The sequence below is a fragment of the Humulus lupulus genome, chromosome 4, assembly GCF_963169125.1.
Source record: "Humulus lupulus chromosome 4, drHumLupu1.1, whole genome shotgun sequence".
Lineage (NCBI taxonomy): Eukaryota > Viridiplantae > Streptophyta > Magnoliopsida > Rosales > Cannabaceae > Humulus > Humulus lupulus.
This window is the reverse complement of record NC_084796.1, coordinates 103,256,272-103,328,360: the sequence shown is the minus strand read 5'-3', so window position 1 is coordinate 103,328,360 and position 72,089 is coordinate 103,256,272. Positions and strand designations below refer to the sequence as shown.

At 37.7% G+C, this 72,089-nt stretch overlaps 1 protein-coding gene across 2 annotated transcripts; it reads left to right on the top strand.

Annotated features, from left to right (window-relative positions):
- Positions 1–33,266: 33,266 nt before the first annotated feature.
- On the top strand, positions 33,267–38,981 carry LOC133830680 (histone deacetylase 5). 2 transcript variants are annotated; one of them, XM_062260710.1, is made up of 14 exons: positions 33,268–33,668; positions 34,013–34,214; positions 34,343–34,489; positions 34,665–34,777; positions 35,059–35,270; positions 35,424–35,488; positions 35,731–35,901; positions 36,102–36,188; positions 37,062–37,185; positions 37,276–37,397; positions 37,643–37,833; positions 38,019–38,151; positions 38,234–38,298; positions 38,427–38,981. In XM_062260710.1, exons 1-14 carry the CDS (start codon positions 33,496–33,498, stop codon positions 38,590–38,592), a joined length of 1,971 nt encoding a protein of 656 aa, XP_062116694.1. In that variant the 5' UTR covers positions 33,268–33,495; the 3' UTR covers positions 38,593–38,981. The 2 variants fall into 2 exon arrangements, with proteins under 2 accessions (XP_062116695.1, XP_062116694.1); XM_062260711.1 differs by lacking the exon at positions 38,234–38,298 and having other exon boundaries at positions 33,267–33,668.
- The last annotated feature ends 33,108 nt before the right edge of the window (positions 38,982–72,089 follow it).

Sequence of the window (72,089 nt, the reverse complement as noted above, 5' to 3'; positions counted from 1 at the left end):
ATATTGCATTTCCAAAATCTATGAGAGAACCCTTAGTGCTTGAGTTAGGGGGAAATAAGCTTTTGGACAAAGGTTTCAAACCTTGTTCAAGTTGGTGATCCCCAACACTCTTCACTTTGGTTGTATGCGTGAGAGTATCTTATTATTTTGTCCTTGTTCTTATTTTCTTCTATTGTTTTTCTTCTTATCACTCTTGCTATTTTTACTTGTATCTTTGCTCAAGAGTTGTAATCTCATCTACATCTTTCTTTCTACTACCTCAAGTTTATTTGTATCTTTTTGTCAAAAGTTATATTTTCTATTTCAATCCTCTTCTTCCTCTTTCTTTATATTTATTTGTACTTTCAGTCATTGAGTTGTAACCTTATTTAATCAATCTATATTTATTTGTAATATTATTGCCTAGAGTTGTAATATTCTGATCTATTTCCATTGAGGCAATACATGTTTTCCTAATATTCTGATACGTTGGAAATGATGGTGGACGCCAATAAAGGACCGGAGTCTGGCCTCTCGAGAGCCACCTATCGTCTCATTCTCTTTGACATGTCTGCAAAACCAAAGGAAAAAGGTGAGGTCAAAACAGAGCACTTTACCCTCCATTTTCTTCTTCTTGTGTGAGTTTCCCACCGAGACATTGAGTGTGGAAGCATCTAACATGGGTAGATTAAAGACAAGGGTTGAGGGGAACCAGGGGTGACCTCGGGGCTACTATAGGGAGAAAATGGGGCAAGGGGTTCAGGAGGGAGGTTTCCCTCCATGGACTCCAGCTCCATATGTAGGTCAAGAAAGCTCACTCTAAGGCTTGCAATGTGGTCATTAAGGTCAAAGGAGAACGGGACCCCATCACCCCTCAAAGCCGAATCTATCTCGCTCTCCACCACCCAAATTTTATGCCTAAACTCAACCATGCGTTCAAGGTGACATATACGGTCCCTCCTCAAGGTGTCATAGTTTTGGCAAGGGTTGTTTTCAGGGGACCCTGAGTCTTGGGATAAGTCGACCCCCAGAGGAATGCTGGATGACCCCTCTCATGCCATAAAGTCGGGTCTTGTTGGTAATATGGGTGCAATTGTAAGTGGAAATGGGACTACAAAACACAAAGGAATAAGCTCAAAACCTCTAGACACAAGTGTTTGGGACAACCAACTACGGGGTACAAGGGAGAGTATATGTGCAAGCAGGTGCATATATGTGAATTAGCTCACAACCCTTCCCTAGTAATGCTAATTTAAACCCATTAAGCATAAGAATGGGTGAAAGTGTACCTTGAGCGGGTAAAGTCGCGCACTGTCGCAGCTGAAGAAATACCAAGGATCGAAAGTACACGCCTACAAAAAAGAAAGGAGAAAGGTGTTTTAGTCTCCTAGCACATATATAGACATCTACATATAGAAGAAAAAAATAAGGAGAAAAGAAAGACAAAGTTCCCTTGTGTGGGATGGAACCACTTACCTCTTGGAGGATTTGAAGACATAAGTACCACCAAGCTAACAAAAGAAAGTGTAGTAATTGTGTTTAAGAAGAAGACCTATTTATAAGAAACTCAAACTCATCCTAGTCGTTGAATCCAATGCTTGATCTATGGTCAAAAATGAAGTCAAACACCTACATTGGGATCCGCGAAGCCAAATGATAAGCTCACATTCAATCTCAAGGGATCATGAGGATCACCACCTCCAAAGTGTTTTTATATGCCACCAAAGCAAAGAAACACACTAACACCACCTATGCTTTGAAGACACCATACTAAAAAGTCTACCGAAGCACCTAAATGCCCTCCCATAGACTGGGGGGCAAGTGTGAATACCAAAATTCCGCTTGAACGAGGCTGCTGCCTCATGACCCTCAAAATATAGGTTCGGGATACAGATAGCATCGATCGTCTCGCCCAAGCGCCCCTGCGCCTCGCGCCACAACTTCGTCTCGTGCGCAGGAGCCCCGTGTCATGACTTTGTCTTGCGCACAGGAGCCTCGCGCCACAACCTCGTCTCGCATGTAGGGACCTTGCACCATGGCCTCGTCTTGCACGCAGGGGCCTCACGCCATGGCTTTGCCTCGTGCGCAGGGGCCTCACACCACAGTTTTGTCTCCGCGTAGGAGCCTCGCGCCACGGCCTCGTCCTGTGCGCAGGGGCCTCACGCCATGGGTTTGTCTCGCGCAAAGGGGCCTCGTGCCACGACTTTGTCTCGCGCAAAGGGGCCTCATGCCATGACTTTGTCTTGAGCACAGGGGCCTCATGCCATGGCTTTGTCTCGCGCACAGGAGCCTCGCACCATGACCTTGTCTCGCGTGCAAGAGCCTTGTGCCACGACCTCGTCTCGCACACAGGGACCTTGCACCACGGCCTCGTCTCGCACGCAGGGGCCTCACGCCACGACTTCGTCTCGCATGCAGGGGCCTCGTGCCACGGCTTCGTCTCATGAGGCTCTTGCCTTCAATTCTCCTCAGGGTCATGACTTCAATGAGGATCCGAAAAGACTTCAACATATAAAGGGTAAGAGAATAGGATGCACTATGAAGATGAAAGCCCGCTCATGGCAAAAAGATCACGTACGTGTTAGGAATGCACAGACAAGTGGTGAACCTCCTCTACTCTAGGTACGAAATACGTACGGAGGTAGGGCCCTGAAAACCCCAGATGACAGACCCTAACTCCACGCCAGACAAGTAGTGGTCGTATGCGCATGGTACTTGACGTGGTCCTTCCCTGCCACCTTCTGACATAGGTGCTAAGAATATAGTGGAGGTACGCACAGGTACTGAAGTGGAGGTTCTCCCGCAGACCCTTGCGTGTACTGAAGCCAACCACAACACTCCTAGCACCACTACCATCTGTAGACTACATATGCAGAGTCGTGTCCCCAGGGACCACCATGTACAGTAAGCCAATAGTGCTCTACTATAAATATGACCTCCTTTCACCTGAGAAGAGGGGGAATTTTTGGAGAATTTTGTAACCAGATATTGCTAATGAAAAGAGATATTCAACATTCTCTCCATTTTTCATTCTAGAATTCCAGCATTAACATTTGATAATCTTGAAATAGTAAGGAAGTTTGCCTGAAGTTTAGTGAGTTTGAAGTTCACTTTTTTTAAAACTCCAAAAGTTCTTCATCTAACTTAGTTGACGAATTCTTACCGACAACAAATAGCCCTAATGGTATCTTCCTCAACAGCTAGTCATCCCGTAACTGCAACCGGGTCCTTTCCTTTTAACCTCAAAAGTCACCATCATACCTTACTGTCCATGGTTGTCCCTTATTTAACAGACAAATCCATACTCAGGATTACCTCAAAATCCTCATAGAACCAGCTCAATCAATTGTTACCAATCTTCCCATGTAGATGCTAAAATCTCAAGCCCCATGTCGTGACAACCATATAGCATATGCCACATATCGATGTCTCTCCTAAGAGGTACATAGCACCAAACTCAATCAGCTTAATTTATAAAAAAGAACAAGAACTAAAAATCCCATCAGTCGCCTCTGAAGGGTTAGCCTCGGGCTCTAACCGTATCAAGACGGTCACTCAAACTGAGATAGAGCTATCTGTAATCTTTGGTCCTCTCGCCTTTGACTTCGGGCAACCCCTCTTGATGTGCCCCACTATTCAACATAGAAGACATGCCTTCGATCGGCATTCTCTCAGATAGCGTCTCCTCCACCTGACGCATACTGGATAACTCCTCCAGACCTTATCATCATCCTAGTAGCCGCCCTAAACACTATGAACTCTCATATCAAGACCAAGAGTAATAGAACTATCAGGGGTCTTTCTATCCTAGTTACTGCGCCTCCGCCCTTACCTAATCCTACGAATAGGGGTACCATTTCCTGAGTTTCCTACCCATCAGTACTCTTACTCTATATCTCATCTCCTACGTCCTCTATAACATGGGCTCTTCCTACTACCCAAGCGTAGGTAATAATCTCATATACTGGAGCGATCTGAATGGTTTTTGCCATCCCAAGGTTCAATCCTCTAATGAATCGCTCCTTTCGGGCCACATCCATTGGTACCAAATCAAAAGCAAATTTGGCCAATCTATGAAATCCACTAACATACTCATTGGTCTTACTACCTTGAACTGAGTTCATAAACTCATTAGTCTTCACAATTCAAACTACGTCACAATAATGCCTCATGTTGAACCATTGTTTGAATTCCTCCCAACTCTTCATAACAACATTCTGTGTCTAGGATAAAACTTCCTACCATGTTCGGGCATCCTCCCGCAACATGTACGTGGCACAAGCCACTCTATCATTTCCTTTCGCTCCTACATATTTAAGGACGGAGCTAACCATTCCCATCCACTATTCAACTCTGAACGGATCCAAACCTCCCTCAGAAACTGGAGGATGACACTTCTGGAATCTTTCATATAGAAATTCCCATATGTTTCCACCCTTAGGTTAGGTCGTAACTGGTGCCATTGTTGCCAACTCACACAGGGCAGCGTTCTCTGACAAAACTCGTTGTCTCAATCACCTAATCTCTTCCTCTTTCCTTTACAATCTTGCTTGCACTCCAGCATGTTAGGAGTGTGTCCTAAAAGCATGTAAAGACATTTGTTTTTTCTGTGAATAAATAAATACAATGGTTTATTATTATTGTCATATTTAGATTGTTAAATTATTATTTGAATAATTTTGTAAATATCATAAAAATTCCATATTCATTATTGAGGGTGTGATCTTGTATTAGTACGAGAGAATTAAGATCACATAAATGAATAAAAATAGTCAACAACAACAAATTAAAGTTATGGAATTCTTTAATTGGAGTTGTAAGTACAGTTTACTGAGTATCATAATGATACAAATAATCTAGATTCGGATTATTGATGTGGAAAGACATCTCGGTAAAGGTACTTTATATAATATGATTATATATGACATAGACCGATGTGAATTAAAGTCTTTATCCAAAAACCATTTAACAATAAAGACTTGTAATTCATATCATAACTGATGATCATTTATAGATCAACCTAAATCCTGAGTGTTCATGAACTCTTGTTCATATTTATTAAATCTTTTGATTCACTCGTTAAGGTCTCTTCAAAGAATGAGGCTAATGACTTTTGTTTTGGAGATTTAATATCATGGATGGCTGGGAACATGTATCAACAATACGGAATCTAATCTTTCCTAACGGATCGTATATTAGTTCCCTTAAGGGTTAATTCTGGAACTGAATGATTTTGAGCTCAAATCTATAATTAGATTGTAGATTAATTATTCACTAGTGAATTAATGGTACTTAAGGAATAAGAAGTAAATTAGAAAGGTTAAATGGTAATTCTTCCATTCTAATTTATGAACTAATTAATTAGAGGGTTGAACTATTGTAAGATGGTTATATCAATGGACGACTTAAGAAAAAGATTTCTGTAAAAGTATATCTATAACATAAAGAGTGCAATTCTGAATTTATAGTGGAGTAATATCAGAATTAATAAATTAACTATTATAATTAAAGAGTTTAATTATTTAGTTTCAATTTATTGGAGCTTAATGTTATAGGTCCATGGTCCCCAGAATGGCTCAAACAATCACTGTCAAAGGCAAATACAAAAATGGGCAAAAATGACTTATGTGATAAGTAAAATATTTTTCTATGTATCAAACATAATGATTGTTTAATTATGTGTAATTAATTAATTAAGAATTAATTAATTATTTGATTTAACAAAAATATAATTAATTTTGAATTAATTTATTTTTGGGATTTTTGGTATTTAAATAATAATAAAATTGGGAAAAATCACATGTCGACACATGCATGTGGTACACGTGTGGCACAGTGCACAGGCACTGTGCTACACGCATAAGAGATAGACTTGGTCTCTTGATTCCACAATTTTAGTTATTTAAATATTAAATAAATAATGAGATATTTTGATTTGATTTAAATATTATTATTTAAACAAAAATCTGATAACTGATTAGTTATTTTGAATTTGTTTAAAATAACAAATATTTTAATATATTGGATATTATTAAATATTGGATATCAGTTTTCACAGAACGTAAGTTTTCAGGGATAGAAAAATATCTAGGATTCTCTCAGAGAAAAAGATCAGTGACAAAAACAAAGGTCATTGTTCTTCACTAAACCTAGGTCCAAACTTTATCAGATCTCATGTGTTGAGAATATCTGATAAATAGTTATTGCCTATTATTTGTATAGCGAGCCCACACTCGTTCTTTGGGTGACTGAGAACATTTTGGAAGATCTTGGTGTGAGATCTCAAGGATTCAGCCATACGAAAAGATAGCAGCAAGGAAGGACCTGAGGTAATGTTTCTATTCTTGTCCTTGATTCAATATATATATGAGTGTGAAGAAGTAGATCTAGAAATCTTATGGGATTAATCTGACAATTTGATTGTTGTTCCGCTGCACATAATCTCTGATTTGATCAATAAAAACCAACACAGCAAACATCTGCTGCCAATCCCATTGTCGATGGATGATTCTGGCCTCAGCTACCATCATTAACACTGCAAGATCCAGTTGACTGACTTGGATGCAAAACTTCCAAATCCATCTACAGTTGGAAACCTGGCCTACCAACCCTGATATTCTTATCAAGCACTATACCATAACAAGGTCAAACAACACAATAGCCAAATAATACACATTCTAGGACACACAAAACTCATCAAACCTCAATCTCACAAAACACAAACATATCCATCATGCTCCCTATTCTACCAGATAAGGCCACTCAGATAAGCAGTTAAACAAGTATTGCATTTAATATCAACCAACCCTGGGTCAAGCTTGTCTCTGACAGTGAGCATGCATGTTAGGTCAATCTCCAGGAACCATAAACCTTGGCATGCTCTAATACTAAGTTATAATGCCTTACTTCCCTAAAGTCGTTACCATGTGATTTTAAAATGTGTCATTAGCTTGCTTATGGCGGTATTAGACCAAAAAGTGTGATTAATTACAATGAAGACTCATTTAAATAAGATTTTGGTATAAAAGGTTGGACATTCATTCAAATTATGAAAGTGTTACATTGAGATCCCAAAATACTGTTTAGAAACATATTTACAACTCAAAAGTTGCTTTATAGTCGACCTAAGCGACAAAATCAAACATTTATAACATGCTCCTAAAAATACCCTAGTCGTGGCGGCCAAGTAGGCCAAACATGTACGCTCCACTCCATGCCCTCTAACTCTTGGTTGATTGACCTTTCCTTTGCCCTTACCTGCACCACAGACCATCCGTGAGTCGAGGCCCAACAAAAGAACTTCACAGCAAAGCATACAATAATTTATTTCAACAAATACATACTCAATCAAAGACAGTAAACAATTACAAGTTTCTATTGGAATACACAACATTACAGCAGTATAATAGCACAATAGCATAATGGCATAACAATACAATAGCACAGTTGCGGCCTTCGCCGATCAGGGTGCGCTATCAAGGACGAAATCTGCGGTCTTAATCGAGCGGGTGTGTACAGCACCCTTAGAGGGTCTCTCCCTAGCGGCCTACATTCAACATGCTTAACGCCGATCCCGGCCCTTTGCCGCTCCCGGCTCTTGCTGCTTCTGGCTCTTGCGGCTCCCGACTATTGCTGCTTCCGACTCTTGCCGCTCCTGGCTCTTGCACGTCCCAACTCTTGCCGCTTCCGGCTCTTGTCGATCAGTCACAATCACGTGTATGACATAATAGCTATGAACCATACATACAACACTACACACCACATAGCTCTACCGGCACAAACAATTCTCTTACCTAGTGTCCCGAACTGACAACCCAAAGTGATCCCGAGCACGTTCCCTAAACCCGAGCCTGAGCGGCAAAAACCTTTGAATCCCAATAGAATTCAAGTCCCTTCCCCTTTGCTATTGGTACTCTTAGCTGCATCCAATCTTCAATCACACCTTATGACGTTTTCAGATCATCACCAAGTTAAGAGCTCCCAATTCTACACTTCTAAGCCTTGAGAGAAAACTTAGAGGGAGAGAGAGAGGAGGAGGAAACGTGAGAGAGTCTTGTACCATTTTCTTTTAGGTTCTAAAGTCTTCCCACTTAGTGAGACTATCCTCTTTGGTAAAAGACCAACATGCCCCTTAAGCATAAACTTATCCTTTGATGGCCCCAAGGGCAAAATCATCATTTTCCTCGTTTCCCGCTAATCCTCAAGTGGCCCTATAAATTCCTAATTAATCCTGACGTACCCAAATAACCACTAAATAATTACCCGCTACTCGATCAACCTTGACTACATACTACTTTCCCAAAATACCCCTAGGCTCACCCCAAGCCGGTTATTTTTCCTCGTTGTGACTATTCTGTTAATCCGCTCCCTAGGATCGTCTTGGACCACACATCTCAAAAATATCCCCATAACACTTCGGTCTCACTCACAATACATACATAATTACATTAATGCCCTCAACGGGCCAAAATTACAAACAGGCCCCAATTTACGAAAATGGGCCCTCATGCATATTTAATACACACAAACATGCATGTCTAATCACATTACCACACAATTAATTTATATCACATAATCACACAAATAATCCATTACTTGTTCATATAATCTCAATTAGGCCCTCCGGGCACTGAGTCTTTATATCAAATTCGAGACATTACAGCAACCATTGCAAACATGCCCCTTCTATTACATTTTGTTCATTTTTTTATGAAATATGTATGTGGCCATAGGCCAACAACATCGTTATAGCAGAGGGGTTCATTTAACTAACTGAAGTTAGCCAAAATCAAGTTTATTAACGCTAAACATACAAACGTTAGCTCTAAGAATGCAAGTATCTATTTCCAAAATTTGTAATTAGACCATAATCTATGCATGTATTTTCTGCCTAGACTCTCGAATCGCACTACATTAGTACCATATCAGTGCTACATTCGCAAACTATTTTAAACAAATGAACAAATGCAACTGAAGGGATATGTTTGCAATAATTTCTATAGTTCGAGGGGAATTTTGGCCGGACAAAAAGGTTTGGGGGAGAAAAGTCTACAAGGCCCATATTTTAGGGGGGAAATTAACTATTTTTCCTTTTATTAATAGTGTTACGAACTTTTAAATATGTGTATGCAAGTTTACACAGTCGACAAACAAGTAATATAGTAGTAAATACCAAATAACGTATCTGTTGACCACGATTTTGGCCAACGACGAGTAGACGTCAAAACGACAGTAAGCCTTGAATAGAAAATAACGACACAAATAATTTTATAGTGGTTCAACCCCAATTTGTTGGTAATAGCCTAATCCACTTGGAGTTATGATATATGTAGCCTACACTTAAGATCTGATGAACTTGAGCCAAATGAGTTTCTTAAGTGTAAGTAGAAAAATACAAAGTTTCTCACTCTAGAGAATACAATCTTTCTCTCTCTAAGCTCTCTCAGAAAATGCCCCAAGTCACAGTCCCAAAGTCTCCAAATTAGAGAGTCTAAAAGTCTCCCAAAGATCATATCCCCTAAAATGATGCTATGAGCCCTTTATTTATAGGCTCGTGATCGTACATGAAAAATATCTCGTTTTGACGGGGTCCTTGGTTGTTTCAACCAACTTTAATTAATAAAGTAATAAAAAAATTCAAATTACAACAATATAGTTATTACTTTGGGATATCTGAGAGATTCGTGCAGTAGTTACGAGCGATTCTGCTAAAGTTGTTACTGAGATTCTGTAAAGAAGTCACTGGGCAGTTAACTCCAGAGATTCGGACGCATCTGGTCGACTACACTCCTCAATCTGACATAGCTGGTCGGGTGAAACCCCTTTCTAATGTAACTGATCAGGTGAAACCCCTTTCTGAGGTGACTGGTCGGGTGAAACCCCTTTTTGAGGTAACTAGTCGGGTGAAAGCCTTTTCTAAGGTAACTAGTCGGGTGAAACCCCTTTCTGATGTGACTACTCAGGTGAAACCCCTTTCTAAGGTAACTGGTTGGGTGAAACACTCCCTGACTAGTTAAATCCTTACTTGGTTGGATAAACTACCCTTCTGATGTGTCTGTTCGGGTAAGACTCCCTCCTGACCAGACAAAATTCTTATCCGGTTGGGTAAATCGTTTCTTGACCAGTTAAACCCTTTCCTGGTCGGGCAAACACCCCTTCTGATGTGTCTGGTGGGGTAAGACTTCCTCCTGACTAGTTAAATTCCTATTCGGTCGGGTGAATTATTTCCTAACCAAGTAAAACCATCTTCCGACTAGTGATATCACAACTCTGTAGGTCATTTTCTAACATTTGCACTTCCCTTGGTCAACACATTTATTGACCATTAATGTGTCGCTTGATGATCTGCTTGATGATCATGCACTGCCACTTGTCACTTCTGATTTTTACGTCATCGAACTAAAACTTTAGGGATAACAGTATCCTTAGGGATTGCATAAGCTAAAATTTGTAATAATCAAAATCAACCAATTTGAATTAAAAACAAAGTAAGAAAGATTTAATTGAACTATGAATTACTAAGAAAATAAAAATGCCAACAAGAATTGGATAGAATTAGAGCAACTAAGTGATGAAATAATTGATAGTGAAAAGTTAGAGTCACTTATCCTCCTGATAATATGCAATTCTTGGCAAGATAATACAGAGAAAAGCTATTACAAAATTAAATTTGTCAACTAGGAATTCAATTAATTCATAAGTCATTTTCCCAAGTTTTTATGATTTAATTCTCTAAATTAATTAACATATTCCTATGCCCAATTAATTTCAAGAATACCCAATTAAGCTCAATTCTTTTTTTTTTTTGGCATGCAAGGTGATTATATCATCACAATTCAAAATCCAAAGAGATTAAGACATGCATTATCCAAACTATATGCCCAATGATATCGACCTTTCCAATATTAATGCCAAATCAATCACTCACTTTTGATGACCAAACAAAAGCAAGCATAATATAATCATTTGGATAAATAAAGCTTGGATTAATAATAGCATCTTTGCATAAATATCCACAACTACATATTAGGGTTCATAGATAACTCTAACTTAAATGGAGTTTAGCTCATAGTTAGAAACAAAAAAGAGCAATCAAGAGTTCAACCATGGTTCAATACTATACAAAATCAAAGGTTCAAATGCAAGAAAGAGAAGGTTCAAGAAATCAAGCCAAAATGATGTCCCAATGTGGTCCTCTTTCTCTTTCCTTCTTCTCCTTGGTAATATCTCCTTTTCTCCTTGAGTTGTTAAGCTACTCTCCTCCAAAATGGCTGTAAAAATGGTGAATATCTAAGTACCAACCACCCCTTTCTCTATTTGGGTCTAAAAGTATTTTTTTTTCAAGATGATTCCCTTTCTTAGGGTTATTTCTCAATTAGGAAAAAGAGCCATTTTCTTCTCTTGCCTCTTGCATGTGACCCAAGCTTGGTAAAGTAAATGGATTAATTTAGCAGCTCCACCTTAGCTTTGATTCCACCCAAGTCTTGACTCTACCTCATTTAAAGAAAATTCTCAACCAAGCACGCCATTTAAATTTACACCTAATGTGATTTTGTTATGATAATTATGCTGCAGCAAAAACGGGGGGGGGGGGGGGGGGGGGTTTGTTACAAAAGTTTTACACTTAATTAGTTGTTAACTTCTAATAAAAAAGATCCTAAGCATGCACAAAATAAATTCCTAACATTCTTAAAGTATTTCTAGTCCTTCTCAGCTGCAATGAACACAAAAACAACAGATTACACAAAAATAAAATACAATAAAACATGAATTAGCACAATTATCACACAAATCACTCTCATTTACTTTAATTTAATAGTTCAAAAGCATACTAGATAACTCTATATTCTAGAGTTATCAAATAGCTAGCGGAGTTAGTTTTGAGGTCAACTATAACATACCAAACGATGTATTGCATTTATCCTCCTTTTGCTTCATTTCAAGACAAGAATTGACATCTTACACCAATTTTAGGCATTTGGGAAAACACACACACACAAAAAAAGCTTATTAACTAATTTTTTTAAAAAATATTGTGGAAAGCATTGAAATGTATCGAGTACGCATCAATATCCATCGATTCCAATGATATAATGGCATAAAAAACAATCGAATGCAAATAATTAATTAAAAGGGAAAATAAGCATCAAAACGTATCAAACACAACCAAAATATATCGAATCACAAAAAAATATAAAATAAATAATAACTAGTATCGAAACCCATCGAGGATGCATCGAAACATATCAAACAACAATAAACACAATATAATTACACAACTCATATATTTATCAAATTTATTGAGTAGCATAGACTATATCGAGAAGACAAATCGATTAAAAGCAAAACAAAAAATAATTAAAACTACAAGCATAAAAATAACTAAATTAATTGAAAATAACTAAAATTGCAATAAATCATAAATAACTAAGTTTGGAATCTAAACTATTAAAAACATTAAAAAAAATTGAGGCCTAAACTTTTAGATTTAGGTGGAGGTGAGTAATTTTGTGATGACGTCATTGTGGGGAGGTTAATGGCGGATGTTCATTGGCGTTAATAGCGGTGTGGCGAAGTGGGTTGGCAAAGGTCTTTCGGGGTCGTTGTTGGTGCATGGCTGTGGTGTGGGTCCATCTAGGTCATGGACGATGGCTTTGATTTTTGTATTGAAACATAAGCATAATTTTGACATTATTGCATTAAGGAATACTTTTGAAATAATGGTCCACTTCAAGCATGGAAACTCAAATATTTCTTGTACAACTATGCATATTACCTTATTAAAAAAAATGCATGAAAGTCTAACGGTGTGTTTGGAAAGCCACTATGTAATTGGAATGGGAAATTTCACTAGTCATACTTAATAGTGTCTAATATTACTAAAAAAATCCTAGCACTATTCATCCTTTCAATTTGATGTTAAACATTCCTCTCATACCCAAAATACCCCTCCCTTTATATCAAGAAGCCTAAAATATTCTCTTCCTCTCTCTTCTCTCTCCCCTTCTCTCTCTCATTCTCACGAAATCCTCACCAAAACCCACATATTTGTACGATTTTCTTGCTGAAATCATTGTTAGCCATCTCCATTGTCTCTGTGAAGTCGCCAATATCAAAGGCAACATCCATTTTGAGGGTTTTTGGAGGAGAAAAACCATGGGTAAGAAGATTGTTCATTTTATGTGTTGGGTATTATTTGTTTACATGTTTTTTGGCTATTTCGAATAGATCCAAGCCTATATTTGTGTGTTTTTGGGTTTGTTAGAGAGATTTCGCGATCTGCGTTTTTCTGGATTTTTTTGCAACTTTTTTTCTCGATAGGAGCTCGATAACGGCTCGATGGTATGTAGAAGAAGGTTCTTTTATGAGCTCGATCCTGCTTGATATAGTTTGATTAAAGTTCAATAGTTTTAGGCTTTATTGCTCGATTGTGCTCGATGGCAACTCGATAAGGGTTCGATTGGACCCTAGAATATTTGGTTTAGTAGTTTTCTCGATATGTGCTCGATAGGAGCTCGATAGAGGCTCGATAGAGGCTCGATAATTGGCATATGGGTATGTAATGTTAATAGTTCGATGCTGCTCGATTGTGGCTCGATGGTGAGTACTTGATAGTGCTCGATAAGGGTTCGATGAAGGTTTTGGTTAGGTTTATGTTCAGTTTAAGAACTTTTAGCTCGATAAGAACTCGATAAGCTCTCTATGAGAGCTCGATGGTAACTCGATAGAGTTCGATAATATTCTTTTTCATGACTTTGTGAAAAACTGAAGAAAAAAAATTAACAATTTCTTTGTTTTTTTATTTCCAACACAGGCTCCATTGTCTACGTTTTTGTATCCTACAATGGTGTTTGGTAATTACAAGGGAAAAAGTGAATTTTCGAGGACCCTCAATGCATGGTGATACCGATGGAGGATAATGTAACGTACTTGAACTTCTTGACATATTGCATAAGGAACTTAAAGTTGATAAACAGATGTATGGGTTGAAATTTGAGGTTCCTTACACATGCGACGACCAACAGTTTACACCCGTTCATGTTGGTGTCCGTGCATTCTTAGGAGCAACATCTAAAGAAAGGTTAGCCTTGTGTGCCATCCCTGTTAAGAAGATTTTCATTGTAGAACCATATTCCACTCTCGGTCCCAGTGTTAATAAAGTTCATAGTGAGGTGGACACTTTTGTTCCAGAAAGAGATCTTGTGGGAGATCTTGCTGGACCTGAGGGAGCATCCAGTACTTTAGGAGGTCCTATTGGTGACATAAGGGACAACCAGTATGAGTACGACCCCTATGTGAATGAAGATCCAGTAGATGAACATAATGAGGACTCAGGGTACGATTCAGAGGCATATTATAGTGCAGAAGTGTCGATTGACATGTCTGATGATTTGCAAGTCGAACAAGTAAAAGAACAGCCAGTACGTCATATTGCATGGGCAAACCCACCAAGTCAAGGATGTCGAACACTTGGCACCAGCTCTAATCGTCCTGGTGGAACAGAATATAACAATACAGGGAATGTTCCAATATGTTCAACAAAAGATCACAGTAGATGGGGTGCTCCCATGTTTACAAAAGAAGATATCATGGCCTCTGGTCAATCTGAAACACCCTCATCTGGTGTACCATTCGGAGAACTACACCTTGGAAAGACTTTTGAGAACAAGATGGATTTGAAAACCAAATCAGCTATCTTCACAATGAAGAATAATTTTGAGTTTATGGTTAAGAAGTCTGGTACTGATGTGTTGTATATCACCTGCAAGGATCCTGGTTGTGGTTGGAGAATAGGGGAAAAAGTAGCGCGATTGGAGATGTTTGAGATCACTGTTTATAATAGTGTACATACTTGCTCACTAGAATTGCGACAGAAAGACCACAGTCAAGCAACACCTTGGGTCATTAGGCACCTTATTAAGAACAAATATGCACTGATAGCACTAACTACCCGACAAACAGCATAAATCTGGATATGGAGAATAATTTTGGGATCAATATGAGTTATATGAAGGCTTGGAGATGCAAAGAGAAGGCACTCAGTTATGTCAGGGGGACACTTGAAGAATCGTACTCCAAGTTACCTTCTTACTTGTACATGCTGTAGCAAAAGAATCCAGGTACAATAACTAATTTTGTCACAGAGGACAGTCGTTTTCTTTACTATTTCTTCTCACTTGGAGTTTCTAGAAGGAGATTTACATCATGTCATCTAGTTATATATGTGGACAACACTTTCTTGAAGTCAAGGTATGGTGGCTACATGCTGTGTTTTGTTGCATTGGATGTGAATAAACACATTTATCCAATTGCGTTTGTGATTGTGGACAGTGAGAATCATAATTATTGGAAGTATCTCATGGTGAAGTTGAAGGAAGCCATTGGAGTTGTTGATAATCTGGCTTTTATATCTAACAGGCATGCTAGCATTTTTCATGCTCTTGAGTTGGTCTTCCTTGATGCCTACCATGGTGCATGCTACCATCACATAATATGAATGTAATCGCTAAGTTCAAGACTGATCACTGTCACAAGGAGATGTGGAATGCTGCATATGCATTTCGAAGTCAAATTTTCATAGGTTCTTCAACAATATAAAGCAAATGGATCCTGCCATAGCTCAATATCTTGAGGGTATTGGCTTCGATAAGTGGATTCGTGCTTACTTTCCTGGGAATCGATACAATGTAATGACAAGCAACTATGCGGAAAGCTTCAACAACAAAACCAGAGACGCAAGAACCTTCCCAGTCACTACTTTTGTCGAATTCATTCGTTTCACAATTCAGTCATGGTTTATTGCGCCCCATGAGGAGGTAGAGAAGTGCACATCCAAAGTAGCAACAATATATGAGAATTATGTCTCAAGCATTGCGGATGATGCAAGGTACTTGAAAGTCCACCTTCTTGGATAGTTCGAATTTCATGTGGTAGACCCAGAAGGTGATGGTGAGGTGAATTAGATGACCAAATCATGCTCCTATGGCATGTTTCAAATAATGTGTTACCCTTGTGTTCATGGTGTGGCTACAGCCATCCTGCGCAGTGTCAACATTTACTCACTGTGTTCCCCATATTACACTACTGAGATGTGGAGGGAGTATTACAAAGAAAAAATTTACCCAACTGCCAATGACAATGATTGGGAAGTTCCCAAGAACATAGAGAAAATGCAAGTTGGGGTTCCCGTTGATAAACAACCAATTGGTCAGCCGAAAAAGAAAAAGGTGGGAGGAAGGAAGACAAACCACACTCCATCGAATGGTGAAATCATTCACAAAGAGCGCAAGTGTAGTATGTGTGGTTGTCTTGGCCACAACAGGGCTACATGCCAAGCTAGGCTATAAACTTTTTTTCCCATTTGGACTTGTTGTATTAATAACTTAGCTTGTTTTCCCTTCTTTTTTCTTTTATTTTTCTTAAAATGAATATTAAGCTCAATGTAAACCTGATGAGATCGATTGTAGCTCGACATGAACTCAATGTTAACTCGATAGTAGCTTGAAATAAACTCGATGATATGGTAGTTAACTTAGCTTCTAAACTGACTTCAAATTGTAGCTCGATGATTTCTCAATTAAGGTTCGATAACAGCTCGATAATGACGATGAAAATGATATTGCTCGATTATAGCTCGATAATGGTTCGATATGGCTCGATATTAGTTCTATAACAACTCGATAATGGATATGAAAATGATATTGCTCGATTAAAGCTCAATATTAGTTCGATAATAGTTCGATATTGTTTGATAATAGTTCGATATTGTTCGATATAACTTGATAACCACTATATGAAGTTACAAAAAAATGTAAACAACAGAACCCAAAAACAAAAAACTGCACATGTAAAGACCCTGTATATAGACAATCATCAAGGTAACAAATTTTGATACGACAAGTTTGTCGTCCACTTGTTCCTGACCACCTCTATATTTTCATCGCAAATGGTTTCCAATGGAGGGCCAGCAATGAGATGCTCAATATGCTTGACAACATACACACCACAATCTCCACTGTAAATAAAATAGAAACATTAAGTGTACAATACTATAATTTTACTTAGAAACAAATATAGTATGAAGATGATGTTTTTTACCTTCTCTTTGACTGAGTGAGCTCGTGTTTCTGTTTCTGATGCCATACGAACTGATGCGGCCTCTTTCCTGCTGCAGGAATCTTCAATATCAAGCTATCAATGAACAGTTTACTCTGCATCAATAGAGAAGGAAACAATAATCACCATGGATTCATAATTTCCTCCATGTTTTCGTCACTAATCACCAAGATGTCTTAATCATAAACAATGAGAGTCCAACTAGAAATAGAAGCCTCAATGGCAAACCAATGTTGTTGTTCATAGTTCTGGCACCAATATAAATCCTCAACAAACTGCTACTCGATGCCGGTCAACATGGACATAACGTCATAATCCCACGTGTACTGATCATATCGAGCAGGTATCACTTGTAAGAAATAAATATTCATCACAACAGCGTTCTGGCGATACGTTATGGGAAAATACTTGCGACGCATACGAAGCATGTGTTGTGCCGCATAAATATGCTACAAAGAGAGTACAGTATAAAAAGTTAGCAAAGACCAGCATAAGTGGGTGAAAAATAGTGCAGAAAAGAATAAATCGAGTTATAATCGAGCCTTATCGAGCCTATGTCGAACTACACATCAAGCTAATTGAGTTTATAATGAGCTCATATCGAGCTAATCTCAAACATTAAACAATAGCTAAAGCATGTAACTATCGAACCATATCGATCCCCTATACCCCCTCATCGATCTTCTATTGAGCTAACCTCAAAAAGTTTACAACACATAGTCAATACCCTTCCAATCGAGCTTCTATTGAGCTCCCATCGAGCCCTATCGATCCAATATACCCCCCATCGAGCTCCTACCGATCCTATATAACCCCCCCCCCCATTGAGCTCTTATCGAGCTCCCATTGAGCTAAGCTCAGACATTATCCCTTCCATCGAGGTCTTATCGAGCTCCCATCGAGCCATATTGATCCCATGTAACCTGTAACGCCCTGGATAGCCAAGATTGTTACACTGTGTGTTTATAAAGGTGCAAGACTTGCTAATCAAGTCATTTAGTTAGAAACGTGTTACTGAGACTATAGTTGAACTAGGGTTAAAAGTTTTCGGTCACAAAACTTACATTTCATATATTCAAACATACTTTTACATGGGATCCCAAAAGTAATAATGTTTAAAAAGACAGTTTACAAAATTTCATATTAAAAGTACAGCTACTAGCCACTCTAAGGGCAAAATAGACATTTAGGCTTTTCCCGTCCTGTACCACTCCTCGGTCGTGGCGGCCGATCAACTGACTATGTACATTCAGCCTCAAAGATCTCCCACTCAAGACTAGTCCACTTTACCCTTGCCTTTACCTGCACCACGTAGCACCCGTGAGCCAAGGCCCAGCATGAAAACACAATAACAGAGCACAATCATCAATCAAACAATCAGATAATTCATACAGTATAGCGATATACTTAACAGTCCAGAACATCCATATAATTAGGCATTCAGCATACCAAGCTTATCAATTAACATTAATAACCAATTCACAAATAATAACTAGGGTCGACGCCCTTAGGTCGCACCCCTATTTATCCCACTGGCTTCGGTCCGCTTAAACCGAGCTCAGTGAATATAAAGTTGTCCTCAGCTACCAGTGGCTGAGCCGCGCCCTGTGCGCAAATATTGATTCTGCCACCCATAGGTCGTTTATCACGTGTCCCATGGCATAATACCATCTATGACATCATACAGATATAGGGAGCTCTTAGTCCCAACATAATCACATAACCGGGTGCAGTTTTCTTACCTTTGGATTCCAGTAGCTTTGATCAATGATGACAACCCTCAAGCACGATCCCTTCCGAGCCCTAGCGTACACCTAGTCACGGTCATAAGTTAGAACCATTACCAAACTTCAATCCCAAAACCTAACCTCAGGACTAATCTTGAGCCCCCGGGCAAAAACCCTAAGAAATAACCCCAAAATCCCCTTCTGGAAACAGGGTAGCGCTATAGTGCCCTAAAGTGGGCGCTATAGCGCTACAAACAAAAGCAAAAATTCCCAAATCAGCCAAGCCTAGTGCTGTAGCACCCAAAGGCTAGCGCTAGTTACAGCACATCAGCACTCTGGTTTTTCTCCTTCGATTTTCCCCAAACCAAACCTCTATAGAACCCCTCCAAACCTCAACCATACACCAATTTTAGCCCATCATCATCTACATCTCACCACACATGACCCAACAACCTCAATTCTAGCCACATGCATCATCAAATAAAGAAATTAGGCATTGAACTCAGAATTAAAGAACTCAACCAGAAACTCAAAACTAACCCAGCAACCAAGTTGATCGAACTCAGATTTTTCTTACCTTTGATGGGGAAATCAACTTTAGGTTATCCTCCAAACCTTTCCAGCTTTTAACTCATTAATTCCCAAAGCTTAATTCTCCTAACTTCCATCAAAATCAAGTTTCAGAAATCATTTCTAACACAATTTAGAAAACTCAACAAAACCTTGAGACCTTACCTCAATTAAGTGACAAATCCCTGCTAAAACCTCTAGCTTCACCCAGGTCTCCAGCCCCAAGCTCCAGTCCAAGTTTTCCTAAGTTAAATCTTCAAAATTCCTCAAGAGGTGATGAAAGATGACCAAACTGATTGGAGGAGAAGAGAGTAAGTCTAAGTGTTCTATTTTCTCTTCTTTCTTTCTTCTTTCAGTTTCGACTTCTTTCTAACAATTCCACTAAGTCCTAAAAGCTGAATATAACTTATCCCTTTAGAGTCAATATGGCTCTCCCAATTATAACTAAACCTTTAAGTCCTTCTAAGGGCATTTGGTCATTATTCTCAATTCCCGCTAATTCTTCGAGTGTCCCTAATAATTATCGCTTAAATCCCGATACCTAACTAATCACCAATTACTTTCCTCAATATCAAATAATCTCCAATATATTTCCTAGATTCCCAGAAATACCCCAAGCTTCCCTGAGCCGGGTATAAATTCCCGTGACTTTTCTGCTAAACCGCTCACTAGGATCACCTTGAGGCACAAGCTGCAGATATATCCACATAATAATGTGGTCTCAACAATTTATCACAAATATTTACATTTATGCCCTCAATGGGCCAAAATTACGAATATATCATTTAACCTAAACAAGGCCTACATGCATACTAATACTCAAAATCATGCTTCTCATATATCATATAATCATATAGGCATGCTTATCACATAATCATGCATTTAATCATTTAAATCACATATAATCCAGTTACGCGCTCTCGGCACAGTAATCAAGGCCCTTAAGCCTTATTAGTAAATTTGGAGCATAGAAATATGGAATACGTCATGGACTCTTGACAACGATGGTTGCAAAGCTAACCTGTAAGCCACCTGACCGTTCCTTTCCAATATCTCAAAAGGTCCGATGAACCTAGGGCTTAACTTGCCCTTCTTTCCAAACCTCCTCACCCCTCGCAGTGGTGAAACTCGAAGAAACACGTGGTCCTCAACCTAAAATTCCACGTCTCTACGCTTAGGATCTGTGTAGCTTTTCTGTCTGCTCTATGAGGAGAGCATCCTAGCTCAGATCTTCTCAATAGATTTATTTGTCTTCTGAACCATATCCGGTCCCAAATACTTCCTCTCACCCATTTCATCCCAATGAATGGGTGATCTACATCTCCTCCCATACAGCATCTCATAGGGAGCCACTCCAATCGTCGATTGGTAACTATTGTTATATGAAAACTCAATCAACAGAAGATACTTACTCCATGATCACTCAAAGTCGATCACACATGCTCTGAGCATATCCTCCAATACATGAATCATCCTCTCAGACTGTCCATCAATCTGAGGATGGAAGGCTGTGCTGAACTTCAATTGAGTCCCCATAGCCTTCTGCAAACTACCCCAAAACTTAGAAGTAAAGATAGGATCTCAATTCGACACTATGGACTTGGGAACCCCATGGAGACATACGATCTCCCTCACATATAACTCTGCATACTAATCCACAGTATATGTCGCCTTCACGGGAAGGAAATGAGCTGACTTGGTGTATCTGTCCACCATCACCCACACCGTGTCATGAAGCCCTACTGTCCTAGGTAAACCTCCCACAAAATCCATCGTAATATCCTCCCATTTCCACTCGGGAATACCCAAAGGCTGAAGCAACCCTGCTGGTCGCTGATGCTCAGTCTTCATCGACTGACAGTTTAAACATCTGGCTACGTACTCCACCACATCCTTCTTCATCCCAGGCCACCAATATAACGTCCGTAGATCCTGATACATCTTCATGGTACCCGGATGAAGTGAGTACGGCGCAGTATGCGACTCATCCAATATCCCTCGTCTGATCCTCTCATCAGCTGGAACACAAATCCGTCCCTGATACCGTAGCAAGCCAACCTCAGAAATAGAATAGTCCTTAGCTACTCCCGCTAAGAGATTCTCCCTAACCTCCTGTAACTGAGCGTCTACCAATTGACCTTCTTTAATCCGCTCTAGCAGGGTCGACTGCAGAGTAATATTGGCCAATCGGCCCACCACCAATTCTATCCCCGCTCTGACCATCTCATCAGCTAACTCTCTCGAGATCCAGGTGGAACTATATAACTGACATGGGCCCCTCCGGCTCAATGCATCCGCAACTACATTGGCTTTCCCCGGATGGTAAAGAATATCACAATCATAGTCCTTTACCAACTTCAGCCAATGTCTCTACCTCATATTCGATTCAGGTCCTTCTGTGTGAAGAAGTACTTCAAACTCTTATGATCCGTGTACATCTCGCACTTCTCCCCATATAGATAATGTCGCCAAACCTTCAATGTGAATACCACCGTTGCTAACTCCAAACCATGGGTAGGATACCACTGCTCATACTCCTTCAGCTGCCGTAACGCATAAGCAATGACTTTCTCGTTCTGCATCAACACACAGCCTAAACCCATCCTCGACGCATCGCAGTAGACAACAAACTTCCCTTCCCCCGAAGGAAGACTCAACACAGGCGCGGTAATAAGTCGTCGCTTCAATTCTTGGAAACTGTTCTCACACTTGTCTAACCAGATAAACTTCAAATTCTTTCATGTCAATTCTGTCATCGGTGCCACTAACTTCGAGAAGCCTTCCACAAACCGTCTATAGTAACCCGCTAGACCAAGATAACCCCGCACCTCTGAGGCATTCCTTGGCCTCGGCCAATCCCTAACTGCCTCCACCTTAGATGGATCCACCTTAATCCCATTTGCACCAACAATATGTCAAAGGAATGTCACTTCTGGTAGCAAAAATTCACATTTCTTAAACTTGGCATACAACTGATGCTCCCTCAATCTCTGCAAAACCTGTCGTAGATGTTACTCGTGCTCTACCTCTGAACCGGAGTACACTAAGATGTTATCGATGAAGACAATAATGAATTGATCCAAAAAGTCCTTGAACACCCTGTTCATTAGGTCCATGAAGGCCGCTGGGGCATTGGTCAAACCAAACGACATGACCAGAAACTCATAATGCCCATACCTCATTCGAAAAGCCATCTTCGGTATGTCCTCGTCCTTGATCCTCGGTTGGTGATAACCAGATCGAAGATCAATCTTTGAGAACACCGTCTTACCCTGCAGCTGATCGAACAAGTCGTCAATCCTTGGTAGTGGATACTTATTCTTGATAGTCAACTTGTTCAATTCCCTGTAGTCTATACACATTCTCAGAGTCCCGTCCTTCTTCTTCACAAACAAAACTGGAGCACCCCATGGTGAGTAACTAGGCCTGATGAACCCCAAATCCAGAAGCTCCTGTAACTGTATCTTTAATTCCTTCAGTTCTGCCGGTGCCATTCTATATGGTGCCCTCGACACTGGCTCTGTCCTTGGTGCTAACTTGATAACAAACTGAATCTCTCTACGCGGCGGAAACCCTGGTAAGTCCTCATGGAATACATCCAAGAACTCACAAACCAATCTGGTTTCCTTCGGTCTTGTCGGCAAAACCCTAGTGATATCCACCATGCTAGCCATAAAACCTATACATCCTCCCTGTAATAAATCTCTAGCTCTCAGCGCTGATATCATGGGTATGCGGGGTCCATGCACCGCTCCCACAAAGACAAAGGGATCCTCGCCCTTCGGCTCAAAGGTCACCATCTTCTTCCTGCAGTCAATAGTAGCTCCGTATCTAACCAGCCAATCCATGCCTAAAATCATGTCAAAGTCCTCCATACCCAATTCAATCAAGTCTGCTGACAATTCCCTACCATCAACCATCACTGGCAGTGCTCTAATCCACCTCCTAGAAACCACTAGTTCTCCTGTAGGCAAAATAGTCCCAAATCCCGAAGTATAATTCTCACTAGGTCTACACAGTCTATCAATTACCTTACTAGAAACAAACGAATGTTTAGCACCAGAGTCAATCAATACAATAAAAGGAGAGCCAGTGCTAGAAAGCTGAACTGTCACTACCGAGGGACTAGCCTCGGCCTCTGCTTGCGTCAAAGTGAACACTCAAGCTGGAGTCTAGCTATCCACCTTCCTTGCATCTCCTTTCTTCACTGTCGGGCAGTCTTTCTTAAGGTGTCCTACCACCCCGCACACATAACAGGCCTTAGCCCGGCATTCGCCCGGATGGTGTCCTCTATACCTCATGCACTCAAGATAGCTCCTCCATAAATCACCGCCTCCCTGACGGCCACCCTGGGTACCCCAACCCCTCCTATCAGGATCGGAAGCAGTCGAAGTATCAAGGTCTTCCTCTTCAGATCACTAGGGCCTCTGCCCCTACCAAACCCAGAATATGGAGGCACCGCCCTGCGGCCTTCCCGCCTTACTGCACTCTCTCTCCAGATCTTATTCTTCGCTTCCTCAGTGGTAAGAGCCTTCTCAACAGCCTGGGCATAAGTTGTCCCCCCTGGAACTGTTGTAATCCTCACATCTCGGGCTATCATAGCATTAAGCCCTCTGATAAATCTGTCCTGTCTAGTTGCATCAGTAGGCACAAGATCTGGTGCGAACTTCACAAGTTTATCAAACTTCAGGGCATATTCTGTAACTGTCATGCTGCCCTGAACCAGCCCCACAAACTCATTTAACTTCGTTGCCCTGATGGCAACATTATAGCATTTCTGACTAAATAGGTCCTTGAATCCTTCCCAACTCAGAGTGGTAACATCTCTGGTCTGTGATGCCACTTCCCACCAGATACGGGCATCATCTCTTAGCATATATGTGGCACAAGCCACTCTGTCATGTCCCTCTACCCTCATGAAATTCAGGATAGTAGTAACCATAATCATCCACTGCTCGGCCTTCAGTGGATCAGGTCCTCCCTCAAAGATTGGGGGCTGCTACTTCCTGAACCACTCATACAACAGCTCCCATCTGTTCCCAACCTCTACTGATTGTACAACTGGTACCACTGCAGGTGGCATAATAGGGGCACAGCACTCCCTGATGGAGCCTGCTATCGCAGAATTCAGATCTGCTCATCCTGGCTCTGTAGTCGTGCTTGCATGTCTGCCATAAGTTGCTGCCAGTTTTCAGGGACTGGCGGAGGGGTCTAACCCTGGTCATCATCCCTTGCCTCAAACCCACTGCCGGTAAGTCATATAGATCGTCTTGGACGCATAGCTATCCAAGTTAATCTGCAATCAATGACTCGCCCGTCAGGCTACGATGACAGGATAATAATCCTTCCATGATTCACCATTGGAACTCAAACATTCACAAACAATCAAGATATAACAGTTAATCCAAGTATTCATCTATATATTCATTCACATGCATAGCAATGCTAATAAGCATGCCTCAATATCATCACACAATAGTCAAGGGCCAAGCCCTATCAGTATCTCATGCTCCCTATTAATCAAGCAAATATCAGCATTCATATTCCATTCTAATCATTTAAGCATATAATCATGTATGCACAATTACCAAACCCTGAGTCGAGCTTGTCTTTCGCGACGAATGTACATGTCCAGCCAGTCTTCAGGAACCCTTAAACCTAGGACGCTTTGATACCAAATTGTAACGCCCTGGATAGCCAAGACCGTTACACTATATGTTTATAAAGGTGCAAGACTTGTTAATCAAGTTATTTAGTTAGAAACGTGTTACTGAGACTATAGTTGAACTAGGGTTAAAAGTTTTCAGTCACAAAATTTACATTTCATATATTCAAACATACTTATACATGGGATCCCAAAAGTAATAATGTTTAAAAAGAGAGTTTACAAAATTTCATATTAAAAGTACAGCTACTAGCCACTCTAAGGGCAAAACAGACATTTAGGCTTTTCCCGTTCTGTACCACTCCTCGGCCGTGGCGGCCGATCAGCTGACTATGTACATTCAGCCTCAAAGCTCTCCCACTCAGGACTGTTCCACTTTACCCTTGCCTTTACCTGCACCACGTAGCACCCGTGAGCCAAGGCCCAGCATGAAAACACAATAACAAAGCACAATCATCAATCAAACAATCAGATAATTCATACAGTATAGCCATATACTTAACAGTCCAGAACATCCATATAATTAGGCATTCAACATACCAAGCTTATCAATTAACATTAATAACCAATTCACAAATAATAACCAGGCTCGACGCCCTTAGGTCGCACTGCCTATTTATCCCACTGACTCTGGCCCACTTAAACCGAGCTCAGTGAATATAAAGCTATCCTCAACTACCAGTGGTCGACCCGCGCCTTGTGCGCAAATATTGATTCCGGCACCCTTAGGTTGTTTATCACATGTCCCATGGCATAATACCATCTATGACATCATACAGATATAGGGAGCTCTTATTCCCAACATAATCACAGAACCGGGTGCAGTTTTCTTACCTTTGGATTCTGGTAGCTTTGATCAATGATGACAACCCTCAAGCACGATCCCTTCTGAGCCCTAGCGTACACCTAGTCACAGTCATAAGTTAGAACCATTACCAAACTTCAATCCCAAAACCTAACCTTGAGACCAATCCCGAGCCCCCGGGCAAAAACCCTAAGAAATAACCCAAAAATCCCCTTCTGGAAACAAGGTAGCGCTACAGCGCCCTAAAGTGGGCGCTATAGCGCTACAAACAGAAGCAAAAACGCCCAAATCTGCCAAGCCTAGCGCTGTAACGCCCAAAGGCTAGCACTACAGCGCTAGTTACAGCACATCAGCACTCTGGTTTTTCTCCTTTGATTTTCCCCGAGCCAAACCTCTATAGAACCCCTCCAAACCTCAACCATACACCAATTTTAGCCCATCATCATCTACATCTCACCACACATGACCCAACAACCTTAATTCTAGCCACATGCATCATCAAACAAAGAAAGTAGGCATTGAACTCAGAATTCAAGAACTCAACTAGAAACTCAAAACTAACCCAGCAATCAAGTTGATCAAACTCAGAATTTTCTTACCTTTGATGGGGAAATCAACTTTAGGTTATCCTCCAAACCTTTCCAACTTTTAACTCCTTAAATCCCAAAGCTTAATTCTCCTAACTTCCATCAACATCAAGTTTCAGAAATCATTTCTAACACAATTTAGAAAACTCAACAAAACCTTGAGACCTTACCTCAATTAAGTGACAAATCCCTGCTAAAACCTCTAGCTTCATCCAGGTCTCTAGCCCCAAGCTCCAGCCCAAGTTTTCCTGAGTTAAATCTTCAAAATTCCTCAAGAGGTGGTGAAAGATGACCAAACTGATCGGAGGAGAAGAGAGTAAGTCTAAGTGTTCTATTTTCTCTTCTTTCTTTCTTCTTTCAGTTTCTACTTCTTTCTAACAATTCCACTAAGTCTTAAAAGATGAATATAACTTATCCCTTTAAAGTTAAATGACCATATTGCCCTCCCAATTATAACTAAACCTTTAAGTCCTTCTAAGGACATTTGGTCATTATTCTCAATTCCCGCTAATTCTTCGAGTGTCCCTAATAATTACCGCTTAAATCCCGACACCTAACTAATCACCAATTACTTTCCTCAATATCAAATAATCTCCAATATATTTCCCAGATTCCCAGAAATACCCCAGGCTTCCCCGAGCTGGGTATAAATTTCCGCCGTGACTTTTCCACTAAACTGCTCACTAGGATCACCTTAAGTCACAAGCTGCAGATATATCCACATAATAATGTGGTCTCAACAATTTATCACAAATATTTACATTTATACCCTCAATGGGCCAAAATTACGAATATATCATTTAACCTAAACAAGGCCTACATGCATACTAATACTAAAAACCATGCATCTCTTATATTCATATAATCATATAAGCATGCTTATCACATAATCATGCATTTAATCATTTAAATCACATATAATCCAGTTATGCCCTCTCGGCACACTAATCAAGGCCCTTAAGCCTTATTAGTAAATTTGGGTCGTTACATAACCCCTTATCGAGCTCCCATTGAGTCAATAAATAAAGAACTTGTAAAATTGAAAACAAAACATAATTTCTTAACATTAGGTATAAATGGCTTACCCCATCATTGAGCCACGACTGGGGTGTCTTCCACTTCAGAAACCATGCTGGATTGTGATTCCTAGTTTTCACATCCCTCGGGGTCTTGTTGGGGATGTCTCCAAGCAGCCACTTGCAAACTGTCCTATACTATTTGTGATCTGGCTTCTTGAGAGGGTCCAACACCATTGCCTCCTGTGTAGCCTCCTCTTCTGGTGAAGCTGCATCATTGCGAGGTATTTTCCTCGTGATATCTGTGTAGTCCTCAAACCATTCTGGCTTGTGTCTTTGGCGTCTAGTCCTCTGAAATCGAACCCGAACAACTTCCTCAGGGTTGACAATAGAGACTCCCAAAGTCGCAGCATTAGGTCACACAATGATGATGGGAGGTGTGGTTGGATCATCAACATAGTCCAAAGGAATATCCAGTGACTCTGAGTCTAAATCTACCTTGGAGCCCCTCGGTCTCTCCTTAATAAACGTCAGGATCTGACTGATTGCGTCCATGATCATTGATTGGTTCTTCAAGAGGGTCTCTTTTCGACCCTCAACTTTGTCCAATCGCTCGATCAACTCGGATAGCACAAGGGCTGGGGTTGGGGCTGTAGCTGGGGCAACAGGAGGGGTGAGACCTGCAACCTCCTCCTCCTTTGGGATAACATCATCAAATATCTTCACTGCCTCGGCTGCCTAAGAAACTATCTCGGTGACTTTCTCAAAAGTTGCATTCTCCTTCTCATCAGCCTCCCCGAGATCCTAACCAAGCTCGAGATAAAGGGGAAGATCTCCCTTTGTCAATGATAAATAAAAGTCCTTCTCTACTGGTTGGGGCTTCAATAGCGGAAGGAAGATCAACTGCAAACAACATAAAAAATTTGGTTAAATCATATCATCATAAAAGATAAGCATATAGATAAAAGTAATTGTTTAATGTCAATCCAATATAACTTACATTCTTCTTCGATAACATCGGTGAGAAGACAGACTTGGTGAAATTCTTATTCTTCTGGTGCGACCAACTAAGCATCCTCGGGGCCATATTTCCTAAGCTCACAACAAACTTTGTCGCAAGTTGCTGAATAGCCCCATATGCCCAATAATGTAAGGTCGGGGCATAACCATGCATATTGTACTTGGAATCTTGCTGCTTCTTGGCTTCCTTCTTGTTCTCATAGTTTGCCTTTTGCTTCAGCATGTCCTTCTTACAAGACTGTAAAAGCCTCCCATAAGAGTACTTCCCCCATGGATAGCTGAAGAAGTAGTCTATGTCCTCAACCATCTTCAGAATATCTCGCCATATATACAACTTGCCCTCTATGACATTTAGAATCCCCTCAACCAATAAACAAAGACCAAGCTTGTACACATCTTCCACAATAGTATAAGTCTTGAAAGCATTGTTCACCTGTGAGAGTTGTACTTTCTTAGCATCATTGAAATACTCCTTTATCAAGCGGTCGCTGAGATTACGCTACTCCAACTCATCTTGTGATGGGAAGCGAATGAAATTCAACCCCGTCACTAGGGCAAACTCTCCCATGCTGAATCTACAAGAATTCGGCCCTAAAAAGAAATGCACCTCATCTTCTTTATTACTGGAATTTTTCCTCAAAAGCAGCTGATGCACCAAAACTCCTGAGAAATTTAACTCCAAAGCCAACAAAAAAATTGCTTGAAAGGGGATTCCTTAGCCTTTTCTATCAACCTGAGCTGCATAAACCTACTCTTAATATCCTTTAAAGTGCTATTACCCCGATATGTGACTCGACCAGGAAAGTGACCACTAAATGGAACAAGCAACTTAGGCATCTGCAACAACACATGAAAAAAAATTGGTAAGAAAACAAAATTGGGAAAAAAATTTCATCAAGCATCTAAAATAAACAAGGTTATCGAGCTTCTATCGAGTTCAATCGATCTGCTATCAAGTACTAGTATCGAGTCACTATCGAGCTCATATCGAGCTAACTTATAGAACAAATTCTAATCTACCTTAATAAGAACAATCGAGCTTATATCGAGCAACTATTGAGCTTATTGAGCCTAACCAAAGCCCCTTCAACTCTAATCAGTTACTGTCCTGTTGAGCTTATATCGAGCTCCTAACCGTAGATCCCATCGAGCCTAACCATGTACCAATTAAGCTTCCATCCAACTACAATCGATAGTGATCATCGAGCTATTATCGAGCCTAACCATACCCCATCAAGAATTCGTCAATGGCACCTATCAAGCTTATCTCGAAATTCTATCGATTCCTATCGAACTCCAAATTGATCCCTATCGAGCTCCAAATCGATCCCTATCGAGCTCAAATCGATTCCTATCAATCTTTATCAATCTCTAATCTAAACGAATGTTAGCTTAATGTGTTAATCTAATCGAGATGATATCGAGGTTGCATCTAACCCATCGAGCCCCATAAAAAAAACCAGAGAAAAGCCCAGCCCTTAAAACTTCCATACCCATTCCACAGATCTAAATTCAAGATGATTTAAACACCAATAATCATTACGAGGGTTCAAGAATTTACCTTAAAATTGATTGTGGAGGGTTCGACTATAATGCCCTACTACCTAGGGACTGTTATGCTGTGTATTTTAAATAGTGCTAAACTTGGTAAACGAGTCATTTGGCCATAGTCGTGTAACTAAACGTGATTAACGGTTTAGGGTTAAAAATTTGGTCAAAGATACAACGTTTCACTAAAATGTTTATTGTACACATGGGATCCCAAAATACATTTAAAAGGTTAATTACAATAAAAGACTTACAACCTACCAACCTAAGCGGCAAAATAGGGTTTGACCCTAGTTCCTCTTTAAACCCTCGGGCGTGGTGGTCGAGTAGCCACATATGTACACATCGTCACCTAATCTCTCCAACTTAAGGATGGTCCAGCTTTCTTTTCCCTTTACCTGCACCACATAGCACCCGTGAGCCGAGGTTCAACAAGAAAACTTAAACATGCTCATAAGTAGTTAATAACATGTTACCAAATCATAATAAACATGCCTAGGAGTAATAATCCTACTCATGCATGCGTACAAGTATAAATAAATGATTATGGAATCATTCTAGAACTTGCAGCCTAAATCAGATTACCATAGAGTCAACTTGGGGTTCTCTGCCCTGAATAGATGACCATAAAGTCAACCTGGGGTCCTTTGCCTTGTCCTCTGTATATCCAGCTTTGGAGCTGATCTAGCATACTCGGCACTAAGTTTTCTTTGACCAATAGATCGGTCAAGTGTATGATGCGCTCCTGATTAGGCTAAATCGTATGGACCAACGCTCCATGCTATTGCCATGCTTGACTAATAAGTCAATGCCTTACGACCAGCACTCAGCGTGCTAATGTCATCCTTGACTAATAAGTCAATGCTTTACAACTAGCATTCACTGTGCTAATGCCGTCCTTGACTAATAAGCCAATGCTAGGATATGGGACTAATAAGTCACCCCAGGTCCCTTAGCCCTATCCTCTATATAACCAGCTTTGGAGCTGGTCCAGCGTAACTGGCGCTGGGTTTTCCCTGACCAATAGGTCGGTCAAGCGTATGATGCGCTCCTGGTTAAGCATAACCATAACGACCAGCGCTCAGCGTGCTATTGCTATCCTTAACTAATAAGTCAACCCTTTCTCAATAAGATAATGCAAACAGGCATATATCATATGTCAAATATCCAGATACAAAGCATTCAACATGCTTAATCAACAATCATAAGCATAATTATAATCATGCACATACTCAAGCTTTCATGCCCTATTCATGTTCCTGTTCAACAATTTCGAATCACAAGCATAATAATAATCATGAACATTTACAGAGACTCATGCTCTGGTCAATTCTATATTCAACATTTAGGTCATGCCATAATCATATGTATCACATAATGGGTGTAGTTTTCTTACCTTTAGTCCAAGCACAGGTTACCAATAAACGACCATCGAGTACGATCCTGATTCCGAACCTCTAGCGATAACCTAGCCACAACCATAATATAGAATCCTGTCAATAAAGAGCAAACACAAGCTTTCGGACCGATTCCTAGCCTCTGGGACGTCGAATCCTACCAAATTGGGTAGTAAGATCGATCCCGAACCCTTAGGTTTAAGTTCCCATGACTAAAAACCCACTTTGGCCAAAACTACCCTTTTGGGCCGTGGCCTGCTCAAGAACAGGGGCTAAACCCCTCTCTGTCTGCATCGTGGGCCGCGACCTGCCTAAAAAGGGCCGCGGCCCAAGGTGCCCCAACAGCCAAAAACCACTTTCTTTCATGCTTGGGTCATGACGCACAAGAAAAGGGTCGCGGCCCAACCACGAACTCAGCCATGAAACTCCATTTTTTCCATTTTAAAACCTATCCAAACATACCCAAATCTCAAAAACAAAGTTCCCAATCTTCTCAATAGTCCAAAACCATCAAAACCCAAGCTTCAAAATATTCAAAAACTTCTCAAAACATAAAATCCAAATTCAAAATTTAAGAAATTTCAGGAAACGGAAATTCGGAAATTCAAAGCTTAAATTACCTTTGATTAAGTCGTTTCTCGCTAAATCCTCTGGCTAATGAACGTCTAATCTTTCCTAAAATCGATATGATTCAATCCTTGCTTGAATCCGATTCCTAAAACTCGAGTTTCCTTCGAAAATGCGACGAACGGTAAAAAGGGATAACGGGAGAGGGAGAACGTATTGAACGTTCTTTTTATGTTTCTGACAGGTTATTTTGAGCTTAAGTAACCTCAAACAATTCTCAATGCTCGGGGTCCCAAAAATGCCCCTAAGGGTAAAATAGTCAAAATTCATAGAATTCCTTCCTGATCTCACTAACTCTCAATATATCATCAAATAATCATTCACATTACCCAATAACCCCGTAATGTACTAAATACTCACTATACCCCTTGACTCTCACCAAGTCAAGTATGGGTCACGTTGTGACTTTCCCACTAGCTTGCTCCCTAGGATCGTCTCGTGCAGAGTAACCCAAATATATCCACATAATGATGTGGTCCCACACATATATCACATATATGCCAAATATACTCATAACAGGCCAAATTACGAAAATTGCCCTTTTAATGAGAAATGGGCCCACGTGCATATTTAATACACCCAAACATGCATATGAAGTCATATTATAATATAACTCACATAATCATATAATGATACACACACATATATATATATATATATATCACATAATCACATAGTTTCCATAATTTTCTATCTTGGCCCCCTAATCAATGTTCTAAGCCTTATTAGGTAATTTGATACGTTACAGATACCATGGGTTTCGATGTTGTTCTACTGTCGAGACCGTGGGTTTCCCTCTACAATGTCGACGGGGGTGTTCTTCTTTGGGGGTGTTCTTCTTCAGGTCTACTATCGAGGTCGTGGGAGAAGCAAAAGAGAGGGTGAGATCGATTTGGGGTTTGGGTTTTCGGGGTGTTCTTCTTCGGGTCCGAGAGAGAGAGTTTGGGGGGGGGGGGGATTTTTGGGAAGAGAAAAAATAAGAAGGGTATTTTAGTTCTTGGTACAAGTTTAGCACAAAATTGAAAAAGTGAATACTGCCATTATTATTTAATAATAAGATATACTATTATACATAAATAGTAAAATTTATAATTGAGTGTAATTCAGAATAATTCTTAATTTCACACCTCAATTATCGTATTACTGTAAACAGTATCTCTTTTGCCGAACATAATAATATAAATTCATAAGTTAATCTTAATTGTATTTTAAAATATAGAGAGAAAAGAAAACTCGAAAAGAAATGAAAAGATCAAAGAATAGAAATGAAGAAGGCGAGGAAAAATGGGTCAAATGACGAAAGGAGAAGTCAATCATCTTTGCTTTAATTTTGAATTTTCCACAGATTTCGGAATCTGAACTCTGAAGCTACATTTTTGTGGTGGCCTTTTCTGGTTATTTCTCTCCCTCTCTCCTCAGAGAGAGAAAGTGGTGCAAACATGGCGGATTTGAGGAGCGATAGCGAGAGTAAGACTGAACAGAGGCGAGTTGGGTTGTTATACGATGAGCGAATGTGTAAGCATCACACTCCTGACCACGAAGACCATCCCGAAAACCCGAATCGCATCAAAGCCACTTGGAAGAAACTGCACACCGCCGGTATACCTCAAAGGTACAAAAAAAATTCAGTTTTGACTTTTTGTTTGGCTGTCGAGAAGATTGATGGGAAACAGGAACAATTTTTTTTTATTAAGTTCAGTGGTTTCAGTTGTGTCGGCCGTTTTAGATGAAGATTCTTTCTTTGTTGACTTTGCAAGTGATGATCACCGAGTTTGATTTTTGAATAGGATGAAATTCAATCAAAATTCGTGATCATAGTAGGAAAGTGTAGAATTTGTTTTTTATTTTAGTGGTAGTAAAATGGTGGTTTCTGATATTTTATTTTGAACTTTTTCTGGGGTAATTTTTTTATTTTTATTCTGAATTTGAAGTTGCTTTTGGTGATTTATGCTTCAGATGTGTTCTTTTGAATGCCAAAGAAGTAGAAGATAAGCATGTTTTGTTAGTTCACTCCCAAAATCATTTGAAATTGATAAAGAATATAAGTTCGAAACAATTCGATTCGCGAAGAGCAAGGACTGCATCAAGATATAACTCCATTTATTTCAATGATGGATCATCTGAAGCTGCGTCTCTTGCTGCAGGCTCTGTTATAGAGGTAATATATTGTGTACGCATGAAGTTACTTTCCCACTGTCAAGTCAGAATGTATGTAATGCTGACATTTTGATACATGACACGTTTCAAACTCAGAACTAACTTTATTGTTAATGTTATGTGACATAGGTTACTGAACGAGTTGCCAAAGGAGAATTAAATTCTGGTGTTGCTATTGTTAGGCCTCCAGGACATCATGCTGAACATGATGAACCAATGGGTTTTTGTCTTTACAATAACGTGGCTATTGCAACAAAATTTCTATTGAATGAAAAAGTGAGTCACCCTCTACCAAATGATTTTTTTTTCCTCCCTCTAAATTTTTTATTCATCTATTTATTTATAACACTGAGAACTACAGTAGGCTGATATTTCATTTCTAGATGGCTGTTCTTTCATATGGAAAATTAATTATGCTGATTTTCATCTGATCATTTGTCTTACTTTACAGCCAGAACTGGGTATTGAAAGAGTTTTGATTGTTGATTGGGATGTCCATCATGGTAATGGTACTCAAAAGATGTTCTGGGAGGATCCACGTGTATTATTTTTCTCTGTTCATAGGTATGTTACAGCAACACCTGATGACCTTTTTTTTTAATCATTTATCTCAGCCATTATTAAATAACTAGTGATTACAGACCAAAACTGTTAATGTAATCACTTTTACAGAGTTGATAAGATGTGTATACATTTAATTGTCTTCCTATAGAATATATATTTTTATATTAAGTAGATTTTGTGTTATTAAGGACTATGGGAGTGATATAACAGTATCCTTTAATCGGTTTGCATAAACTCGAAAGATCCTGCTCATAACAATGTTAAACTATATTTTTATGTAGGCATGAGTTTGGAAGCTTTTATCCAGCTAATGATGACGGTTTTTACACAATGGTTGGCGAAGGACCAGGTGCTGGATATAATATAAATGTCCCTTGGGAGAATGGTCAATGTGGGGATGCTGATTACCTTGCAGTTTGGGATCATATTTTGATTCCTGTTGCTAAGGAATTTAACCCTGACATAATTATAGTCTCTGCCGGGTTTGATGCAGGTGGGTAATATATCTTAATGCAATGATGTATTCTTTCCTCCTTTTCTTTCCCTTTAAATACATATGTGTACACACACACACACACACATATATATATATACATGCATTCCCTTCAAACAATGTTGATGAACCCCAATACATTGCTTGGTACAGCTGTCAATGATCCCCTTGGAGGTTGTTGTGTCACGCCATCCGGATACTCAATCATGCTGAAGAAGGTTATACATTTACTGATCTTATTTTGATGGTTATATCATCTGGATCATCCTGCATCAGCCTATTAGATTTATTCAAATATTCAGTTTGTTTCAGCTCTTTATCCCTAATGCCTATTGGGTTTTAATTTGGAAATTGATTTTTCTAATTTTTGGTTTACTTTCTTGCATTTTGTTACTTTTGGAACTGATGACTAGGATGATTATTTATTTCTTTTTGTTTTTCAAATCTTTTGATTCTTTAGTTGATGGATTTTGCCCACGGGAAAGTTGTGTTGGCTTTAGAAGGAGGTTACAATCTTGAGTCTATAGCAAATTCAACGCTTGCTTGTGTTGAAGTTCTGCTCGAAGATAAACTTGTTGTTGGATCTGCAGAAGTGTACCCATTTGATTCTACTTGGCATGTAATAGAAGCGGTAACATACTAACATAACATTACAAAGTACAGTTGTTTTCTTTGTATTCATCATTTTGGGCAATGGTGGGCTAGGCAGGAGGAAGTTGGCATTGGGGACCACCGAAAATATTTTTATAACTAGTTTATTCAACTATTTTGTGTTTACTCGAGTCTTTTTTTTCTTCTAATTAGTTACTGCATATGTCATCTTCTTTGCAGGTTCGCCAAGAATTAAGTCCTTTCTGGCCTACACTTGCAGGGGAGCTACCAAAGAAATTAACCAATCAAAAAGCACCTCTAATACCAGTAGCTTCTTTTCTCCTTTCTCCCTTTCATTTAGAGATATATACATGCTTGTCTGAGTTGTGAGCAGGATTGATTTGTAAAAGTTGTCTCCTAATTTGGTGGAAGCTTATATGCTTTGTTTCTTGGTTCTCAGATTGTACTTTATTAGTAAGTTTTGCCAGATAATTGAGTTATAGTCTTCAAGCACAGAGAATATTCCTTTATCATGTTTAAGATGGGAATTCTCAGCTGAGATTCTTGGAGCTTTCTTGTATCTATAACTTGTATACGTTGATATACACCAAGTAGGGATCCTCAATTCAATAGCCAAAACAAAGTGAAATTGGAGATAGAAGGAAATGGAAAATAGGAAAATCTGAGAATTGTTGTATTACTGAACAAACTGATAAGAACATACTATAGAACCACGAGGTATTTGAGAGATCTCAACTCTCCCAAGAGCAATAGCTCCATTACAATATATTTCTCGTGATCCTCTCATTCTTTCTACTATCCTACATATATTACCCAATTCCATCTCATTCTCTACCCTTCACTACAATTATCCATTTATCCCTCCACTTCCTATATGATATTGTTAGTTGGTGTCTATCATATGTATTGTTGGTTCACTATATCTAGAGAAAGTTTGATGCGTGAATTTTTTAAATGTATAATAATTGCATTGGATTCAAATCATAAAATGTAAATTAAAAAGTTCGAAATAGATAGACATAAAGTAATATGCTAACATACATGCTTTTAGTCAAGTTAGCCTCTAGATTTATTTTCTGCTCAAATTACTTACTTTTGTATCCTCTTCTATAATTAGAACATGTCACATGTCTTGAAATATTACGTACATTGCTAATATTGTTTCCCTTTCCAAACTAGTATGTTCCATCTTCAAGCTCTGATTCTGAAGTGGAGGACAATGAAAATCCAAATGTATCAAAAAATTTGGCAGACCTTCTTCATGGCATTGTGGAACCTCTTTCAAAGTTGACAATCGATGCAGGTATATTTAGTAATAACATGGGAGTCATGCTTACAAAATTAGCTAGTTCTGTTTATATTATGTGCAAGATGATGTTTTAATTGTTTGCAGATCAAGTGTCAAGCAATTCTGACAACTGGAGATCAGATCTTTCAAAATTTGATATCTGGTATGCCTCTTTCGGATCAAATATGTGGCAACCAAGATTCAAGTGCTATATTGAGGGTGGACAGGTGAAAAAAACAAAAAAGAACTTGATTTCAAATTTGAACAAGCGAAATTCCAAAAGCCGTTTCTAAGCATTTCACAAGCTTCAATTATTTAGTTTAGCATTTTGAAGTTCATCGTATTCGTATGTACATACAATCTCAGTTGTTGACTAACTGCAGTTTCTACTGATTTTACAAGTAATTTTTCTGATGACACATTTCCTCATGAACTCCTTTTGTCTTGTTGACATTTTCAAATTGATTCTCAGGTTGAAGGTATGGCAAAGCCATGTTCCGGTGCAGTAGACAAAACACTACCAAAGGAGATTTTATGGAAGACTTTCCGTCATCGATTATTCTTTGGTCGTGATTTTTCACAAACTTGGGGTCCTGGAGGGGTTGCTTTTGTTAGTCCAGGAAGCAGCATCCAAGAAGTTTACATGTGCTTGTACAAAATTACGTACGTCATTTCCTTAGTTGTTCCCTCTTAATGTTACCATTTTATCTTCTTCTTCATCTTCTTTTTTCAATCTTCTGTTGATTACCACAGCTCCTTGGATACATTCTATTTATAATATAAGACATGAACTTGTACAACGGCGTTGATTAAAATATAAAATTAGTAACACTTGCCTTCTTTTATAGACTCGAGCAGTTCAATGATGTTTTGGTTCAGGAAAATACCATAGGTGCACCAATCAGTTCCCCATTGATTGATTTGACCGCTTTGAACTCCTTCACCAATGAAGTGTCCAATTCTCTGGAGGTTAACTTGGAGGTATCTCTTGTTTCTGACGCATTGCTTTCCTATCAACTCCAGTGCAAATATATCTTTATTCATACTTGTGATCTTCGTGTAGAGTGGTTGGTATCGTAGAGTCATGTATTTGGGAAAGGATCACGGTATTCCTATACTCAGTATGACGTATGTATTCTAAGAAAATTATTAGTTTTCTTTCTAGTTTTTCTTGAATATAGTAACAGTACTTCAAACCTCTTTTCACTCATTTCCTTTTCTTATTAATTTTATTTTTATGTTGGTATACATGGCAGGTGTAAACAATCAGAATTTGAGGGCTTTAAATCTGGAGAGCTTACGCTACGAGCTCCAGCTGAGGAATATGCCAAAACATTGGTACGAGGCTTGGTAGAAGGAAAGCAACTTTCAGAAGCTGGGGCTATGGCATACATAGAAAAAAGTTATACTAGACCACTATAACTGCCTAGTCGTATTTTTCATCTCTTGTATATTTATGTAAAATTCTATTTTTTCTAATGTTATTGCAATCATGAGAAGCTGTTATTATTGGTTCTGAAGGTAGAATCTTGTGGCTCTAGTATCTTAAGAAACTTATGTGCATTTTATTATTTTAGTGGGCATTGGGGATTGGATTGCTAGTAGTTTAAGAGGTATGACTTTAACTTCCTTTTCTTGTAATTTAGATACCATTTTATGAGAACAAGATGTGGTTGACGCACCTTGTACAAATGTCAATTCCCTCTCTATGGGTTCGGTGAGGATTTCTTTTCTAAGTTGGGAACGAGATTGAGAAAAGAATACTCGAATAATGTTTAATGGAACTAGGTTGGGGATGACACTTTAGCTTATGAGGCTACATTTAAATTTATACTTCTCTTTATGTTTTTCTATGGGAGTATTTGAGTGACATTTTAAAGATTTTTAATTTTATTAGCAACATTTTTTTTTGAAAGATCATGGTCTCGTTAAAACCTGAGACTGGCCTCTAGAACGGATACCTCAATTACAGGAAAGAGTGCCAAGAAGAAATATCATTAATAACTGGCTTCATCCAGAATGAGGTGCCTTACAAGGTTAGGATAACTAGGCCACCAAACAATATTCTTATGGGTAGATATATAAAATTTAGCAATAAGATGAGCGACCTCATTGGTCCTCCTGTTACAGAATTGAACAATACAAAAAGAAAAACTAGCCATTACACCAAGGAATATCTTGGATAATCCATCCAATCGACGAGTCACCTTGAGCCTTGTCTTGGATCTTCTTCACAATGGTCTGGCAATCAGATTCAAGAATGATATGAAAGTAGCCCAGTTGAGCTCCTAGGCGACAGCCCTGCAAAATAGCTAGCCCTTCTACAACCTCGGGTGTGTAAGTTGCCAAATAGGACCAAATAGTCGAATCGTAGACATGGCCAACCCCATCCTGCAGAACCACTCCAATGCCAACCCTCCCTTCTTCCTTAGCAATAGCATTGTCCACATTAATTTTTAGAGTATCAATCAGTGGGGGCACCTAAGACGCTGGATCATCTGAAGGATCATTCCTTATTGGAGATGTCACAACACATCTACCGGAATTGGGGTTTTGGGAGTTGTTGAGATAGCTCAAGGCCCAATTAACAGTTAAATCCTCATTCAGTAGCACGTTTTCGTGCACAATCTTATTGTGTCGTTGTCAAATCTACCACAAGATGGTTAGCAATTGTTCCAGTTCATGAGCTTTTAGTGTATGGGCAAGGTCCAAGAACATCAAGTACAGATCAATGCCGTCTGAGATGTGATTAGGGAGTTTGAAAGGGAACAATTTCCTAATCTTATCAAGAGATTTGCAGATCAAAAGTGCATGGCATGTTGACTCAATACCAAACCCACAAACCGGGCAAGACACATCAATGTTCATACCGTGATTGATGAGGCTTCCTAAAGAAGGGAGCCAACCCAATGAGGCTCTCCACCCAAATTTTTTGACTTTAGGTGGGATTTTAAGGCTCCAGATCTTTTTCCACCAAGGAGACACTCCTGAAAAGGAGGAGGCCTGCCCAAGTCCCATAGCCCAAACAACGAACCAGTAACCACTTCGAATGCTATAGAAGCCATTATTATCAAAATGCCACACCAACTTGTCTTGTCTATGCCGAGAGATAGGAGGAATAGATAAATAGCAACAACTTCTGTTGGGGTTTTATGCCCTAATTAAAACTCAATTTCTATGTAATCTCATTTTATTATCAATAAAAGAATAGAAATCAATTTTTGACTTGGTCAATCACTTTGCTCACGTGTTTTATATTCATGATTATTTGTTTAATATAAAATTATATTAAATCCCGAGCATATAGCTAATCATATTTATAGTGACGTAATCATAGTGGAATATAAATATGATTATGTGTTCAAAATAAGTTAGTTCTAAGATTAGTCAGTGCACATAATTTACACTGACTTGCCAATATACGATATGATCTACTTACACATCGCAGTGTTATGTTCTTTCCAGAACATTAGCAAAGTAGATAAAATTGGATGTATTTGTTACATCGGACTGGACCGATATTGACAGTAGATAGGATAAATAAACATAAAGTTATTATCTATTCTAATCATATCATATAGTTGACCATAGGTCAATTCAATCTCAATTTTGAGTGGTTAGTATTCTAACTGATTGTATTATTTGAGTTCTTTGACGTGTTCATTACCAGCTTACCCTACGGACTAGCCCATACTTACATCTTGGGAACTCGGTAGTATAATTGAGTGGGAGTGTTAATCATAGATATGAACATCTATATCTTCTGATGAAGAAGTGAAATGATGGTTTCCTTTTAGTATGGTTCAATGTGCTAAATGGTAGAGATCTCATTTCAATAATTAATATTAGTTTACTGAAATATCATTTTCAAGGAACTAAGTGTTTTAAAGATAAAATACAATGAGGGGTTGGTATTTTAGTCTCATCTCATTGTAGACCGTACATAGAGGATTGAATGACAATTATGGTTGCAACAATGGATAATTAATAATGTATCTATATTTGTTATAGTGCGTTCTATGAATTCAAGAGTGCAATTTTGAGTCTTTAGTGGAGTCACGAGGAATTAATAAGTTAGTAAATTTATTTGTTAAATTTATGATAACTTATTGGAGCTTTCATAGGCCCATGGTCCCCACTGTACCTTGGATAAAATCATCTAGATAGTCTCAATTAATTGATTTAATTATCAATTAGAATTATCAAAGTTGACCAGGTCAATTTTGGATAGTTTCACAAAGTTATGTAATTTAGAAAAAAAAGAGAAATTATGGCAGATTTATTAATTAAGATAAATTGGTGTCTAAATTAATAAATAAATTTAAATCAAGGTTCAAATTATAAATAATTAATTTGATAAATGATTTAAATAATTATTTAATTAATTAATCAATAAAAAATAATACGGGTCTTGATTTTAAATCCAACGAGCTTATAATTAAAAGGGAAATTTCGCGGGCCTATGGCCCCTGGGAATTTCGACCTAGGGCTGATAATTGACTATTATTTTATTAATTTTTTAATTAAATAAGTAACCTAATTGACCCTATAAAAGGAATGCTAAGTGAGAGTTGAAAAAAGATTACAGAAAGACTATCTGACAAAAAATTAGAAGATCTATTCTCGATGCTCTAGGTTTTAGATTCTCTCTACAACATAAGTCATTTTCTAAGCCTCAATATTCTTTTATCTTCTTCTCTCTGTATCTATGTCATGTGTTGAGAATTTCTCACTATAGTCTAGGTGATTCTAAGGATACTTTGGAAGGCTGTGAAGAAAATTGAAGAATGGTTTAGTTTCTTGGTGATACCCTGCGACAGAAAGGATGCAAGGGTTAGAGAAACTGAATGAATGACTTATTCATTCCGCTGCGTATAATGTAAATGTTCTTATCATTATTTATGTTTGAATTCAATTGTAGAAACATGTTGTAGGTTGTCTCATATTAATTTGTTTAATATAGGATTTACATTAAAATAAACAAGATCATGTATAAGTTTTTCCAACAACTGGCCTCAGAGCCTTTGGTAATCTTTATTTTCATGCATGAACATGGTAAAAATTGAATTATTTGATGTGTTGAATAATTTGATGGATTTCATGTTTTTTATAAAACATATTAATTCTTATGCGATTATTAGCAAATTTGGGTTATTTTGTTATGTTTTCTATGCAATTAATTTTTATAAATGATTTATTTGATATAAAACATGGTAATAATTATTTTGAAAATGTTTTTGGGTTGAAAAATTACACAGTTTTTTTTTGGGCTCTGGCAGCGGCCTGCGAAGAATTTTTTCTTAAATTTTCAAGTTCTGGTCGTGGCTACTTTTTTACTAGCCGCAGACTGCGATAAAATTTTTCTTAAAATTAGAATTTTGAATGTATTTTTTAATGGGTTAATACAAAAATATCAGATTTTTTCTATTATTTAAAAATATTTTTTTGAAATACGATATTTTTGTTGTTTGATATTTTAAAAGATAGATATTTTCTACAAATATTCAAATTCAATTTTAAAAATAAGTTAACTAATTAATTTTAAATATTTTTATTTATTAAAATATTATAATTAAGTCATCAGATATTTGAAGATATTAATTTATAATTATTCGATGTATTTTAATATTTAAATTATTTGAAATTTGAAAATTTGTTGACTAGATATTTTTATGGATATTTGAATTTCTTTAACTATTTAAGATATTTTTTTCAAAAACAGCTGATGATATTTATTTCAAAAATTTATAACTGGTTAAATTTTTAAAAATATCACGTTTTTCAAACCAATTAATAAAATATTTTTTAATAAATGAGATTTAAATTGACTTGGTTAATTGTTGATAAATCCTATTTAAATTAAATTATTATTTTTCAAATAAGCTAAACCAAGTTGATTGTTGATAAATGACATTTAAATTAACTTTTGTTAATTGTTGATAAATTTCGTTTAAATTGACTTATTTTTGTAAAAAATTGATTAATTCGAATTTTTGATAAATTCTAGAAAATTAATTCTGGTACTTTTGCAAATGAAATAAATTGTGGTATTTTTGCATAAATTCATAAACTTGCTCATATAGTAACATGATTAGACCCATCCAATTATAACATATTTGTTTGTACTATATGTGGTATTTTTGCAATTGGGCTTAGATGCATATAATGGACCATATGTTTGCTTAATATATGGATTTTGTCAAATAAAATATTCATAAAATGATAGGTTTTATTTGGGCCCATTAGAAAATGTAAAGTTTAAATTCCTTTCTTGTGCGTTATTTCACTTGTGAATGCCCATTTGTTTTGCATGACTATAGTAGGCCTAATCAATTAATAAAACGAAGGTTTAAATTCTTGTCTTTTGGACCTTGTGTAGAAGTTAGGGGACCTTAGTAGTGGGAACGACATACTTGACCCAGCCCTTCTCCATGCAAGCCTAATTGTTAAGACCCATTTGCCTGAGTTGGACTTAATTGTATAGGTTCATTATATTAGTTAAACCTAAATATTGATTAGCAACAAATTAATTCTAAATTAAATGAATTTGTTTCAATGTAACACTTTAGAATTAATAGGAAATTATAGGACTTTGGTTTTAAAATTTTAATCTTATAATTTTTTGGAGAATCATAGTCATTAATTTTCGAAAAATAATAATAAAATACTCAACTTAGTAATATAATGAGCTTGTTTTAAGAATTGTATTCGATCTCCACCGTTGGTTTAACAAGGTTGATAGCTTAATGGGGCCTCGGGACGCTTTGATTCGCCCCCCTACAAAAGGTGTTCATTAATTATTTTGACAATGTTAGATTTCGAAAGATAGATAATTATAGGTCAAATTCTATTAGACTAACCCCTACGGTGACTTAGGACTAAATATATGATTATCGAAACTGTGGGTCTATCTCATAAAATAAGATATTTTGTTTTCTTATTTTGATCGAATAGTAGGTTGTTAATGATGGTGTCCATTATTAAATAAATTTACAACTTTATTTAACTAGCGGTATTTTTTACTCTCGCCAACCGGACAAGGATATCATAGATTAGTTAAAAACCTAAAGAAATAGAGATATGATTGTTTTTGGTATTTTTTTCTCATATCTTACATATTTTTTGTATATGTTGTGTTATTTCTTGAAATTTGTGTGAATAGAAGTTTTATTGAGCATATGTGGTTGATTTCTATTTTATTGATAATTTGTAGTATCATTATGGTTATGTCTACTCCCATCCTTTCTAAACTTTCTATGGAGAAACTCATTGGAGAAAACATTGTGTTGATTGGTGACAACTCCAAGTTCGTCATGATTGAGGAATCCCCAGAAGTTCCAGCTGAAGGAGCTACCAAGTCTGTGAGGGATAAGTATGAGCATTGGCAGGCGGCTAACAACAAGGTGTGGTACGACTAGTATGGTCGACACTCTCAAGACAAAGATGGAGAGACGACCTATGAAATCATGGATCATCTCCAAGACATGTTTGGTGCCAAGTCAGCGCATACTGGTTTTGGGTCACCAAGAAATATGCCAATGCTCGGATGGCACCGTCTCAACATGTTTGTGATCATCTAATCAAAATGACAAACTTCTTTCAGGAAGTTGAACTGCATGGAGCAATAATAGATGAGGAAACTCAAGTCGGCTTAATCCTCAACAGTCTCTCTCCAGCTTTCCTGCCATTCACCACCAACTATGTGTTGAATAAAATCAACTATGGTCTGACATAGCTCATGAACGAGCTTCAGACTTTTGAGTCTATCATGGGTGGACCAAGTAAAGGAGGAAAAAAGAAGACAACTACTACTACTGCTGCTAATCCAGCTAAGGCTGAAGCTAACATAGCTTCATCTTTGAAAGTTGGAAACAAAAGGAAAGATGGACAAAACAACAACCCCAAGCATGCAAAGGCTGCAAACACGAGTGCACAACCAAATGCATAGAAACCTAAGGGGAAGAACAAGAAAGGTAAAGGCAAGTGCTTTCACTACAAAGAGAAGGGGCATTGGAAACAAGATTGCCCCAAGTTTCTAGCAGTAAAAAACAAAGGTAATGATTATAGTTCATTTATCTTGGAAACGTATGTTTTAGAGAATGATAAATCTTTTTGGATTATTGATTCTGGATCTACTAACCATGTTATAATTCTTTACAGCTTCTTGAATCGCGGGAGGAAGTGGACGAAGGTGGCTTAAAGCTTAGAGTTGGGAATGGAGCGTTTGTTGTGGTCCAAGCTAGAGGAAAAGCCCGCCTGCAGTTCGGAATTAAAATTTTAATTTTGAATGATGTATTTTTTATTCCAGATTTTAGTAGAAATTTAATTTCAATTTCCATGTTGCAATCAGAACGATTTCTTATTACTTTCACCAGTTTTAATATATCTATTTCTTTCAATGGATCACAATTGCGTATTTCATGTTTGGAAAATGAGCTTTATATTCTATGACCTAACAAACCCCTCGTGCCTAATAATGAATTATTCAAAGTAGCTTAACCTAGGACCAATAAACGTCAAAAGACCGATAGCGATAGCATGGCGTATTTATGGAATTTGAGACTAGATCACATTGGCTATGATAGGATTCAAAGACTTACAAAGGACGGGCCTTTGAGGAATCTCACCTTAGGTGAATTACCAGTATGTGAATCTTATCTAGAAGGTAAACTGACCAAGCATCCATTCTCTGCTAAGGGTGATAGGGCCTAGGAACCACTTGGACTTGTTCATTCAGTTGTTTGTGGACCTTTGAATGTACAATCCAGGGGTGGTTTTGAGTATTTCGTCACTTTCATTGAAGATTACTCTAGATAATCATGTATTTACCTAATGCATTCGAAATAAAAAATATTTTCAAAGTTTCAGGAATTCCTAGCTATGGCTTAGAACCAATTAGGTAAAACGTTAAAGATCTTGTGATCTGATAAGGGTGGATAATATTTGGATATGCAGTTCCAAGATCATTTAACTGAACTTGGGATTTTATCACAACTTACTGCCTCGGGTACTCCGCAACAAAATGGTGTAGCGGAACGCCATAACAGAACTCTATTTGAAATGGTTAGATGCATGCTTAGTCACTCAACTCTACCAACTTCGTTCTCGGGACATACAATTGAAACCGCGAACGAAATTTTCAATGTCGTGCCATCCAAATCAATCCCCAAAAACACCTTTAGAATGTTGGAATGGTCGTGAACCTAGTTTACACCATTATATAATCTGGGGATGTCCCGCCCACGTCCTCAGGAAAAAGGAGGGAAAGCTAGAACTGTGAACTGAGTTTTTCATGTTTTTTGGTTATCCTAAAGGTACTCGGGGTGGAATTTTCTATAGTCATTCAGAAAAGAAAGTGTTTAATTCTACGAATGCTACTTTTCTGGAAAATGACTATGTCCAAAACTTCAAACTACGCAGCAAAGTAGTTTTACCGAAGATGGTTGAAGAATTGACTACAACCAATGTTCCATCGTCATCAACGTGAGTTGATGATGAAATTCCCACTCTTCATATCCAATCGGGGCAAGTCGAATTAAATTAAGAAAGTACCACTATTTCTGAGAAGGAGGGTTTCTAAGAACCCACTTCGCTATGGTTTGGATGGTGAAACCAATATGGTTGTTGGTGGCACTGGTGATGATGATCCATTGTCTTTCAAATAGGCAATGGCTAGCCCTGAAAAGGAACTATGGCTTGAAGCCATGAAACAGGAAATGGAGTCCATGTACTCAAATTCTGTCTGGGATCTTGTGGTAGCACCTAGTGACTTTAGGGCCATTGGGTGCAAGTGGATCTACAAGAAGAAACGAAGTGTTGATGGAAATATCGAAACTTATAAAGCTTGATTAGTGGCAAAGGGTTATACCCAAAGAGAAGGTGTGGACTATGAGGAAACTTTTAGTCCGGTAGCCATGCTCAAATCCATTTGCATCCTCCTATCCATAGTTGTCTCTCTCGACTATGAGATCTGACAAATGGACGTCGAGACATATTTTCTTAATGGGAAGCTTGACGAAGTCATTTATATGGATCAGCCAAAATGATTTAAAGTAGCTGGACAAGAAAGAAAAGTTTGCAAGTTGAATAGGTCCATTTATGGACTTAAGCAAGCTTCTTGTTCCTGGAATCTTAGGTTTGATGAAATAATCAAAACCTATGGTTTTGAACAAAATATTGATGAGCCTTGTGTTTTACTAACTGAAGGCAAATCAAATAGTGGTATTCTTGGTTCTTTATGTAGATTATATCTTACTCATTGGAAACAATGTTAAGAAATTATCAGATGTGAAGAATCAACTCAATACTCAATTCCAGATGAAGGATTTGGGTGAAGCAAATTATGTTCTAGGAATCCAGATCATTAGGGATAGAAAGAACAAACTCTTAGCTCTATCTCAAGCAGCTTACATAGATATAGTGCTTGAACGTTTCTCAATGACAAATTCCAAGAGAGAACGTCTACCATCCCGCCATGGAATTCATCTTCCAAAGAAGCAGTCTCCCCAGACTCCTAAAGAGGAAGATGAAATGAGAAAAGTTCCTTACGCATCTGCAGTTGGAAGTCTGATGTATGCTATTTTGTGAACTAGACCAGATATCTGCTATGTAGTGGGAGTAGTGAGCAGGTATTAGTCAAACCCAGGACCGGAACATTGGATAGCAGTTAAGCATTTTCTGAAGTATTTAAGGCAATCTAGGGATTATATGTTAGTCTACAAGGGTGGGGTTCTGAACCCTTTAGGCTACACCGATTTAGATTTTTAGGCTGATGTCGATGACATGAAGTCTACTTTTGGAATGGTGTTTACTCTTGGGGGTGGAGCTGTGATATGGAGAAGCGTAAAGCAGTCTGCAATATCAGATTCCACCATGGGGGCTGAATACATAGCTGCGTCAGAAGCAACTAAGAAAATAATTTGACTAAAGAAGTTCTATTCAGATCTTGGTGTTATTCCAGAAATCGATAAAGCACTTGTGTTGTTTTGTGACAACACAGGAGCAATAGCCAACTCGAAAGAACCTCGAAGTCACAAGTGCAATAAGCATATAGAAAGGAAGTATCACATAATTTGAGAATATGTGGCCAGGGGAGATGTGAAGGTTACGAAGATTGCATCTGATGACATCCATTTCCAAAGACACTACCAGAAGCTACATTTGATAAGCATATCAAGGAAATGAGATTAGTAGACTAAAGGCATTAGTTTCAATTAGTGCAAGTGGTAGTTTGTTGGGGTTTTATGCCCTAATTAAAACTCAATTTCTTTGTAATCTCATTTTATTATCAATAAAAGAAAATAAATTAATTTTTGACTTAGTCAATCACTTTGCTCACATATTTTATTAACATGATTATTTTTTTAATATAAACTTCTATTAAATCCCGAGCATATAGCTAATCATATTTATAGTGACGTAATCACAGTGGAATATAAATATGATTATATGTTCAAAATAAGTTAGTCCTAAGATTAGTCAGTGCACATGATTTACACTGACTTGCCAATCTACGATATAATCTACTTACACATCGTAGTGTCATGTTCTTTCCAGAACATTAGCAAACTAGATAAGATCAGATGTCTTTGTTACATCGGACTAGACCGATATAGACAGTAGATAGGATAAGTAAACATACCGTTATTATCTATTCTAGTCATATCATATAGTTGACCATAGGTCAATTCAATCTCAAATCTGAGTGGTTAGTATTCTAATTGATTGTATTATTTGAGTTCTTTGACTTGTTCGTTACCAGCTTACCTTACGGACTAGCCCATACTTACATCTTGGGAACTCGGTAGTATAATTGAGTGAGAGTGTTAATCATAGATATGAACATCTATAGCTTCTGATGAAGAAGTGAAACAATGGTTTCCTTTTAGTTTTGTTCAAGGCGCTAAATGATAGAGATCTCATTTCAGTAATTAATATTATTTTACTAAAATATCATTTACAAGGAACTAAGTGTTTTCAGGATAAAATACAATGAGGGATAAAATAATATTTTAGTTCCATCTCATTGTAGACCGTCTATAGAGGATTGAGTGACAATTATGGTTGTAACAATGGATAATTAATAACGTGTCTATATTTGTTATAGAGCGTTCTTTGAATTTAAGAGTTCAATTTTGAGTCTTTAGTGGAGTCACGAGGAATTAATAAGTTAGTAATTTTTTTGTTAAATTTATGATAACTTATTGGAGCTTGATTTCATTGGCCCATGGTCCCCACTGCAACTTTGATAAAATCATCTAGATAGTCTCAATTAACTGATTTAATTATCAATTAGAATTATCAAAGTTGACTGGGTAAATTTTGGATAGTTTCACAGAGTTATGTAATTTAGACAAGAAAAGAGAAATTATGGCAGATTTGTTAATTAAGAGAAATTGGTGTCTAAATTAATAAATAAGTTTAAATCAATGTTCAAATTATAAATAATTAATTTGATAAATGATTTAATTAATTACTTAATCAATAGAAAATAATACAGGCCTTGATTTTACATCCAACGAGCTTATAATTAAAAGGGAAATTTCACGGGCCTATGGCCCATGGGAATTTCAACCTAGGGTTGATAATTGACTGTTATTTTATTGATTTTTTTAATTAAATACATAACCTAATTGAGCCTATAAAAGGAATGCTAAGTGAGAGTTGAAAAAAGATTACAGAAAGACTATTTGATAGAAAATCAGAAAATCTATTCTTGATGCTCTAGGTTTTAGATTCTCTCTACAACATAAGTCATTTTTTAAGCCTCAATATTCTTTTCTCTTCTTCTCTCTGTATCTATCTCATGTGTTGAGAATTTCCCACTCTAGTGTAGGTGATTCTAAGGATACTTTGGAAGGCTGTGAAGAAAATTGAAGAACAATTCAGTTTCTTTGTGATACCCTGCGACAGAAAGGATACAAGAGTTAGAGAAACTAAAGGAATGACTTATTCATTCCGCTGCGTATAATGTAAGTGTTCTTATCATTATTTCTGTTTGAATTCAATTGTAGAAACATGTTATAGGTTGTCTCATATTAATATGTTTAATATAAGATTTACATGAAAATAAACAAGATCATGTATAAGCTTTCCCAACAACTTCATCATGTAGAAAAGACTGGTGAATTAACTCAGCATCCCATTCCCCCGAAGGTAGTCTCAAGGACGCCACCCTAATATCCTCCTATAAGGAATGAGGGGATCTAGATAAGAAGGCATCTCCAATAGAAATCCACTTATCCTTGTAAACCGAGATCGCCTCTCCATTCCCTACACACCATCTCGAGCCTTTTTCAAAAAGTTCTTTGCCCCATAGAATACTTTTCCACATGAAAGAGGCATTGGTCTTGCTAGAAGCAAAGTGAAAAGTAGTCTTAGCAAAATACAGGCCTTTAACTAACTTAACTGCAAGAGAGTCTGGGAAGTTATTAGTAACATATTTGATATTTTAGCATGTACATGCAAGAAAATAAAGATTACCAAAGGCTCTGAGGCCAGTTGTTAGAAATTTATTCATGATCTTATTTATTTTCATGTAGATCTTATATTAAACAAATTAATATGAGACAACCTAGAACATATTTCTAAAATTGAATTCAAACATAAATAATGATAAGAACACTTAAATTATACGCAGCGGAATGATTGAGTCATTCCTTCAGTTTCTCTAACCCTTGTATCATTTCTGTCGCAGGGTATCACCAAGAAACTGAACCGTTCTTCAATTTTCTTCACAGCCTTCCAAAGTATCCTTGTAATCACCTAGACTAGAGTGGAAATTCTTAACACATGAGATAGATACATAGAGAAGAAGAGAAAAGAATATTGAGGCTTAGAAAAGGACTTATGCTGTAGAGAGAATCTAAAACCTAGAGCATCAAGAATATATCTTCTGATATTCTCCAAAAACATATATTTTCAACTCTCTTTTAGCATTCTTTTTATAGACTCAATTAGATCATTTATTTTAATTAAAAAATCAATAAAATAATAGATAATATCACCCCAAGGTCGAAATTCTCATGGGCTTTAGGCCCGTGAAATTTTCCATTTAATTATAAGCCAATTGGACTTAAAATCAAAGCCTGTATTATTTTCTATTGATTAATTAATTAAATAATTATTTAAATCCTTTATCAAATTAATTATTTATTATTTGAACATTGATTTAAACTTATTTATTAATTTATACACCAATTTGTCTTAATTAATAAATCTGCCCTAAAATCTCTTTTCTTCTCTAAATTGTATAACTATGTGAAATTATCCAAAATTGGCCTGGTCAACTTTGATAATTCTAATTGATAATTAAATCAATTAATTGAGACTATCTAGATGATTTTATCCAAGGTACAATGGGGACCATGGGCCTATGAAATCAAGCTCCAATAAGTTATCATAAATTTAACAAATAAATTTACTAACTTATTAATTCCTCGTGACTTCACTAAAGACTCGGAATTGCACTCTTGAATTCAAAGAATGCTCTATAAAAAATATAGATACGTTATTAATTATCCATTGTTACAACCATAATTGTCACTCAATCCTCTATAGACGGTCTACAATGTGATGAGACTAAAATACCGTTTTACCCCTTATTGTATTTTATCCTTAAAACACTTAGTTCCTTGTAAATGATATTTCAGTAAACTAATATTAATTACTGAAATGAGATCTCTATCATTTAGCACCTTGAACCAAACTAAAAGGAAATCGTTTCACTTCTTCATCAGAAGCTATAGATGTTCATATCTATGATTAACACTCCCACTCAATTATACTACTGAGCTCCCAAGATGTAAGTATGAGCTAGTCCGTAGGGTAAGTTAGTAATGAACAAGTCAAAAAACTCAAATAATACAATTAGTTAGAATACTAACCACTCAGAATTGAGATTGAATTGACCTATGATCAACTATATGATATGACTAGAATAGATAATAACGGTATGTTTACTTATCCTGTCTACTGTCAATATATCTACTTTGCTAATGTTCTGGAAAGAACATAACACTACAATGTGTAAGTAGATTATATCATAGATTGACAAGTTAATGTAAATCCTGCGCACTGACTAATCTTAGGACTAATTTATGTTTGAACATATAATTATATTTATATTCTAGTGTGATTACGTCACTATAAATATGATTAGCTATATGTTTGGGACTCAATAGAAGTTTATATTAAATAAATAATCATGAAAATAAAATATGTAAGCACATTTGACCAAGTCAAAAAATGATTTCTATTATTTTATTGATAATAAATGAGATTACAAAGAAATTGAGTTTTAATTAGGGCATAAATCCCCAATATCTTTTATCTGTTTAATTAAAAAATTTGGTGAATATGAGTTTTATTTGGAGAAGTAATGTGCCATTTTATTAGAATTTGAGTTTTATTTGTATATGATGATTAATAATTTAAAAAAAAAACGTAAATGGTTTATAAATAAGTGTGGGTGTTATATTTGTAGGTTATAAATAAAGTATTCATTCATTCACTTTGATTTTTTCAACAATTAATATTTTTTTCTTATATGGGTGATTAATTAATACAATGAGTTCATTAAATTTATATCATTATTAAAATTACTATTTTTTTATATTTATTTATTTAATTTTTGTAGTATATATTTTTATATTATTTAAGTCCACTCCATTCCTTTATATGTAGAAGCGCGATTATATTTCCTAATATTTATATAAATGAGAGCTCCAATGAGATGATGTGACACTCTAAAATTGCTCCAAAACACTCTTTCTATTTTCTATTTTTTTCACATTTTTTATTTATTTTTAATAATTAGGGAAAATACTAGTTTGACCCCTGTATTTTCCCAAATATGCGATTGGCTCATGTGTTTTGTTAAATGACAATTCAGACCTTGTGTTTTACAAAATGGATCAAAATAGTATCTTTTACCCAATTTTAGTCAAAAAAGTTTCAAATATAATATTTCATTATCAACTACTCGACAACTTTCTCTGCTTCCCTGAATCCATCGCATCACTAATGACCTGAGAATTGATCGTATAATTGAAAATATTTTGACCAAAATCGGGTCTAGGGTACCATTTTGATCAATTTTGTAAAACATAGGGTCTGAATTGTCATTTAACAAAACACAGGGGTCGATCGCGTATTTAGGAAAAATATAGGGGCCAAAATGGTATTTTCCTTAATAATAATAATATATTATTTTCTAAAATATCTCTCTATATATAATAACCTTATAACCCTAATATTGACTTAATTCCTCTCTCACTTTGTCATTCTCATCAATCGAAACTCTCCCTTTCCTCACACTCTCACTCCCGAGGACAAGAAGCTAGATGTATATCCCCATATATAACTTTTGATGTTGTCTTTTATTGTACTTATTTACATATGTACTGATTTCATTTTTTGTCATGGAAGGGTTATGATGATATTCCAAAAGAGATCTCCCATCTTGAAGCAAAAAAGGTTATCGTTGGCTTTTATTTGGATTTCGTTATATCATATTTTTATATAAGTATTTGAATCCTTTGATGTATTGTAACTACTAAAACATTTCACTTCATCTCATTCTATAAATTTTTATACTGATATTCATGTTGTTATAGAACTTATGTGTCTTTCTTAACTATTGTATAGTTGATTTCGATAATTACATCTTCTTTTATTCTTATACTTCTCATAAGCATATCAAATCGTTTAATAGTTGATTTAATATGATGCAAGTCATCAGTGTATTTACAACATACAAATATTTATTTTAAATTAATATATTTTATCAAAAAATAACCAGCAATGGTAAAAAATAATAATAAAGTAAATTACCCTAGGTGCATTTTTATGCTTATATAAATAAATCTATATGTCATGGTCAAAACCCTTGATAGCAAGGTAAAAAACAACAACAACTGAATGGATCACCTTGTACTGGGGTGGGTTGCTCCATACACATTGAAGCACAATATCTTAATATATATTTTTAATATAATTTATAATGTGATGTGAGATTATTTTTTATATATATATTTTTATTTATTTTTTATTGTGTTTGAAATTATTTAAAGTAATTTAGAAACATAAATTAATAATATATATAAATATTTATTTTGAAAAGATATATATATATATAAATATCTTATGTATAACAAATATTAATATATTTAAAATATATATCGATTAATAATATTTTTTATTGTGTTTGGAATTAATTAAATTAATTTATAAATACATAAATATCTTTATTTTGTTTCTTTAGAGAAATGTGACATTATGTTTTAATTTCCTTGCTATGCATGTACCATTTTAAAGGAATTACTTGAACTTTTCTGTCTACTTAATTATTGCTCTTAATAAAGTTTGATCCTCATGTCATTTTCATTTATTATGCATGTATTCATGCTTTGGAATAAGAACTGAGATTTTGGTCAAAGCTTTTCCCACAGCTGTTTTGTTTGAGAAACTGTTTGAAATGTTGAAAATTTATTACTATATATTACCCCTGTAGATAAATCAGCATAATTAATTATAGTATATATAAATATTTTATATATTTTTTCCTTTATTTCATTTTTTTATAATAATAAAACCAAAACTGTTTCCTCAAATTAATAAGTGCTTAGTTGGAAAATAAATTTTTTATTAATTAGAATTTTTATTACTTGTTAGAATAATAATAATTTATAAGAATATGTTTGTTGGTTATATTGGAAAACCATTCAGAGCACGCAGCGAAAACTCATGTGTGGTGGTGTAATGCCCCACGTCACTATGGTTGCAGCCTGGAATGACGACTAGCCCTACAAACCAACACAAGTCTTTCCAGCGTATTTTGTCCTCACTCACACGCTTCCTGAGAAAACTTCCCAGGAGGTCACCCATCATGAGATTACTCCAGATCAAGCATGCTTAACTTTGGAGTTCTCAAGTGAACGTGGGCCTGTAACCCAAGTGGGGGCATGTGGGAAATGGAACATTAGTTTGTAACACCCCACGTCATTATGACTGCTTCATGGAATGACATCTCACCTTACAAACCAACACTAGTCTTTCCAGTGTGCTTTGTCCTCACTCACATGCTTTCTGGGAAAACTTCCCAGGAGGTCACCCATCATGAGACTACTCCAGATCAAGCACACTTAGATTTGGAGTTCTCAAGTGATGGGCTACCGAAAAGAAGACATCTTCTTTTCAGTAGCCCATCACTTGAGAACTCCAAAGCTAAGCATGCTTGACCTGGAGTAGTCTCATGATGGGTGACCTTCTGGGAAGTTTTCCCAGGAAGCGTGCGAGTGGGGAAAAAACATGCTGGAAAGACTCGTGTTGGTTTGTAGGGCCAGTCGTCATTCCAGGAAGCATCCATAGTGGCGTGGGGCGTCATAAATGGTATCAGAGCCTTGACCTAGCCGGAAGTGTGGCCGACGGGGATGTCGGACCCCTAAGGGGGGGTGATTGTGACAGTCAGAATCCCGTGATTCGTATGGGGAAAGACTGGGTAAAGGTGTTCAATCCCACATCGCTTGGGGAAGGTCAAGTGTGATGATTCTAAGACTGTGTAGGTATGAGAATACACAGTTGAAGAGGGCTTAAATGGATTGATGGGTACCACCTATGCCAACAAGATGCATCTTCTTTTCGGTAGCCCATCACATGAGAACTCCAAAGTTAAGCGTGCTTGACATGGAGTAGTCTCATAATGGGTGACCTTCTGGGAAGTTTTCCTAGGAAGCGTGCGAGTGAGGACAAAGCATGCTGGAAAGACTTCCAGACTCGTGTTGGTTTGCAGGGACAATCGTCATTCCAAGAAGTATCCATAGTGACGTGGGGCGTTACAGGTGGGCCCAATGTTTTGTTTATTATGAACAACAGAACAACAACAATACTTTTTTTTTTCATTAATCATATAAACAATTTATATGACCAAGAAAACAATCTAAAAAAATTATCATACAATACTATTAATCATGCAACAAATATGTATATAAATATACAAAATATTTATATAGAATATATAAATGCAAAAAATCAAGAACATAAACTTTTACTTCTTGAAGCCTATCAAGTGTCCTTGAGTCTATTTGTATTTTTAGCGATCTTCCTATCCAAAGCTTTGAGCACTCAAATCACGATCTTTTAGAGTGTTCTCTACACCTCAAGATGTGTGTGGGCACATAGAGAACATGGGTTTGTATTTTAGGAATCACAAGTATTTCTCAACACATGAGAACTTGGATTATGGTCTAAGAATTGCTAGAATAAAGAAGAAGAAGAAAAAACTTTTTGTCTCACAAAAAGCTCTGAATGATTCGTGTTCTGTGTATTGTGTTGCATTTTCTCATATCCTTTCTCTTCATCTTCTATATCATATATAGACATTTATATTACCTTATTATTCCAAATAATAATTATAATATAATATAATAATGATGATAGGATTTGATTTTAAGTAAATATCTAACTTACCATATTTGAAAAACTATTTTCAAATTATTAAATAATTAAATAAATAAAATAAAAACTATACAGATACAATATCTGTACAGTGGTACACGCATGGAATAGTCCTTAGACTATGTCAAGCGTGTACTACTATTCTCTTTCCAATGATTTTTTATTTTTCTTTTATTTAATTATTTAATTAAAATCAATCTCTCACAAAATAAGGTGTTAATCTTTTTAGAAAAAGATGACAACCATATTTCATAATTTAAATTCTAGATTCAAAATTCAAAATTCAAATTGATGATCATCATTATCATCATCTTTTAAAATTCAATAAATCAAAAATTATTTTTGACTTACCAATTTTATTTTCTCTCACTCAAATAAAATAATTAATTTCAAAAATTTATTTATTTATTTATATATATGAAATCCAAAAATTTATATATTTAAATTAATAAATATATTTTTGAAATTAATAATTAATTCTAAATTAATTATTCAACCTCAATTATCATATAATTGCATATTTAACCTGAAGAATAAAATTATTCTCAAATTAAAGTTATACCATTGTATCAACTCTTACCTTGATATGATGTTGATAGAGCCACACTGGGGACCTATGGACCTATAATATCAAACTCCAATAAATATTACATTATTAATCAAAGCTATTTGATTAAATAATCATATTTATTAATCTCATGATTACTCCACTAAAAATATGAGATTGAACTCTTGATAATTATAGACATATATTTACTGAGTACTTTATTAAGAATAAAGTGTCCATTGATAAAATCACTACATACCGTGTTAATCATTTATTAATGGTTCATAATTAAAAGGGAATAAAATTATCGTTTTACCCTTTTAGCTATATCTTGTTCCTAGAATACCATTGACTTTATTATTGAAGGTTGTGTCACAACAAGTTTGCGACGTGAGCGCTCATAACCTTTTCAATTCCAAAAACCAACCCAATAGGGAACCATTATTCAATCTATAAGAAGGTATAGATTTCATATATGTTAAACTATGTCCCCAGCCATATACATCATTGAGTCCCCAAAACAATTGTTTTTAGCCTGATCACTCTGACAAATCTTAACGCATGAATCAAATGATCAGATGATATATATATATAGGAGTTCATAGTAACCTCAGGATTAAGATCATCGTGTATATGATCATCGTTTGATGTGTTTGATTAATACTATGAAACTGTGTTTAAATAAATAAGTATTAACAAATCACATCTAGTCCAGTTCTATATACTCTAAGCATGCAAAGCACCTCCACTAAAGTGTCATACTACACTAGTAACCCGGATCTAGGTCACGTGTATTCATAGTACTAGTGGATCGTACTAGCAGTAATTAATCTAAAGATTCTATAACTTTATTTTACTGCAAACTATTTAAGTTTATTATCTTAATCTCGATCCTCCTATACCAATATGATATTAATACCACATAGATAAACTTTGGAATTTTCTGATATTCACTTAATATTATCATATAATATCAGACATAGTCTATATATATAATAATTCAATTCAATTATTTATTTCATTTAAAACATTTGTCAACTACAATTGCTTTAAGGGCACTATTCCCAATAGGTTAAATATATTAAAACAATAAAAAAAAATAGTTAAATTAATGTGTTCAATGATAAATTTGTTAGCTAGTCATATTAGAGCTATTATGATCTAAATAAATATATAATATATTTAAAAAAACAAAATTTATTCTATCACATATTACAAAGTTATTAAACATAATATAAGACTTACTAATCATTCTTTCTTTTTATTTGTCATTCTAAAATACAATCTTATATATGAATATATTTGTATATCTATATAGTATTAACAACATATATAATTTTAATTCTAATTTAATTATGATAAATATTTAATTAAATTATAAATATAATATTAATAATAATAAACGTTTATCTTAACAACATATATAATTTGAATTCAAATCTAATATTTAATTATGAAAATGGTTTAATAACATCATTTTTTTCTCATTAGGACAGTTTACACATCTATACTTATAAAAATAAATAATAACAATTTTATTAGAAAAGACTAATATAACCATATATATAACTGATTTAATTTATTTAACAAAATATTACACTTCCTTAATTTACTCACAAACTTAACAACTTACCTTAACTAATTTATTTTATATAAGATTTAATTACTAAAAAACACTATTATTATCTCAACAACTAACATCAAGTTGCAACCAACTTAAGATAAGACCAATATTAAGGTGGCATGGATTATTGAAAAAAAAAGAAAATATCAGTTTGGCCCCTATGTTTAGCTCGAATACTCAATCGGCCCCTGTGTTTTGTTAAATGACAATTCAGTCCCCCTGTTTAGCAAAATGGATCAAAATAGTACCTTAAGCTCAATTTTGGTCAACAAAAAAATTCAATATGACCAAAACACCCTCAAGTTTTTTAATTAATTAATTAAAAGTAAATTTTATAATAAACAACAAATTAAAATTATTAAATAAAAAAATTAAAATATATTAAAAACCAAAACCAAAACTAAAACCAAAACCAAAACAATCCCAATTAAAATTAAACACAACTCTTTCTCTCTTCCCGTAACCCTAAATTTCTGATCTAACCCAACCCTAAATCTCCAACCTTCATCTTGTTATTCTTCTTCTTCTGTTGGCTGGGTGACGAACTCACAGGCACAGGCAGAATGAGGGTTGGGTGACGGGCTCACGGAGGGAGGGCTGGATCGGGCTTGGTCGCGAGGGGTCAAGGGTCAAGGGTTGCGTGAGGGATGTGCGGTGAGGCTCTTTAACGGAGTAGCTTCAGATCTTTCTCTTTTTTTTCCTTCTTCCCTGTCGGCTTCAATGGTTAGAGCCCAATAACCCCTTTCTTCACAAGGTTGGGGTTTCTTGGACAGATCTGCAACGAGGGTGGGTTCTGTGTATTTGATGAGCATCACTGCCATTCATGTAGGCCTATAGAGATGAAGACATCATTGTTTGTGTAGGCAGCCGAGGACGAAGTGACTGAATCATGGTCGACATTGGGATTTAGGTGCATCTAGAATCTGGGCAAAGGAGGGATGTGGATGGCGAGAGACTTCTTCCTCAGGAACCTGGACAAGCAATAAGATTTGAGAACTGATTTGGATTTACGCTATATGGATTTTTTGCTGGCTTGAAACACCACAGGGAAGGTTTTAGAGCTTCTTCTCTGTCTCTGGTAGCTCAGTGTGAATATGGAATAATTTCTCATAAAACATCCATCAGTGAAGGTGCTAGACTTGACGGATCAAAGGCCTCGCATAGAGAGGCACCGACCACCTACAACTAGTCAATCCTTGTGTGAAGGCGCCCAGGCATCTGATCCTCATATCCATGCCACACAAGTAGTGGTCATACGAGTAAGGTACCTAATGTGGTCCTTCTCAACTGACCTCTGACATCAGTCCCTGACAAGTAGTGGCAGTACGAAGAGTGGTGGCATGACCTGCGTGTCTCTGACCACAAACGAGCCCCGACACCACGATCCTCTGTTCCACCACGACCTATGCCATTACCATGACTGTGTACCCAAGTACCTTTTTGTCCCCTGAGACCACCTTGTATCAAAGGCCATTAGAGTCAGGATATAAATAGACTAGACTATGCTAAGATCAATACACAATTTTTCTTATATAGTTCACTTGAAATTTTCCTTCAAATTTCTACAAGTTCTTTTGCGCTCATAAGTCACTGATTAAGTCTTTGAGTTTTCCATCCATATTTCATTGACGAGTTTATGCCGTCAACAGTTTGGCGTCGTCTGTGAGAAGAACAAGTATCAAGCCAACATTCTTTCATCACTTCCAGCAAGGAAACATGCCAAGGCGTTCAGAGCGCCTACGTCAACTACCAGATGTGGAGGTTCACCTAGACGGAGAACAGATGAGGGCCTCCAGATGGGACCCTCTGCCGCCTAAGCATGGAGATATGCTGGAGGAGCATCCTCCCCAAAGAAAGGAGAAGGAAACATCATCCTCGCCTGTCCCACCCAGCAGAGATCGTTCGGAGCCACTAGCGCACCCACATCCTTAGCCCCCGGTGGCACCACGCTCCGGCCACCGGGACCCAGGTCCCTTGACACGCAGGCTAGGCAAGAGTCCCCTAGTGCAATCGGTGAGTTCCAGCACGCGGAATCATTTCTATGAGGATGAAATTTGTGAGTTACAAAAAAAGAATCGAAGGCTGGAAACAACACTAGAGAACATGTAGGAAGTTTTGAACAACCTTCTACAAGGAAAGTCAAGCATACCCCTTCCAAAGCATAAAGAGAAGGATCATGAAAGATGGGAAACCACTATCCCCATAGACGATGGGAGAACCAGACTTTGCACCAGCAACACCCCCCAGACAAAGTACCATGAGGGACCTAGGCTGACGAAATATGCCCAGGAGCAAAGGCGGAGTGATGATGCTGGTCGTGAGAGTGAAGTCAAAGTCACCTCAAAGGAGGCGCTACCCGACCTAAGAGAAAAGCTAAATGGGAGAAGGTCAAAAGTAAGGACGACACCTCCTATGGCCCCTCCGAAGGGTAGAGAAAAGAGAAAGGCCAACCCTACCGAGCTGAGGGACTCCTTGAATAGGAAGTGACATGAGCTAGACACCGAGATGAGGAGCCTTCAGAGCAAGATCGTCACGACGTCTGGGGGGCATTTTAACAATGAAGAATTCAACTACTAGTCACCCTTAATGTGAGAAATCCTGTTGGAATGACTCTCGACTAACTTTAAAGAACCTCATATGACCCCATATGAGGGCACCTCAGACCCAATTACCACTTGGACACCTTCAATGATTTAATTAAGCTTAGAGGGGTCAATAGTAGAGCAACGTGCCACTGTTTCGCTGCCACGCTGAAAGGGCCTGCATATGAATGGTTCAAGAGGCTGAGGCCAGGGACCATTAGGTCAAGGCAACAATTTTTTGATGAGTTTCTCCAACAACATCATGCCGTATGCGATTATACCATGCCGGGCACTAGCCTCGCTAATATAAAGCAAGGTGAAGGAGAAAGCTTGAAGAGCTACATCCATAGGTTCAACATGGAGGCGGCTAAAGTGGGAAGCCTGACCAAGGGAGAACTCAAGATGGAAATCACAGCTAGAGTGTGCTCAGGAAATAAGCTTTGGGATAATATGCTCAAAAGGGAGGTCACTGACTTAGATGATTTCTACGAACGAGCACAAAAGTACATTCGTGTCGAAGACAGCCATGAGAACCTGAAGGCATCACTTGTCAAGCCCTCAGCCCCTGAAGGTTCGAATGACGCAAAAAAGAAAAGGGTGTACGAAGGGCCAAGAGAGGACCACCAGAGGAAGCACAAACACGGAGGTAATCCTAGGCAAATATCTCACACCTTCTACACTAATCTAACACATACTAGGGAGCATATATTTGTAACGAACGAGAATCAGGTCCCCTTCAGGAGACCCCCACCAATGAAGAGAGATCGGTCAAAGAGAGACCTCGGAAAGTACTATTAGTATCATAAGGACATTGGCCACACCACAGCGGAGTGCACTCACTTAAAGGGGAAAATTGAAGAACTCATACGCAGGGGGCACTTGCGTAGATTCATCCGAAGAGAAAATGAAAGACCGAATGATGGACCACCCTCGCCACGAGCACGAGAAGTAGCCCCAGAGGTGCAAGGAGAGGTGAAGATGATCTTCGGAGGACCAGGATTCGGAGGAGAATCGAGAAAGTGGAGAGATAGATATGCCAAGGAGGCTAGACAAAGTCCATCCCCATGCATGCTAAGCTTTAAACAATGACCCCCGAAAAGCTTTAAAGGGGAAAATGACTCAATAACCTTCACTGAAGAAGATGTGTGGGGTGTGCATTTTCCACACAATGACCCCTTGGTGTTAAGTGTACAGCTGGCTAACATGAAGGTACATCGGGTTCTGGTAGACAATGGGAGTTCAGTAGACATCCTATATCACTCGGCCTTAGAGAAGATGGGACTGGGCATCAAGAACCTAACCCTGCAACACCTCCCTATATGGGTTTACAGGATACTCAATACAGCCCCTGGGCACAATCGAGTTGGCCCTCACCATGGGAGAGCTGCCTAGACAGACCACTGTAATGACAAACTTTGTCGTAGTAAGCTGTTCCTCGGCCTTCAACGCAGTATTAGGGAGACCCTCCCTAAGAGAATTAGAGGCGATAACCTCGGTACACCCCTTGGCCATGAAATTCCCAACTCATGGGGGGGGGGGGGTAGCGAGTGTGAAAGGGGAACATAAAGAAGCAAGGGAATGTTATAACATGTCCATCCGCACAGTCATGAAACCGCCAGATGCTATGGCGATGGTAGTGCATGGAAGCACAAACCCATGTGTGTTCAACCCCGAAGTTATTGAGGAGATCAGAATCGATGGTTGTGCATATGTGCCTGAGAGAAAACATCGGGTAAGGCTCAATTTTTAGTACAATAATTCAAATGGGTTACCATAGTTAGCCCCCCAACATAGTGGTGTGTCCCCCTTAAAAGCAGCTATGAATTAGAGAGATAACCTAGATGCACGGATATGTAGTGAGAATAATGTTGCCATAGATACCTATGTACTCTACTCATTTTTAATGAATATGTTTTTTATTGGCATGACACACTCCTCATATATGTGAGCACATATCTAACTCCCATATACCTATCACCAATTGGAACTGTCAATGTTCATGGACAAAATGATCAAAGTTCCCGACAAGATAAATCTCGCCAACCACTTGGTGGGTAGATACAACAAAAAAGGGTCCTAAAAGAGACCCTTATATAATATATATATATAAGGAAGAAAACCTTGCAAGGCATATCTTGAGTTCCTGAGGATTAGCTACCCTCGAGAACACAAAGAGGGTCAAAAGGTCCTATAGGAAGAACCTCCTGACCAAGGCTGATACCTCCACGAGAGGAAAGGCCTCAGGAAGAGCATCCACCAATAAGCCTAGAGCGGCCACCAAGCCGTCTAGCCGAAAAGGGTCCTAAAAGAGACCCTTGTAAAAATAGTACTATGCTTAATGACGAGAAGGACGTTTCTTGCACAAAATAACAAGCACGCACAAAGAATATAAAAGGATACCGAAAACCCAAGTGGTTAACATGTCCTACAAGTTAGTCCAGGTGAACCAAAAAGACTATCATTATCAGTCCAAGGAAGAGATAAGGAATTCACCAAAAAAAAATTAATAATAATAAGAGGGACTTACCAAAGTCCCTTAAGTTTGATAATCAAAAGAGGGGAAAATAATATGGAGGATTACACAACAGCAACATATGTGTATACAAATAAGCCTTGACGGGGGATCTACGGGTTTTCACCTTGACCTTTCCACTCAAAGATTTTCTCAGTTGCATACTCTCCAAAGGGAGACAAGTCGACATCAGGATTAGTTCTCCACACGGCGTGCACAGTGCGCTCAATTATGTCGTTATCGACATTTACAGGTTCGACCTCAAGTGCACTAATCTTCTCATTTAGAGTGTGGATGGTAGCTTCAAGTCTAGTGTTGGAGAGAGAGGTCGAAGTAGCCTTGGCTAATGCAGCATCCCTCTGGCAAACTGCTTCAGCAAGCTGCCCCTCCAAGTCGCGGACCCTTGTGGACAAATTATATTTTTCTACCTCGGCCATTGAGAGACTCTTCATTGTTCCCTTGAGCTCGAGTTATAGCCATTGTGTGGATGAGGAGCTCGAGGCGATAAGCCGATGACCCAGGATGGAAGCCTAAGTAAGGACAATATATATATAATAAGTAAAACATCAATGGTCAAGCGATATCAAAACCAGAAAACATACATTGATTGTTTTGACAAATACCTGCATGCAGGCTCGCATATAAGCCTCACCCAACTCAGCATCTGGAATGTTGTGCATAGACCCCCACTCGCCTTCAGAAATGTTGCCCATGTAACAGTTCATGACCTCTCCATATTGGCTCGCCAAAGGATGGTCTCCGGAAGCAGAAAGGTAAGCTCGGCGGGGGGAGGCATGTATGCGCATCGAGGAACGCTTAGGCAAGGAAGGAGACTGAGAAGGTCCAGATCCATCCGTAGAGGCATGATGGGCAGAGGAGCGCGGAGTCACCTCTTTAGGAAAAGACGCCTACCCCAAATGCTCCCCCAAGGGTGGAGGGGCATCACCGAAAGAAGGTATGACAAAATTCCTCTTCGGGGGGGGGGGAGAGTAGGGGTGTTGAAAACAGACTCTCCACCAAGCGTCGGTGGCGTAACCCGAGAAGTAACACCATCGGTGTGTCCATCGTCAAAAACGTCCCTAGCCCTGCTGGCCAAGGACCATAAACATGAGTAATTCTTGGACTCCACCTCCACTTCATCTTATGTGTCCATATGGTCACCCGAAGGGTAGATGTAATCTTTATTAGCTACCTCATCATAATTGTCTTCATCACCGCCATATACCCATGGAACGATACATTTGGATGAGACGGAGCATAAAGAAACAACTTGATCCAGAGATAGCAGCTTGTATGAATAAAGATTGCCCTCTGTAAAAAGGCCACATGTCTATTTGCGCAAGGTTGGCACACCCAGGATCTTCGCCACTCGATCGCAGGCTAATGACTTCAAGGTAGGGACGACAGCCCCTTTGAGACCTGCAGTCAAGAGAAAAGAAATAACCATAGTTAGATAAACTAGAAAAAGGAGGAGTAAAAGAGAAATTTCTCATATACGAACTCAAGGTTGGAATTAGCTTACTTGAAGTGTTGAAGCGCGTATGTTGGGTTGACACGCTGGGGGTGAAAATGAAGTCACTATTCCATGATCCTCTATTGGAAATGGAGCCCTCCACGATGGGATATCCTGTATGGGCCACGACTTTCTGGAGCTGATAGAAGTCAGGGGCGGTTGGGTTCGCCCTAAGGGTATAAAGGTGGTGGGTGGACCTCACTCATGGAAGGCCCTCTAGAGTGCACTTGTTTGTATAATACGTATAAAAAACTGAGCACCACCCAAGAGTTGGGGGACAGTTGAAGGGGCGCCAGCTCGAAGTATTTTAGTACCTTGACAAAAAAGGGGTGAAGTGGCAAGACTCCACCGGATTTGATTATTGAGTCGCTGAAAGCGACGAGCCCTTTAGGCGGCTCAGACACACTTTCCTCGCGTTTCGGAACTATGAACTTGATGTCTGAAGATAGTTGGTGGGCCTTTAGCATGTTGGCAAGCTTAACACTAGTAAGAGTGGACATGATACTTGCGCTTTCAGAATTGTCGGAAGTCCTCCTCGGCATGTTTGGTACCTAGACAGAGACAATGGGCGGTTTGTGAGCAACTGACTTCATCAACCCCTTAAAAGACCCTCTACATGTCTTACGTCTACTCGCATACTGCTTGACCCTATGACATACTAACCTGAGGTTCTACCCTCGTGCAAGAGATAAAAGAGATATGCATATCACTGGGGGAGAAGGGTATACATGGGTGCGTGTATGCAGCTCCTTGGATGTGCGAGGATGAACCTTTTGATGTGCAAAATTGAATCCATGGGCATGCAAGGGGTGGATCCTGGGGGGTGCAAAGGCGACCTCCTAAGTGAAAACACCTTGCAATGTAAACCTGAGACAAGGAAGAATAAGTTCAAAAAAAAAAAAAAGAAAGAAAAAGAGAGAAGATGAATTTAAAGGGGCGAAAATTTCCTCAAGATTTCTTTTGTTGAGGATGGAACTTTGGAGCCTTTGGAAATAACCTCAATGAGATACCACTAGGCTAAGTAAGTTTTAGTGTGAAAAATGAGTCCAAGCCTTGGGGTATTTATAGGAGGAGTCAAGACTTCCAAGCCTTTGGATCAAGCTAGGGTGAATGGTGGGGATTAAGAGTCTTGGCAATCTTGGGATCCCCACTTAGAAATGGTTGGCCCTCATTCCATCCTAAGGACACACTTGGATCACCACCAAAGTTGGTTGGCCTTTGTGTTTCTTTATGAACTACAAAGAAACACACCACCAAGGTCCATTTTATGTTTCCTCGTCTACCACGAGATATCATTCGAGAGGTGAGCCTTCTACGCCCATTCAAGGAAAACGAAGCATAGAAGTCAATCAAATCACACAAAGATCATATGAAAGAGTCTACGAAAACACTTAAAAGAATGTTCATAGACTCGGGGGAAAGTGTGAAAATGGAATAATTTATCTTAAAACATCCATCGGTGAAGGTGCTAGACTTGACGGATCAAGGTCCTCGCATAGAGAGGCACCGACTACCTACAACCAGTCAATCCTTGTGCGAAGGTGCCTAGGCGCGCATCCACTTATGCGCACGCCTTCCCTAGCTAAGGGCCTAGCATAGCGAGGCCCAGTCATCATGCACAGGTGCCTAGGTGCCCATCTACTTATGCGCAAGCTTCCTTCAGCCAAGGGCCTCGCAATCATCATGCGCGGGTGCCTAGGTGCGCATCCACATATGCGTGCGCCTCCTTTAGCCAAGGGCCTCGCATAGCGAGGCCTAGTCGTCATGCGCAGGTTCCTAGGTGTGCATCCACTTATGCACACACGTCCTTCAGCCAAGGGCCTCGCATAGCGAGGCCCAATTTTCATGCGCGAGTGTCTAGGTGCGCATCCACTTATGCGCGCGCCTCTTTCATATGCGAGGCCCAGTCGTCATGCGCGAGTGCCTAGGTGCGCATCCACTTATTCTCGCCCCTTCCTCGGCCAAGGCCCCACATCAACCTTCTTACACCCTCGCGTCTCAGGTCCGCACCTCGCAACCCCGTCTCGCTAGCACCTCGCGAGACACCCCATCGCCCCAGGTCTGCGACTTGCGACCCTTTCTCGCCAGCGCCTTGCAAGACACCCTCGCATCACAGGCCCATGCCGCACGATAGAGCCTCATATGCCCAATAGGTGCACCCCCAACATACTCAGTAGGCGTGCCTCGTGTACCACATAGCTACACCCTCGGTGCACACCAATCAACCACACGGATCCCCGCACCATACAACCTCACAACTCATTGCTTTTCATGGAAGGTGTCACTAGTGGAGTAATTATATGAGTAGAGAAGGAACATTCAAAGGTTAAAAGAATAGGCACCCTGTGAGGGTAAGAACCTGCACGCGACACAAAGAAATCGTAAAGATATGAAGTACGTACTATTGTACGACTCTGAGGACCCCAAGCATCTGATCCTCATATCCATGCCACACAAGTAGTGGTCGTACGAGTAAGGTACCTGATGTGGTCCTTCTCAATCGACCTCTGACATCAATCCCTGACAAGTAGTGGTAGTACGAAGAGTGGTGGCATGACCTGTGTGTCTCTGACCACAAACGAGCCCCGACACCACGATCCTCTGTTCCACCACGACCTATGCCACTACCATGACTGTGTACCCAAGTACCTTCTTTTCCCCTGAGACCACCTTGTATCAGAGGCCATTAGAGCCAGGCTATAAATAGACCTCCACCCCTCAAGCTAAGGGGTTGGAAAATGAATATAAGACCAGACTATTCTAAGATCAATACACAAGTTTTCTTGTATTTTTCACTCACAATTTTCCTTCAAATTTGTACAAGTTCTTTTGCGTTCATAAGTCACTGATTAAGTCTTTGAGTTTTCCATCCATATTTCGTTGACAAGTTTCTGCCGTCAACACTTAGGTTATGGAATAGTGGGTCGGGTGGATTTTTAAAATTTGCATTTGGTTCGTTCAAGATCGAAAATGATGATGTGTTCATGAATCAGTAGTTTTTTTCATTGTTTGAGTGATGTAATTTTGGGTTTTTCTTTGGATATAGTTCAGATCTAAGAATTGATACTAATTTTTTTTGTTTAATCTGTTGATGTTGTGTGTCTTATGATTTGAGATTCAAATTAATTTTTGATGTTATGTTCAAACATATTTGTTGGTTTGGTGAGATTGTTGTGTTATTTTAATTAAAAAAGTTATTTTGAATTATGTAGTTAATTTTAATTTATTTTAAAATAAATTAATTTAATTTTTATGTTAAAATCTATTTTTAATTAAAAAAATTGAGGGTATTTTGATCATATTGAAAAAAATATTTGACCGAAATTGGGCTCAGGGTACTATTTTGATCCATTTTGCAAAACAAATAGTCTGAATTGTCATTTAACAAAACAAAGGGGCCGATCGAGTATTTGAACAAAATATAGGGGCCAAATTGGTATTTTTCCTTGAAAAAATCAAGTATTTTGGGTTCCATTTGGTAGTTGTTTATTGTTTATCCTACTTTTTATGTTTCATCCAAATCTAATACAAAATTTAGACTTTTACCCAACTTTCATGTTGCATGCATCTCATTTTAATAAAACTTTCATTCTATGAATATTATAGAACACTTATATTATAGTTTATGTGCATTTCATAGATGTCCTCCTTCACTACTCTGAGGTTTTCATTTATATTTGTTATTATAGATAGGGTAAATACTCATTTCACACCTTGTGTTTTATCGAAATACATACTTGATACCCTATGTTTTCAATAAACTCATATGGTACCCTGTAATTTGAAATCGTACATATTTGGTACCATGGACTTAAGTTTTATCAATATGACCAAACTATCCTCCATTATATGAGTTTTAAATTCAAATTTAATTACTTAATTACATATAATTGATGACAGTTTGGTCATATTAATAAAATTTTATTATTCAAATTTGAGTCCAGGGTACAAAATATGTACAATTTAAAAATACAAGATGTCATATGATTATTATTGAAAATATAGGATACTAAGTCTGTATTTCGATAAAACACAAGGTATCAAATGATTATATTCCCTAATAAATATGACATACAACGTATTTGGTCTTATTTTTTATTAGAAAGATGTTTATACTGCTTACATACTCAGTTTATATATAAAAAACTAAAGGTAGTTTTTATTTTATTTAATATTACCCTAAAGTATATAATTATATAAAAATATACAATTAAGTATATAATCAAATAAATGATGATTTTCTATGTATAAAATAGTATTCAGTGGTAGTTGTTTTTCTTTTTTAAACTTTGATGTTGATAATGTTATTTTTATTGGATACTAAAATTATATATTTTTAATTATTTATATATACAAGCTGATGCTTTTATTGTGTGTAGGATACCAAAGGGTATGCTTTTTTATGTAATTAAAAATAATAAAAGAAAAAAGAAGTATTTTTAAAAAAAAATTATTGATGGATACGAAATAATATTTTTCTAGTTGTTAAATCGATCATTTCTATACTATGTTTGCAAATATGTCACCAATGGATATATAATGTTTGGAAAAGGTATTCAAATTAATAAACACATACATTTAGCTACTCATAAGTATTACAAATGGGATCTTTCAAAAGCAAAGAACGTACTATTGTTAAGCATAAAAAAGAGACATAGATTTAGATACTATTAAGTATTTAGCTATTACTAACTTGATACATACCATTATAATGCAAAATAAGCCGTATTAAAATACTACTAATTTTTGGAAATTTCACAGTTAATTGATCTCCAAAAAATGTAATAAAAATTAAGAAATACCATAATTACATTTGGGATAGGATGGGTTTCAAGTAATTGGGATTGACACATGAGAGTATCAATTAGCTACCCGTAAGTAACTATTGCCAAGTATTGATAAGGAGAACTTTCAAGAGCAACATGTCACATTTAGTTACCATCATACACATAAAAGTATCCAAATCAAGGCAAATATTTAACTACCCATGGTTATGACAAAGTGGATCTTTCAAAAGAAAAAATATATGTAACATTTACCTACTAATTTGATACAAATAAGCATCCAAAAACACTCACAGATTTAGATACTATTGAGTATTTAGCTACTATTTTGATAAATACAAGTATCCAATGTAACATTTACCTACTCATAAAATAGTTTTTATAGTGTTTTAAAGGCTAATTTTAGGGAAATTTTGAGCTTATTTAGTTATGTTTGTGCACGTATGATGCTTTTGTTGACTTTGTTTGTAAATATTTTAGGATTTATGGAAGAATTGATGAAAAGACCATGTTTGGCCCTGAAAAGAAGTAAATTGGCAAAACTCGGAGAGCTGAAGGTTCTAGGAAAACGAGGGTCGCGACGCACCCTTTTGGAGCCGCGATGCTATTAATTGAGGAATTAGAGTTGCGACCTAGGCATAGTAGGGTCGAAACGCTAGTTAAGCCAGAGACGAGACAATTTCAAATCGTGGATACAGGTCGTGGCGCCTGAGGCGGTCAATGTGCAGATTAGGGCATTTTAAGTAGGGGAAAAAGTGGAATTTCATGTTAAAAGCACAAACTACTATTTAAGCAACATTATGACAATTTTTGAAGAAAGAAAAACGAAAAAGAAGAGACTGAATGAAACACTATGTGGAGGCAAAAGCTTGGAGACCAACTAGTTCTATCATTCTTTTTCTTCTTCTTCTTCTTTTACTTTTTCTTTTAGTGATGTTTTATATTTAGTTTGATGGATTTGATTATGTTTAGTGTTTACTGAGTTTTTCAGAAACTATAAATATATTAAGATTTAGAACTAGCAAGAAAGGAAATAAATTATTAGAACCAGGATTTTACGTGGTTGGGGCGTTAATAAGCCTTAGTCCACGAGCCAATAGTATTAAACATTGAGTTTTAACAATGGAGGGTTTGAGTAACAAGTTCAGTAGCGTTTTTGCATGCATAAAAATTTGGGATCCCCACTATAGTGAACTGAGGGCCCTATTTATAGGTGGCCACGTATTTTGGGTCGGACTAATCCAAGCTCAGTAGGAATGTAATTATAAACTCTCTAGTGGAGCTTGATATAAGTATAAAATGCTATTCAAACATGTTTAATCTAAAGCCCATAGGGCCGACCCAAGTTTGGTTGGTCACTCCAGCTGTCTTTTGTACATAGACAGTGACTGGCGCGCATGAGTCGTCATGGGGATTCAGGGGACAGGATGTGTCAGAGTAGTGTCAGTGCCAGTGCCTAAGAATATTGTACCTTTTGTGTGCACCCCTCTTGCAAGTTGGTTGAGGACACCATCTGCTGAACTTCTAGGGGATGGCGTCAGCAAGATGACGTGTTTGTCTTGTGCTTCCTGGACAAAGAGTTTAGATTCATTTTCAAAGGTAGGTATTCTTTCGTGGTGGTGGGTCCAGGATATATCCTGCCACATAGGACTCAAATGGTGGGATCTGTTCAATGAGCTGGTTTTTACACCATAATGGCCTCTACCCAAGTTGATACGAGCCATTCGGGGTCACGATGTTGGTTTGGGCCTTCACTTCAGATCTTGGTGTTTGCCATACTCTAGGTAATTTATCAAACCGAAGTTGGGCCCCGACCTACCCTGAGGGTCAACAAAGCCCATTTGGTGGTGCTATGTGTCCATAGTAGAAAATATGGACAACATTCACCCCCAAGTCTTCATC

Coding starts and splice junctions, on each gene's coding strand:
- LOC133830680 (XM_062260710.1), top strand. CDS start 33,496: ATGGCGGATTTGAGGAGCGATAGCGAGAGTAAGACTGAACAGAGGCGA. Junction 35,271..35,423: donor CTCTGCCGGGTTTGATGCAG/GTGGGTAATATA, acceptor TGCTTGGTACAG/CTGTCAATGATCCCCTTGGA. Junction 37,186..37,275: donor AAAGTTGACAATCGATGCAG/GTATATTTAGTA, acceptor AATTGTTTGCAG/ATCAAGTGTCAAGCAATTCT.